The sequence below is a fragment of the Alosa pseudoharengus genome, unplaced genomic scaffold, assembly GCF_046254945.1.
Source record: "Alosa pseudoharengus isolate Yale_2024_CS ecotype anadromous, Long Island Sound unplaced genomic scaffold, YU_APseudo_1.1 YU_APseudo_1.1_scf_1, whole genome shotgun sequence".
NCBI classification, from domain to species: domain Eukaryota; kingdom Metazoa; phylum Chordata; class Actinopteri; order Clupeiformes; family Clupeidae; genus Alosa; species Alosa pseudoharengus.
The window spans coordinates 27245323-27317411 of record NW_027468564.1 but is presented as its reverse complement, the minus strand read 5'-3'; the positions used below and the strand labels follow the sequence as shown (position 1 = coordinate 27317411).

The 72089-nt window shown below is 38.8% G+C and overlaps 2 protein-coding genes, 2 long non-coding RNA genes and 1 pseudogene across 4 annotated transcripts; 2 read left to right on the top strand and 3 right to left on the bottom strand.

Moving 5' to 3' along the window:
- The first annotated feature begins 2623 nt into the window (after positions 1-2623).
- Positions 2624-14164, top strand: LOC143117990 (uncharacterized; annotated as a pseudogene).
- A 4895-nt stretch (positions 14165-19059) lies between these two features.
- On the bottom strand, positions 19060-32562 carry LOC143124198 (adhesion G protein-coupled receptor E3-like). The gene is made up of 16 exons (XM_076285563.1): positions 32537-32562; positions 31918-31986; positions 30484-30555; positions 30061-30186; positions 29796-29812; positions 29090-29170; positions 28703-28883; positions 28480-28593; positions 27631-27812; positions 26855-27022; positions 26357-26563; positions 25118-25350; positions 23826-23892; positions 22921-23012; positions 22408-22570; positions 19060-19437 (listed from the first exon to the last, which is right to left on the bottom strand). Exons 2-16 carry the CDS (start codon positions 31973-31975, stop codon positions 19342-19344), a joined length of 1857 nt encoding a protein of 618 aa, XP_076141678.1. The 5' UTR covers positions 31976-31986; positions 32537-32562; the 3' UTR covers positions 19060-19341.
- Positions 32563-32582: 20 nt separating this feature from the next.
- Positions 32583-34612, bottom strand: LOC143124341 (uncharacterized). The gene is made up of 3 exons (XR_012987028.1): positions 34581-34612; positions 33962-34030; positions 32583-32608 (listed from the first exon to the last, which is right to left on the bottom strand). It is a non-coding gene; the product is annotated as an uncharacterized LOC143124341 (long non-coding RNA).
- A 14-nt stretch (positions 34613-34626) lies between these two features.
- On the bottom strand, positions 34627-38754 carry LOC143124327 (uncharacterized). The gene is made up of 5 exons (XR_012987025.1): positions 38679-38754; positions 38059-38127; positions 36625-36696; positions 36006-36074; positions 34627-34652 (listed from the first exon to the last, which is right to left on the bottom strand). It is a non-coding gene; the product is annotated as an uncharacterized LOC143124327 (long non-coding RNA).
- A 5808-nt stretch (positions 38755-44562) lies between these two features.
- LOC143124253 (GTPase IMAP family member 1-like) lies at positions 44563-56149 on the top strand. The gene is made up of 3 exons (XM_076285670.1): positions 44563-44653; positions 54298-54348; positions 54937-56149. The coding sequence occupies exons 2-3, from the start codon at positions 54333-54335 to the stop codon at positions 56034-56036; spliced, it is 1116 nt and encodes a 371-aa protein (XP_076141785.1). The 5' UTR covers positions 44563-44653; positions 54298-54332; the 3' UTR covers positions 56037-56149.
- Positions 56150-72089: the final 15940 nt, after the last annotated feature.

Here is a 72089-nt window from a genome sequence, read left to right as displayed (position 1 = left end):
GGATTTACTGAACCCACACTGCTGCCTATGCCAGTGAATAGGATAAAAGAAGAGTTTGATGATTTCCTTCAGGAATATCTGTTTGCAATTCAGAAAGAAGAAAACCCCGGACTGGATCATGACTGCAAGACTGAAAAACACACATCATCAACAATTAACTGCAAAGAAGTTGCAGCTGGAAATTAAATAGGAGGAGGAATCTGATTTAAGAGAGTATGGTCAGAGAAACTCAACTACAAGTAAGTTACTAATTTCTATTTTGTCTTGTAAACTTAGTAAAAACAAACATTCATTACAATAATATTATGAGTGTTTAAAAAAAGATTTGGGTCATTCCGTGTGAAATCACCCAATTTCAGCGCAATTTGGCAGGTGACCCTCTCCGAAAAAATCTGAAAAAAATCACAGGTGTTTGTAGACCAAATCCATGCATAGATCTTAAATAGTATATCTGTATAACTAATTGTTGCAAAACTACAGCCCTTTGAAACTTCAAGTCATTTTAAGCATCGTGGTGAACAATCCTTTTTGTTCAACTTCCAGCATTATTGGCTCTTTTGGTATTTCACACACATTAGTGAAACTATGTGAATAGAAGTACATGTTCCTGTTGAATTAAAAAATCCAATCGGATCAGCCGTATCTTGTATACTTTCCCCTCTGCAAAGCTCTGAAAATGGCTATAAATTCATAATGTGAAAAGACATCATCACCTTTGAGGGCTTCTCATTTAAAAAGTATGTGACACAAATTCATCAGATTTTTTTCCTACACATGTATTATAAGGCCCTGTCCATGCATTAACTTTGGTTGTTATCATTTTCATATTTTCAGAGCATTTTTTTAAAATTGGGCTTGATTTTCAAAAAGCCTGTTTTCATCTTCTCATTTCACCACGTGGACAGTTAACAGGATTTTTTTTAATTTTACCATATATCATTCTGTATGTGAGGATCATCTGCCCAAAATTTGGGCTTGTTGCTGAGTTTCTTCATTGAGATAAGATTTTTTACAAATATTGTCTATAAATCCACTGAATTTGTACTTTATCTGCAGTACCACTTTGCACCACATGCGGTGCTCTTTTAATACAATGGAAGTCAATGGAAGAGTAAGAGAGTCACTTGTTTGCTGCACATATCCAATCTAAACACACAGTTTATGGTTCATATGGTTCAAGTAAAAAGGGGTTTCTAAAAGTCAGTGCATTGTCAGATGCAGAAAAATCAATACTAAAGATGTATCATCTTTTTACAAATGCCTCTTGGATCCACGAGTCCTCAAACCTTGTTATGAATACTTGTGATGGAAACACACATGGTCATCTTCATCAAGTGAAATAACTGAATTTTAGAAACCCATTGTTTCTTAAATATGTTCCTTTATGACATTCATTTTCCAACTTCTTTCCCAGATTACATGGAGACAAAGCACTGATCTCCATCTTGATGCTCTTTGTCTGTGTATCACAGATGACTGCATCCCATGCATATGATGATGGATATAGACTTTGCCTAACCAGCTGGCTAGTAATTATTAAAGTATTCACATAGGCACTGATAGGTTGAAGCTGGTGTAGAAAACTCATTACAAAGATGGTAATTATGCTAAATCTTCTTGCTGCATGTATGATGACCAGTCAGTCTTATGTGTGTATAATTTACTTGATCAGTTTATTTTCTCTAAATAAGATTTATGTATGAGTAGTATGTTGTTCATGTTGCAATAATTATTTGGACCAATTCAACTATGAACCATAAACTGTGTGTTTAGATTGGATATGTGCAGCAAACAAGTGACTCTCTTACTCTTCCATTGACTTCCATTGTATTAAAAGAGCACCGCATGTGGTGCAAAGTGGTACTGCAGATAAAGTACAAATTCAGTGGATTTATAGACAATATTTGTAAAAAAATCTTATCTCAATGAAGAAACTCAGCAACAAGCCCAAATTTTGGGCAGATGATCCTCACATACAGAATGATATATGGTAAAATTAAAAAAAATCCTGTTAACTGTCCACGTGGTGAATTGAGAAGATGAAAACAGGCTTTTTGAAAATCAAGCCCAATTTAATAAAAATGCTCTGACAATATGATAATGTTAACAACCCAAGTTAATGCATGGACATGACCTTATAATCCATACATGAGTGGGAAAAAAATCTGATGAATTTGTGTCACATACTTTTTCAATGACAAGCCCTCAAAGGTGGTGATGTTTTTTCACATAATGAATTTATAGCCATTTTCAGAGCTTTGCAGAGGGGGAATTACACAAGATACACCTGATTTGATTGGATTGTTTAATTCAACAGGAAAATGTACTTCTATTCACATAGTTTCACTAATATGAAATACCAAAAGAGCCAATAATGTTGGAAGTTGAACAAAAAGGATTGTTCACCACAATGCTTAAAATGACTTGAAACTTCAAAGGGCTGTAGTTTTGGAACCATTAGTGATACAGATATACTATTTCAGATTTATGCATATGTTTGGTCTACAAACACCTGTGATTTTTTTCAGATTTTTTGGGAGAGGGTGACCTGCCAGCCACTGGGTGATTTGACACGGAATGACCCATTTGTCTTACAAATCATCAAGAAACCAACACAGATGAGATGAGACATGTGGGGAATGCACATCATTGCACTCACTGTGGAAAGGCCTTTAGTCACAAATCTTGTCTCAAGAAACACCAGAGGATCCACAGTCGGGGAAAGCAATATCTGTGCAGTGTATGTGAGAAGAGTTTCAGTAAGAAATCAGCTCTCAGCTCCATCGGCTCACACATACAGGAGAAAAGCCATATAAGTGTACTACATGTGGGAAGAGTTTCAGGACTAAGCAAAATCTCACCATCCATCAGCGCACACATAATAGAGAAAAGCCCTATACATCAGAAAGTGCACACTTAAGTATTACAGATGCTAAATTCACAATAGGGGTTTACTTATGAATCAGAGCTCAAGGCTTACCAGAGTGCACACTCACATACACACAAAATTGCATTGAGAGAAGATTTTGATTTAACATTATCTATCTATACATAACTTAAGCTGCAATACAATCGAAAAAGGTATTCAATGTAAATTGCATTCACCACTAGATCTCAATTGCTGGAAAAGGAAAATGAAGAGATACTATTCTGACATTTGCAAATAATTAATTGCAAAAATTATGTTTTACTATGTATTCTTATTTGTTGATAAGCAGTTGAATGATCTGAAACCATCTTAGAAGGTAAATAGAAGAGACATCCATCATGGAATCAAACAACACAGCTACACAACAAAAAATATAAATTGCATAAACTCTCACCATTGAACATGAGAACTATTTTGAAAACAACTCAGTTTTGAAAAATTATTCTGCTGTGATATTGTGACTAAATTTATATAACAGTGTTGTAGTACTCGAGTCCGAGACTCGAACTCGAGTCCGAGTCATTAGCTAAATTTAGAGACTTGTGACTTGACTTGGACTTGAGCACTGATGACTCGAACTTGGACTCGGACTCGTGCATTCGCACTCGCGATGACTCTTCGAGGACTCGACTTTTTTTTTTGTAATATATCATAAGGCTATAATTGTAGTATGTCATTAGGCTATAATTTGCTATATGATTTTAATATCTAAATTATTCGTAATACTAATTTTAGTTCAAGGGAAGGCTACTGCTTCGTGTCGTAGGCTACATCGCAAGTCACATCATGTTCACATGCAAAGCAAACTAACGTTAACTTTAACACCAAAATGCCTGGAGATATGGCCGCCGCTATTTCAAATTAGTAGGCTATTGCCAGGCAATATTAGTTCTCATACATGACATAACATTAGGCTACCTAAGATTACACTCAGCCTAGGCTAAACAACACACACTGCTGCTGGATAGCTGATCATCGTGACTTGGTGAACAGTGTTTTCCCTGACTGACGCGAGAAGCGAGGTTCCATTCATTCATTTTCATTCGGGGTGTGCCCTGCCGTGCTTCTGTCTGTTAATTTGCAGCAGGCTATTATCGGATGAAAGAAAAATAAACTAAGCGTTTTCCCGATCAAGATATAGCATACTTCTAATTTTGGTGTCATAAAATATAGAAGCATAACACTAAATTGCCTAGAAGAGTGTCCATGTAGTGTCAATGTAGGCCTACGTGTCTGCGCATGTGAAACTGACAAACTGAACCTCTCGTGGGTAGGCCAGAAACAACTATATTTAAAACCACGAATGAACTGGATTACTGTTACTGTTCAAACAAGCGATTTGATAGCCTAATCTCGCGCACGAAAAAAAGGAAATAGTAACGTGTTCTATTTCTATCAGGTGAATATCGTAGCAAATATGGCGATGGCAGCTTAAAAAAACATTTATTTCACTCATCTCGCTGAAATGAACGTGGCTGTGAGATATGTGATACTCATCCATGCCACTAGGTGGAGTCATGTATTGGTTGATAAGGATATGCTACCTAGCCTAGAAGTAGAGTGATAAGGATAAACTGTGCAATGCTCAAGTTGGCTGTATGCTGTTAACGCTAGTTTTGAATAAAGCAAGTAAGTCGTGTTATTCTGCTACACAACATATTGGCGACGAGGATGACGACCTTGCACTTAAGCCAGCCTGCGCCGTTTCTACAAAACGTTGGTGAACCGCCGATACCTTTCAAGGCATGGATTCGCACGTTTGAAAACTTTCTTCTGGCTATGTCTGATGAGGACTTGCCTGCAGCCAGAAAGCGCGCGTTGTTGATTCACTGTTTGGGCACGGAGGGCCAAAGAGTCTTTTACACACTTCCAGTTGCAAACGAGTCATACGAAGAGGCTTTGAAGGCTATTCAGGATTTATTTTCACCAAAAGTAAACGTCGTGGCTGAACGTTACCGCTTCAGACAACGAGGTCAGCGCATGGGCGAAACTACAGACCAGTTCGTGGCTGCTTTGAGGGAGCTAGTTGCAACATGTCAGTTTGGAGCAATGGAAGAGGAAATGTTACGGGACCAGATTGTCGAAAAGACAAATTCAACGCGCATCAGGGAGCGTTTGCTCCTAGAGGTACCACTGACTCTATCTAAAGCTTTAACAATAGCACGCCAGATTGAGACGGCTGTAACAGAGGCTAAAGCTATGTGCACAGAAAGAACCGATGGCCCGGTACATGCAGTTCAAGTCGAAGGCTCACAGCAGCATGGCAAGTTCAGGAGGGGGAAAAGTCAACCGCCTCTGTCTTTTCAAAAAGTACAAGGAAAAACATGCTACAGATGTGGTTCTGCTCAACACACAGCTAATTTCCAGGGGTGTCCTGCTAAAGAAGCACTTTGCAATGCCTGCAAAGAGAAAGGACATTTTGCAAAAGTATGCAGGGGTAGCAAACAGGTTCAGGAGATCGATGTGCCTGAGGTAACCCTTTTGAATGTGAGTGTTGGAAATGCTTGCAATATCATGTGCACCGTTAAAGTGAGTACACAAGGGATGGAGAGCCAGGACATTGATTTAATGCTAGATACAGGTTCAGCAGTGTCCATCTTACCAGAGACTGTGTACACAAAGCTCTTCACTACAGCTGTACTTGAAAAGCCTGCCTACAGACTTAAAGACTATGGGGGTAATGATATCTCTGTGCTGGGTTGCCTGAAAGCGACTGTGACTTTTGGTGGCAGTAGTACTGTCTCAGACCTCTACATTGCAAAACGCGGGTCTGCAGTGCTAGGCAGGGATTTGTTTTCTGCATTACAAATGCAAGTGATAGATGGCCAAGTTACAACGAAGCTGTCTACAGCCACTGTCCAGAACGTTAAACGGAACACACTGGGATGTGCTAAGGGCTTTACACACTTGGTTAAAGTACGGCCAGGGATCACACCAGTTCAACAGAAACTGCGTAGGTTGCCTTTTGCTGTTAGAGAAGCAGTGTATGAGGAGTTGAAAAAACTGGTGGAGCAGGATGTCATAGAGCCTGTAGATTCTTCAGAGTGGATCTCACCCATAGTTGTCACCACAAAGAAAGGGGGCAGAGGACTGAGGCTCTGTGTTGATTTGCGAGAGCCTAACAAGGCTATAGTGGTGGATGGCTTTCCACTGCCGCACATGGAAGAAATGTTTACAGAGCTGAGAGGATCAACACTGTTTTCTACATTAGATCTTCAGAGTGCTTATCACCAGGTGCCTCTTCACAAAGACAGCCGCAGTTTGACAACATTCATCACCCATGATGGCCTGTTTCGATTCAAGCGGGTGCCATACGGACTGGCATCCGGGCCCAGCTGCTTCCAGCGGATGATGTCATCGATCCTGAAAGACATACAAGGGGTCCAGTGCTACTTAGATGACATCATAATAGCAGGACCAACAGCTGAGGTACATGACAAAAGGCTGACTGTGGTGCTCCAGCGCATCAAGGAGGCTGGACTAATGCTGAATCTGTCAAAATGCAATATAAGACAAAAAGAACTCTCTTTCCTGGGCCATACAGTGTCAGAAAATGGCCTTCAGCCAGATGTGACAGCTGTCACTCAAGCACCACCACCTACAGACCTTCCCAAACTGCGCTCATTCCTGGGGCTCACATCCTGGTACTCAAAGTTCATACCAGGCTACGCTGCTGTTGTTGAGCCTCTCTGAGTCATTCACATGGACACCTGAGGCTCAGAAGAGTTTTGACACTGTGAAAGAACTCATAGTGAATAGCCCTGCACTTTCACTGTTTAACCCAGAACTACCTACAGTTGTCACTACAGACGCCTCTGATTATGGCCTGGGCGCGGTACTTACCCAGATGCACCCAGATGGATCAGAAAAAAAACTGTGGCCTTTGCATCACGCACACTCACCCAGGCAGAAAGGAAATACTCCACGGTAGAAAAAGAAGCTTTGGGGTGTGTGTGGGCAACTGAAAAGTGGAGAACGTACTTATGGGGGAGACATTTCACATTGCGTACCGACCACAGTCCTTTGACTACACTGCTACACTGGTCAAGGTAGAGCAGGCATGCGGATCGCCAGGTGGTCGTCTAGACTGCTTTCATTCACATACGACCTCCAGTACAAGCCAGGACGGGAGAACGTAACAGCAGACTGTCTATCCAGGCTTCCACTCCCTCACTCAGAGCCTAGTTTAGAGGAAGACATAGAAGTTGCACTTACCTCTACACTGACAGCTGTTACCGATGCTGAGTTTAAGGCTGCATGCACCTCATGTCCTGTTCAAACACAGTTGCATGGACTTCTTACCTCAACATGGCCTGCTTCAGCAAAACACCTCACTCCAGCCCTGCAGCCATTCTTCAAACTTCGATACGAACTCTCCCTACAGGGTGATTGTGTGGTACGTGGCCCACACAGAGTCGTGGTGCCAGACAGTCTTCAGTCGAAATTCATCTCCCTGGCCCACGACACACACCAAGGCATAGTGAGGACAAAGCAAAGACTCAGAGAAGCATACTGGTGGCCTGGCATGGATGCTCAGGTAGAGACTGCTATCAAATCATGCATCACGTGCCAGTCCCATGACAAGTCAGCGGTCACTCACACTTCTCCACTACAGCCTGTGCCATATCCTGATGGTGCCTGGGAGAAGGTGGCAATAGACATAGTGGGGCCTTTTGAAAGGGCACCCATAGATTGTCGCTTTGCAGTTACACTGATCGATTACCACAGCAAGTGGCCTGAAGTGGCTTTTCTTTCCCATGCCACCTCTCAGACGGTCATCCAGTTCTTGTCATCTGTTTTCAGCAGGGAAGGCGACCCCAAAGAGCTGATTTCGGATAATGGATCTCAATTTGTGTCACTGGAGTTCGAGACGTTCCTCCAGGACAGGGGGATTGTACACAGGAAGTCATCGGTCTACTATCCTAGAGCAAACGGTGAGATTGAACTCTTCAATCGAAGCCTGAAAGACACCCTGCAGACTGCGCTGCTCGAAGGACAACCATGGAAAGAGTTCACACGTGAGTTCCTCCATGTTTATAGAGCTACGCCGCACTCCACCACCCAGTGCTCACCTGCGGAACTGTTGCATGGTCGACCCATGCGCACCAGACTTCATGTGGCGGGACCATTCACCACCTCTACAGCAAGTTGCATCCAAGGTGGGAGAAAACCAGAGGAAAAGCAAAGCTTACACTGATCACAAACGGGGGGCCAAAGGCGTGTCCTTCCAGTGTGGGTCATATGTCCGGGTGAGAAAACCTGGCATTCTTCCTAAGACACACTGCAAGTTCTCAAAGCCACTTAGAGTGATGGAACAGAGGGGACAGTACACTTACCTACTCTCTGATGGAGGTTGTTGGAATGCTTCGTACCTTGCACCGGTTTCCCTTCAAATGGAAGAAGGTGAGGGCGAGCTGTTACCTCTGAACTTTGAACACACTCCAGCTACACCACAACCTGTTGTAGCTACACCGCCTGCCAGACCGGTCAGGTGCAGAAGAGCTCCAGAGTGGACTAAGGATTTTGTGCTGAGTCCATAAAAATGAATTACTAGTAGAGTAAGGGATAAATCATACAAAGGTTCAAGTCATTCTTCATTTTGACTGTAAGGGTTTTACATGATCAGTTCACATTTAAAAAAAAAATGCTCCTCATATCTTTAATTACAAGTGTATATTATATACTTAATGGGTTGATATACTGTATGGTTCCAAGGTGAATAGACCTACACCAGGGGTGGGCAAACTTTTTGGCTCAAGGGCCACACTGGGTTTTGAAAATTGGCCGGCGGGCCGCACAACAACAACCCCCCCCCCCTCACACATAAAAAAAATACATTTTTTATAGCCTATAATTTAGTATGAAAAGTATTTGTTTTACAATATTAATTGCTTAAAAATACTGCTAATTTTATGCTGTTTAACAAATGTATAAATTGTGCACTGTCGCTTTAAGACAGTCACTTTAATTCACGTTTATTTCTCAATGATCTTCTGCCTGCTACGGTATGGCCCTCTCACACTTTTTAAATGGTCAGTAGTGGGAACTACTGCTGCCTTCATGATTTCCTTTTAAAAGTTTCTTATAAGAAGGAGAGATCAATTATCAACAATGACAAGCCAGCTGGAACCTGCGGCTCTCTCTCCCTCTCGTGAGTGTAGACGCGTTCCCAATTAAATGGATCGCATGTTCACGTTAGATCTGCTGCAAAGGAGATAACTAAGAGTTAACTTAGTTTAACATGATGTTATCTCTATTTAATATGTTTTGACATTGACATTGTAAACGTTCTCTAAGGAGTGAAAAGCAGTTTGCAGTAAAGCTAACCAACGTCGTCTCTATCGCAGGAAAAAAATAGCGAGCAGCCTGATAACCAAATTAAATGCTCAGCGGGCCGGATGAAAGTGCGTGGCGGGCCGGATCCGGCCCGCGGGCCGCAGTTTGCCCACCCCTTACCTACACTGTTAAATACATTGATGTACTATGTGTTCTCTTATTAAGGGGGATATGTGAGATATGTGATACTCATCCATGCCACTAGGTGGAGTCATGTATTGGTTGATAAGGATATGCTACCTAGCCTAGAAGTAGAGTGATAAGGATAAACTGTGCTATGCTCAAGTTGGCTGTATGCTGTTAACGCTAGTTTTGAATAAAGCAAGTAAAGCAAGTAAGTCGTGTTATTCTGCTACACAACAGTGGCCTGTTGCACAAAGAAATTAATTAGGCAGATGATCTACATCTCCGTTAACCTAAAGCTAGTTTTCATCTCTATTGTTGACGTGAAATATGTCTCCATAGTGTCAGTGAAGTGATAACATAATTATGCAGTTGCCGGTAGCCCGTGTTCACGTCACGGGAGTCAGAAAGAAGCTACCAAGACGGGCCCTGCTCTGTTTCTGTCCCTCCCAAACTGCGCTAAAAAATTGTGTAGGCTATTTAACAGCCAGAATTTTAAAAAATGCCCTTTTATGATCCACACTACCTCTTACAAAATAGGCCTACTCCAACGTTCATCTAGCTCTTGTGAAGTATGAACTTCTACTGCCTATACAATTGTCAGCAGTCAGTAACAGCATAATGTGACTTAATGGCCTGTGTGATTGGGATGTGGATTGCTCATTTATTATGAGTAGGCCTATAGGCTATGGTATAGCTATGGTATTCTCTCCGATATAATAAATACAACACATTGGGTTTGGCAAGAAATTTGGCAATACTACTTTCACACAAGTGATGGCACCCCTGCTTGGAGACAGAAGATTGTCCGTTTTGCTTTTAAGGATTTAATTTGCAATGGAAAAAAATGGAACGACATGTAGGCTATGGTTACTTTAGTGCTGGACTTGGACTCGACTTGATCAATAGGGACTCGACTCGGACTCGACGTGGATCAATAGTGACTCGACTCGGACTTGACTCGGATGAGTAGTGGACTCGACTCGGACTTGACTTGGAATTTTTTTTTAATGACTTGGACTTGACTCGGACTTGAACACTGAGGACTCGAACCTGGACTCGGACTCGAGGCATAGTGACTTGACTACAACACTGGAATATAATATGTACACAATACTGTGTAAATTGTTGTTTCAATAAAAGTGTGATGATGAGCTGAAGGAATCTTAGGACAAATCATAAGATAAATGCAAAACTAAACACAATTATGAAAATAAACATGTCTGATGAAAACACTCTTTTAATGCTGAACATTGGAGTTTCTTTGCTAATAATTGAGTCTGGAAATGTTATTATGTTATCATTTCCACACTCAACCTTTACATGCAAAGTCCTGTTCATACAAATGTTTAAAGATTTTAAAAACAAACAAAAAATAAGTACAAGTAAAGAAATAAATTCAGGATTAACTGGAGTGAATGATATGATAATGCCCTCAATTTGCACAAAATAAAAAAGTTTGTTATTTAATTTTTGCTTCAGGCCTCACTTGTTAGAAGACATATTATCATACCTTTATTCTATGAGCTTGATTTCAGAAACATACTTACATACAGAAAAAAAGTGCACATGTTCTTAAAATTATATACTTTAAGTGAAAGAAATAGTACAAACACCGAGCAGAAAAAGCTGAAATATAAAAATGGAAACCTAAAATCTTCTAATGGATCAACCCTATCCCCACTTAATCTCCTTTGGGGAAAATTGAGTAATGGCCATGATCACCTGGGGACCCTCAAATGGGTCAACAAAGCGCATACACATGTGATTCCATAATCTCATAGTTTGCATTCCAAAACCTCCTGAAATCAATTGGTTACATTTCAATCAAGGAATTTAATGGGTAGGAGAGAATAAGCATTATATGCCCACTGAGCTCAATGCAAATCAAACCAGCTAATAAGCTAACTGAAATAAAACCATGCCAATCTCTAGGTATGGTGAAGGGTATGTGATGATGTGGGGCTATTTTAATTCCAAAGGCCCAGAGAACTTTTTCAGGATGCATAGTATCCTGGATCCATGAAATAACTGGCCTTTAAAAATCTGCCTGCCTCTATTGGAATTTAACATAGGGGTGCCACTACTTATGACCCCTGTATTTTAAAGGTGCCATGTGTAAGAATTGAGGTAAAAATATCCAAAAAATGAGCTACACGCATCAAAAGAATGAGAAGAAATAAGGGCGATGATGTCATTAAAAAAATGACAAGGTATAGTGCTGCAGAGATATCAACCTGAATTAGCATGCTAAATTACTAGCCACAGCCCGACAGGTGTCATAATACCAGTTTCGGCCATGGGAGGCGGTATGCGGGCAACATAACCGCCAGCCAAACTGCAATACACGTTTCTCGGTTGTTACTCTAGGGTAGACCAACTCACTTTCTGGAGGTATACTGCCCCCATCTTTTATGGAATGTGGAATATGAATTAGTTTTTTGGCGGACATTACACATGGCACCTTTAAGGAAGAACATGTATTTATTTATGATACATTATTCATTCACAAAGAAAGTTGGTGTCCTTAAAGGTTGGATATTTCCTCGTTTTTTACTTAAGGCATTAAGATCAATTTCCAAAAGATGATTTTATAGTACTCTTTTTAGTCAACTTTAGCAGAGGTGCCAATAATTCTGGAGTGTACTGTATATGTTTTCTGAACGCATATGTTTACAGGTGGGAACTGGGATGCTCTTACTGTAAATCTTACGAAAGTAATTATGGAAGCTTTCTTTGTTTGTTACCCCACTTTCATTTCCATGTTTCATTTCACACATCCACACACCCCCACCTACCCTCTGTTGTAGAGTACTCCCCCATTTACCCTCCGTGGAGTGATCATTACCCCACCTACCCTCCTTTGTGGAGTACCCCCACCTACCCTCCATTGTGGAGTGTTAATTACCCCATTTACCCTCTATTGTGGCGTGACTGCAAGTGCATTGATGGCTACGCCCATTTCACACCCTATCATTCTATTTTGCATCATAAAACCTCCTGCCACTGATTGGTTAGATGAACCTAGTGAGTCAGAGAGAAGAGGCCTTATATAAACATGACGTAGTGGAGTCAGTTGTCTGAACTAACTTGTTCAAAGGTAAGCACTGGGATACTCTGAGTATATCCACTATATATTTATTCAATTAACAGTACAGCAATATTGTGTTTTTTGTCTGCACACTGTTTAATCTTTCAATTGCAATTGTAAATAAGAAATGGAAATGTAATGTTTGACTGAATTTGTTTCACAGCACAGAACTGGCGTCTGAAATGTCAGGATTTACTGAACCTACACTGCTGCCTATGCCAGTGAAGGAGATAAAAGAAGAGTTTGATGGTTTCCTTCAGGAATATCTGTTTGCAGTTCAGAAAGAAGAAGAAAACTCTGGACTGGATCATGACTGCAAGACTGAAAAACACACATCCCCAACGATTAACTGCAAAGAGGAAAAGTCTCAACAGATGGGGATTAAACAGGAGGAGGAATCTGATTTAAGAGAGCATGGTCAGAAAGACTCATCTCCTACAAGTAAGTTACTAATTTCTATTTTGTCTTGTGGTAAACTTTAAAAACAAACAAAGTAAAAACAAGCATTCATTACAATAATATTATGAGTGTTTAAAAAAATCTCTCGTCTTTGTCTTACAAATCATCAAGAAACCAACACAGATGAGATGAGACATGTGGGAAATGCACATCATTGCACTCACTGTGGAAAGGCCTTTAGTCACAAATCTAGTCTCAAGAAACACCAGAGGATCCACAGTCGGGGAAAGCAATATCTGTGCAGTGTATGTGAGAAGAGTTTCAATGAGAAATCAGCTCTCACGGTCCATCGGCTCACACATACAGGAGAAAAGCCCTTTCCATGTCCTCAGTGTGGAAAGACCTTTGCTAGGATGGAGAATCTCAACAATCACCAGAGGATCCATACTAGGAAGAAACCATATCAGTGTACTGACTGTGGAAAAGCCTTTAGTGACAAATCTAGTCTCAAGAAACACCAGAGGATTCACAGTCGGGGAAAGCAATATCTGTGCAGTGTGTGTGGGAAGAGTTTCAATGAGAAATCAGCTCTCACAGTCCATCGGCTCACACATACAGGAGAAAAGCCATATCAGTGTACTACATGTGGGAAGAGTTTCAGGACTAAGCATAAGGTCACCAGACATCAGCGTACACATACAGGAGAAAAAACGTATCATTGCACTCACTGCGGAACGGCCTTTAGTCAAATATCTAGCCTCAAGACACACCAGAGTATCCACACAGGACAAAAGCCATATCAGTGTACTACATGTGAAGAAAGTTTCAGGACTAAGCCAAATCTCACCAGTCATCAGCGCACACATACAGGAGAAAAGCCATATCATTGCATTGACTGTGGAACGACCTTTAGTCATATAAATAGCCTCAAGGAACACCAGAGCATCCACACAGGAGAAAAGCCTTATCAGTGTACCACATGTGGGAAGAATTTCAGGACTAAAAAATTGTTCAATATCCATCAGCGCACACATACAGGAGAAAAGCCACATCACTGTACTACATGTGGGAAGAGTTTCAAGAGTAAATCTGAGGTTACCAGCCATCAGCGCATACACACAGGAGAAAAACCATATCATTGCACTGACTGTGGAAAGGCCTTTAGACACCTATCTACCCTCAAGACACACCAGAGTATCCACACACGAGAAAAGCCTTATACTAAATGTGGGGAAAGTTTCTGTTTTAGCACACATCTTAAGCTCCATCAGAAAGTGCACACTTGAGTCAAATATTACAAATGCTAATTTGACAATAGAGGTTTACTTATGAATCAGAGTTCAGGGTTTACCAGAGTGCATGCTTACACACACAAAATTGCATTTTGGCGTTTTTATTGATAGATTTTGATTTAACTTTTTCAAATATACGCATAACTTAAGCTGCAATAGATTCGAAAAGGGATTCACTATAATTTGTATTCCCCACTAGATCTCAATTGCAGGAAAAGGAAAAATAAGAGATGCTAATTTCAAATGTGCAAATAATTAATGGCCAAAATGATATATATTTTAGTATGTATTCTTATTCGTTGATAATCAGTTGAATGATCTGAAACCATCTTAGAAGGTAGATAAAAGACATTCATCATGGAATCAAACATCACACATACACAACAAAAAATTTTAAAAGCATAAAATCTCTCTTCATTCACATAGTTACAGAGGGGAAATGGGAAGCGGGTATACTTCCAATGAAGCTATTTGCATGACATTTTCACATTTAGACATTAGTATTAACTCAGAAACATTACATCCAAACATTAAAGTCCATCAGTAGTTATGTGGAATAAAGTGAAATGACACAGGAAAAACTTATTGAACACGCCTACTGAAATTTCTTAAATCCTTTGTGGAAAAGCCTTTATTTGTAATGACAGCTTCAAGGCATTTCCTGTATGACGAAACTAATCAGTGGCAGTATTCAGGTGTGATTTTGGCCCTTAAAATGTCTTTTAATATTTAAGATTGTGAATCCTGATCTTTAGTTAACTTCCAAAACTGTTCAATTACATTTAAGTCAGGGCCTTGATTTCCTTTGAAACCAATTGAGTTTCCTTTGCTGAATGCTTTGGATCATTGTCCTGCTGGAAGGTCTAGCCATGTCTCATCCTCATCATCCTGGTGGATGGCAAGATTCTCCTGGAACAAAATAACTCCATTCATCATTCCTTCAACTGTATGAAGTCTGCCAGTACCATGAGATGAAAAACAGCCCCACACCATGATGCCTCCACCTCCAAACCTCACTTGGTATGGTATTTTTAGAGTGATGCACAGTGCCACGTCTCCTCCAAATATGGTGTGTAGTATGACATACATTACCTATTTTTCTCTGTAGCAATTGTACAGGCTGCCTCCAAGTCTTTTCTGAGCTATCTCTGAGTGGTCCTAAGCTCTTGGGCTACTCTTATGACTATACTTCTGACTTCCTGGTCAGAAATCTTGTGAGGAGATCCTGTGCATGGCTGGTTGATGATGCAGTGATATTCCTTCCACTTGCAGATAATGGCTCAGCTTACTGGATAGCAGCCTACTGGATAACCAGTTCCATGGTAACCAGTTCCATTGATATGTTTTGCAACAATAAGCTTGCAAAGGTCTTGGGAGAGCTCTTTACTTTTACCACTCATGAATTGTTTCTTGTGTGGAACATTGGTAATGAAAACCCTTTTTATAGCCCATCAATATGTACTAACCCAGATTATATTTATTTGCACAGACAGGAGGGATAATTACTCTTTAAAGGGAAACTTGGCAGGATTTCCCCCTCTGCTGGAGAAATTGCGCATTATGCTATTTCAAACTGTGGGAAAAGGTAACGATAAAGCACATGGATTTGTTTACAAGCTAGCGAACGGTTAGCATAAATTTGGCAGAACTATGTGGATGTAACAAGGTAAGAAACACGATTTAAAACGAGTTTCTTGTTTCTCACTTCTCTTTTCGGGGCGGTAGTCTCAATTTTGCAAGGTTGGTTTTCCGCCTGGGGACGCTAGGCGCAGCGGGGAAAGTCACCATTTTCACCGGTCATTTAACCATCCAAATGATTTCTAAACGGGTTTATTACGTTGAAATAGTTGCCAAGTTCCCCTTTAACTACTTATAGATTCCAGCTTGTTCATTGCCATTCCTTGCCTTTGTGTACTTCTCTTATTTAGCGTGTTCAATACTTTCCCTGTGAAAAATAAATAAAGCAAGCACTCAACTTTAATTTTGAGGCAATTAAAAAGTAAAAGAAACTGTTGAGTGCTTGCTTTATTTATTTTTTAAGTCTTTGATTTATTATCAAGAAAGTTTAAGCACCCAGTTGAGGTAGTATAGGGTGTTGAATGCACTTCCTCATTTCTACAATACTTTTCCTGTGCCATTCCACTTTTTTTACACATGACTTTACCTATGGACATTAATGTTTGGATTTTTTTTAATATGTGTGGATTATGTAAGTTAATACTAATATCTGGTGAAAATTTTATGCAAATAGCCTCATTGGAAGTATACTTACTGAAAAAAAATATTGACATGTTCAATACTTATTTTCCCTGCTGTATTTTGAGAATAACTCAGTTTTTAAATATTATTCTGCTGTGATAGTGTAAATAAATGTACACAATACTGTGTAAATGGCTGTTTCAATAAAAATGTGATAATGAGCTGAAGGAATCTTAGGCCGGTAGATAAATGGAAAGCTAACACCTAAACATAATTGAGAAAATAAACATATCTGATGAAAACACTCTTTTAACGCTGAACATTTAGAGTTGCTTTGATAATAACTGAGTATAGAAATGTCATCATGTTATCATCACTTTTACATGAAATGGCCTGTTCATTCAAATGTTTAAAATAAATACTGGAATATCTGGAGTGAATAATGATAGGGCCCTCTGTGTACTTGCACAAACATAAAGTTCATGAACTCATGAAAATAAAGTTCAGGAGTTCATTTTTGTTTGAGGCCTCATACATGTAAAGCCGGCCTTACATTGCACGATTTTGGTGTGATTTCACAGTCTGCGACTACATTTCCAAAGTCGAACATGTTTGATATTATCGCAAATCTTTTAAAAAAAACATATCTGTGACTTAAAACTGTATGACTTGTCTTTAGATGTGAGAGGGTCTGAGACTAGTGTTTCAAAAATCCTTTCCAAATCTTTGCGAAATCGTACAAGGCTGGATTTAGAAGACATGTCATCATACTTTTATTATACGAGCTTGATTTCAGAAACACATACGTAGATACAGACAAAAAATGAATGTGTCCATGAAATTACATGACTTTCAGTGAAATAAATAGTACAAACTCCAAGCAGGAAAAGCTGAAAGATAAAAATGGAAACCTGACACCTTAATGCAGTGTTTCTCAAAGTGTGGTTCGGGGACCACTGGCAAGCTATCCCAAGTGGTCCGCGAGCAGATGTTGTAAAAAATAATATAGATGAGTTGTTTGCAATATTGAACCAACTTGTATGTAAATCCAAAGTTCTGCAATACTGCCTATGTAAGCTATGCCAATTTAAATCATATGAATCCTCTGACACAATAAGCAAGGTGCAAAGACAATAAGCAAGATGGTTCAGTGAGTAGGCCTATTGTGTCTATTAGCTAGGTGGTCCGTGAGGTTTTTTCTAATGGTTAAGTGGTCCTTGGTCTGTAAAAGTTTGAGAAACACTGCCTTAATGGATCACTTTTCATTTCACACCTCCACCCTCCCCCCACATATCATCCACCCTCCACCCACTTAACCTCCTCCACTCTACCCCCACTTAACCTCCTCCATTCTACCCCCACTTAACCTCCTCCACCCTACCCCCACTTAACCTCCTCCACCCTACCCCCCCCATAGCCTCCTCCACCCACTTTCATTTGCTGCCAGGGCTAGTCTAGCAACTCTCCGTTGGCTTGTGAGCTCGAAAAATTAAACTTCAGGCCAATCAAATCGTGTATATAATCGAGTCGTTAGGCGGACTTAACATAATGATTGATGGCAGAGTTGCAACAGTTTGGCTTGAATTCCCTGCTACTTGAAAACAAATAAGATAATGTTGCTGTTGGCGAACAGTGTGACACGAGTAAAGCTTTTATTAAGTTGGAAAAAGTTAGAACTAGCCAACTAGCTCCGCTGGTGGGAAACGCATGGGACTCATAGCGCCGCCGCTGTCCTATTGCGTGCAGAGAGAATTTGAAAGACAACCGATTATCCCGCCCCTCGGACTGAGCACTGCGAACGGTGAGTGCCCAGACCCTACATTTTAATGTGGGTCTGGCTCGTCAGGCTACTCCTCCACTCTACCCCCACTTAACCTCCTCCAACCTACCCCCACTTAACCTCCTCCACTCTACCCCCACTTAACCTCTTCCACCCTACTCCAGACTCTTCAGACTGTTTGCGAGTGTTTTGTTGCGTTTGTGAATTTGAACGGACCTCTGTACTCAACTGTGTTGAAATGCAGTGTTCTCAGTGGCGGATCTTGATATGGGCAACAAGAGCTTGAAAGTGATTGAAAGTGCTGACAATGCTAGTAACAAAACAATTCCAACATTGCACATTATTTAAAGGAACCGTATGTAAGATTGTGGCCAAAACTGGTACTGCAATCACTTTCTCTTACTGTAGAGCGGTGTATCCCCTCCCCCTCCCCCCTGACTGGCAGAGCTGGCAACCCGGATGCCGAAACACTACTGACTTTGTGATAAGTAGATAGGTGGAGGGTGGCGCATCAGGCCAAAACACAACATAACAACATCAACATCAGTTGAGGGCTGCAACTTCACTTTTTAAATGACAATATCCTGGCCGGACTACTGTTGTCAGCGATAAAGGTATTTGAAAAGAAAATTATTTCTTAATGTCTAGTGACATATCAGGGCAAGTCAAGTTTATTTGTTTAGCACATCTCATACAAAAAAGTCATTCAATATGCTTTGCATAAACAAAAGCTAATAGTAATAGCAAATAAAATATAGAAGGGCTTTAGTCAAAGAACAGTTTAAAAAGTAAAGATCATAAGAAAAAAGAAAACACAGAAGGTAATAGAAAAATGGCAATAGTTTTAAACATGTTCAAAAAAAGTAATAATAAAAAACATGATTAAAAGACACATGAGTTGCTATACAAGATAGAACCGCCACTGATTGTGCTTCCCCACCTGCTTCCTCTGCGTCTGTCTAATTCCATGTCCATCTGACTGACCCCCTCTCATCGATTTAATTCCCATCTTTGCTTTGTCTTACATTTAGAGCTGAGACTTGTACGCGTCTGCGTTTAAATGTTTTATTTTCTGTACCTGTATAATAATCCCACGTCCACCTGTGCTGCTGCTGAAAATGTTTTTGATTTTTAATAAATTACAAATTATGATTTATCATTCACAACACAAAATCATCATTTATCATTCAACTTAATTCAAATGATTAAGTTCCATTGTAGGGGGCGCCGCTGTGCCACTCTCATTCTTTCTTTTTCTCCTGCAGCAACTCCAGAACTGCTGTCGCACCTGGATAGACAGGATGAAAAAGGTATAGTGAGTGTGTGTGTGTGTATGTACACAGGACACATCAGGCACTATGTGTTTGTGTATGTGTGTGTGTGTATGTACAAAGGACACATCGGGCACTATGTGTTTGTGTATGTGTATGTGTAGGATGATTAGATCTGGATATCGCCAACCTCATGATACAGTATGTTACATAATTTACACTGTACGTCACGTAGCAATATAAACCAAACTTTCAAGACTGTACTGCCGAGAGTAATTTGAATAATTATTTACAGGGGAAAGTAATCGATTTCCTCAAATCTACAAACAATAACTGGTATTAATATTGTAAACAAATTAAAGGCCCCCAAAACATTTTTTTTCTGTTTTACCCTAAAAAAAAAGTTCCCAAAACTGCCACATAAACTCCTAATAGGGCGAAAGACACTTCTGCCGCACTGAGTCTTATCGCTTGTAACAGGAAGTTGCTGTTTGGGTAAACACTGGAATCAATAATTTAGAGACCTCCTTCTACATGCTGCTGTCGGTGCATTCCCTCTATATTGTGTATCAGAGGTACGTTGCAAAAAATTTTGCAAAAAATGCATATTAACTCATTGAGTACCAAATGCGTTGAGTGCCAAAAACATAATATTAAGTTTTTAGCTTTTTTTTAAATTATGAAACTAGACACTCTAACACAGTGTTTCCCAAACTTTTTTTCTGGGGACCCACTTTTTAAAAATGACAGACCATCGCGACCCATTCACTTTAGAGCTAACAATCATCCACCAATATTGTTAAACTTTTCTATGCCCCCCCCCCCCCAAACAATTCTACAGTGCCATATCTGGATACGTAATAGCGCCTACTAGGTCTGGCCTACCACTACTATTACAGGGATTGGTGATGCACTGACTGTTCAGTTTCCCACAATTCTGCAATCTCAATTACACATGAAACAACGTTAAATACTTTCAAAGCTGTAAAAAGTTTTGTACAAACACACAACCTCAGCTTTTTCTCATCCTGCTTTGAGCACAGTTGTGTTGCATTTTGAGCATCATTAGCGTGGAAAGTTGGAAATGACTACCGAAAAGATACGCCTGTCACGGTATGTTGTGACAGGCTATGTTGTAAGAATGGAACAAGAGGCTTTTGCGCAATCGCCAAAAGATAATGTGCCTTTATTGTAGGCTAGGCTAGCCTAGTAGAGTTCACAAGGTGGAAAACGAGAGGAAATAATAGCGTTTAAAATGTCCATTTAAATTGTAGCCTAATATAATGTGCTGTAGTGTGTTTTAAATCCGAAATATTTAGGAATGTGAGGAGGTCGCCATTAACTTTAAAGAGTGCATCTACAATTGAAATTACCTACAGCCTATGACGCAAATTGTATATGTCCGGTATACGGATGTCTGCTTTAGTTGAGTAGATTGTAATCGGTCAAGCTGAAGAGATGGTGTCCGTTAATGTTTGTGTAAAAAGGCTGATTCATGTCCCTTGCATTTTGCAACTGCGAGGTCCATGGCAGCCGCCCCACAGAAATGTTCAATTTTGTGAGTGAGATGTCCACGCTGTCCCCTCTGTGACGCGTCCGCCCCCCAGTTTCAGAGCTATTCTAAATGCAAAATTGCACATAGGGCCGTGACTGTAGTTAAAAAACTAGATCATAACATAAAACTGTTAGCTTTCCTGGTTAAATGGTATAAGTTAGGCTTATTACACAACATAAATTGTGCTGGCGACCCAAATAAAATCTCCTGTGACCCACCGGTGGGTTGCGACCCAGTCTTTGGGAACAAATGCTCTAACATACCTTATATGTGATTTTGGGAACTCTGTGATGAATGGAAATGAAATATATGACGATCGAAAACTCATGAAAACGCACAATCTGGACATTTTATCTGGACATTTTATCATAACTCGGTTGCCGCTTTGGGTCGAATCAGTGACGCATACAAGTCAGCTCAAAACCAGGCCATTTTCGTGGGTCTATCATTAGCTGGCAGTCTCGCTAGGTCACTTCCCGGAAACTTTACAGGCAACACTTCCTATTTCATGAAAGACGTTATATCTCCATTTCTAGAAAAAAAAACTGTGATTTTGATGAACACTAGCCACTGTTTAGCTTGGGATTGCTCAGGAACAGAGGCGTGTAGAAATACACGGTTTGCACCCACTGAGAGCTTAAAGTCTCACCTTTCAAACGAGCCATTGTATGTGTTCATAGCTATAACACAGAATATGCTGTGGCTGTACAAAAATCATCAACAATGGTCTAGATTGCTGGTACTCTAGGACAAAGCTTCCGAAAACAGCTTGGCATTCAATGAGTTAAGTGTGTTTATTATTGCACTTATTAACTGTAGGGGGACCCCGAGAACAAATATTTGTTAGTGGTGCTTTAATTTAAACAGTGGGCATGGTGCATTGTCTATCAACAAGCACAGTTCCCACTCATAAACTATAGCTATCATGTGACAAATTGGTATTGAGCTGATTCATCAATGATTCTTTCAGGTTGTGATCCCCTGGTGGCATATTTCAAACATGTCATCAACATGCATTTAAGGTCTTCTTCATGGAGTTAAATTAGCTAATTGAGTTTGCCAGGTTATCAAGTTAGCTTTAGTTAGACATGAAGGAGAAATCCGGCGATTTTTCACAGATATGCATTTCTCAAGGTCATACTGTTGGTACAAAACAAAAGAAGAAAACAATAGGTTTTACCTAGCTCAAGTTGCTGCAGCCAAGTCAGAGCTCCCAGGCAGCTATGGTGCTACACTTTGGGGGCATGTTCATGAGCCTCCAGAGTGTTGCGCTGTAGCTGCCTGGCTACTTTAGCTGTTGGCTGCAGCAACTAGAGCTAGGTAAAAACTGATTGTTTTCGGGGTGTTTTGTGCCGACAGTACCCGTGACCTTGAGAAATGGACATCTATGAAAAATCAACAACATTATTCAAATTAGGGCCCAAAGTGTTACCTCCTCATTAAAAACACAGTGTAGCAGGAAGATGAAGGTTCCCTGTTGGCTGTTGAGCGCAAGGAAGAGCACATCCAGTGCCTGGCTGCTTCCAGTGAAGAATCCCAGTATCCAAGGCAAGCCAATGATAACAGACTGGACCAGGGTTTTAAACACCAACATCCTACAAAGAAGGGAAGGCACTTGTTTGATGCTGATGTTCTCTCACAGAGTGTGAGATATGATTTTGCAACATTATTTCTCCAATGATAACGTTAAAATTAAACAATTTCCGTTTCACAAAGTGATATCTGATGTTGCGCCCGTTCACACATCTGCTTTCCATGATGCACTAACAAAATCCTCTCTGGACTCCCAGTGTGTGAAGCACCTGGTGAGCTGCCTTACCTGGTTAGTTTATGGTGTGAAGCACCTGGTGAGCTGCCTTACCTGGTTAGTTTATGGTGTGAAGCACCTGGTGAGCTGCCTTACCTGGTTAGTTTATGGTGTGAAGCACCTGGTGAGCTGCCTTACCTGGTTAGTTTATGGTGTGCTGGGCCATGCCGCATCCGTGACACGGTAGTGTGAAGGAGGATGATGATGATGAAGAAGAGGACAGTGTTTGTCTAGTTTGGGTAACAAGTGAAGCATGCATAAATGCACAATTAAATAACATAAATGCTCCATTTTATTTGAATCTCACTCACACATTCAAGGAACCCGCCAACGTTTAGGGAAATGTTTGCCATCTACCACTGAGACATACTATACCCTTCTTTTCTCTGTGTGAGCAACCCAGTAGCCTAAACCAGTCCAGGGTTCGAATGACCATTAGGCTCGGTAGTGCAAGGCCCCCTTAGTTCTGGCCAAGGCATTGCTAGTTCCATCGAAATCACAGTCTGAGGACGGGGGGGGGCACTAAATTCATTCATTGTGTTAATCAGCCTGCCTACAACGAGGCTATGATATGTTTCCTTCTTATTGGGTGCAATTGTCCGATATGTGTTAGCCTTACTGTTATGTGATGCACTTAAATGAAATGTTTAATAACGCTGTGTTTGAGTTTTTCCTTCTCTTCTAATGTCAGTTAATAAATAAATAAATTGTGCTTGAAGTTATGACATTCATTTTTCACATAAGTAACATGAAAAACTGCACTCCCAAGCTTTTTCTCATGCTTTTATAGGACCATGTCTGCTAACACTCAATACTGTGACAGGATAATTTGAATTCAACAACAGGATAATTCGAACACTGAACCAGTCTGACACGGTTAGCCTATAGCTTTGCATAATTCACTGGTAGTTGGTTACACCAGCTAGCCTATCGCTCCCTTTAAGCTGAAGGTTAGCTACAGTATAGGCCTACTTGTTCACCACCATCTTCTATTTATCTCCTTAGTGCTTCAATGTTTGTTTGTTTTTAACTTCCGAACTCACTCCAAGGATGCAGCACACAGGACCAAGAAAACTCCAGATGAATCCTCTGTCATAATTCAGCCAGCACCTATAAAGGTAGAATTACAACTCATGATCAAGGTCGTAGGTTTGGTCTCAGCTTTGGTGGGGACACATCCCCAGCTCCTCACGATGCCAACATTATTGTTTCAATACCAATACCATGTGAAGAATCTCGATTTTCGATACGTTTGCGATTTTTTTAAAATTTAAAATTTTATTTGGTTTGGGGGCCCCCACCACCATGACGCCATCAGGAATTCATATAAACTTTATATTGTTAACTATTTATAGTATGTTATGATCTACATAATTACTAATAGCAGAACATATTTAGTAATTTGAATACACAATATTGGTATTTAAATTATTAGGCTACACTTGTCTTTAATATCATCACATTTGTGGTGTTTAAGTCTAATTGAGTGCCTGTCACTTTAAGAAGAATTAGCTTTCAGACTCACGATTTTAGACTAGTGGAAAATAGTTCCGCATAGTGCAAGGATATATGGATTCAATTCATCATATTTGCTAAGTCATTAGATAAAATAAACTAACAAGTCAAAGAAAATCTTTTCTGGGATGAGATCATAAGTGTCTCGCAATGTTCATTTCTATGAGTATTGAAATGCACCATAGTTTATATTTTATTTATTTGCATTGTGCAGGCTACATTAGCCTGAATAAACAGAATATAGGAACAGTAAAATGTTTCGGATCCATAGTTTATTGCGACTGCAAGATTGGTAGCCCAATTAACAGTCAGTGACATGGTGACTTCTATTCTGTGCTATATGCGACTGTCCGTGCGGCACACCCCTATTCAACATGAGTCCTAAGACACAGCAGTCTATTTTGGATCACTCCTCAACTGTTTGATTAGTTAGCCTAAGTTCTGGCCTGTCAATCAAAAATAAAAGAAACCCTAAACCCTGATTTGGGTCCGTTAATATGACTGACGTTCTCGTTAATATGAATGATGTTCACACATAAACTATGACGATAACGACATGAAGAACGATATTGTTGGGGATCACTTTCAGAGGGATTTTCAGAATGATAAAAAGCTAATAGCCAATCAGAACCCATTGAAAATGAACACAAAGAGAGATTTTGTGTATCGTTGTTCAGTGTGAACGCTTTTATCGTTATGGTTATAGTTATCATTATTGTTCTTGGTTTGAATAGGCCTTTATACTTCGAAACCTTGATGAAATTATCCTTAGAAGTTGCAGCTTCTTGAATGTGACAGAAAGTGTTATATTTGCACTCACCTGTCGCTTCCATACCCATCAGGCATTTTACCAGCTGAAATAGCAACAACAACCAAGGGACCTCCATAACCAATCAGGCACTGGTATCCCCAGTGAGGTCCCAGCCCCCGTGGGGATCTGATGTCTTTGAGCCTGAGGACAGCATGGAAAAGCCAGATGGTCTCCAGGAGCATCCACGCAAAACTGCTCAGGAAGAGGTAGTGAAGGACTCCTGAGAGCACCGTGCACACAACCTGCACACAGCAACGATGGGAAGTAAATATTCAGTTGCGGGCAGCAGAAAGTTCACTTCAACTTTGCCATTGTGCAGACTAAAAGAACAGAGACAACAAAATGCAGTTTGCGTCTAACCAGAAGTGCAAAAAGCAGAAAAGTGCAATGTGAAAAGTATAGACAGATAATGCAGTGTAAACAGTATATGACATATTGGGTTCCGTTTCCCAAAAAAAAGCACAGTTGCTAATATGATGGCAACTACTTTGGTAGTGTCACTGCCAAATGTGAGTCCGTAGATTTGAGATACGCAAGCACAAACACTATCAACACCATATTTCAGTATTGTTAACATATCTGTAATGTATGACTCAAATACTGTCAACTCAGATTTGTCAGTGACGATATCACGGAAGATGCATCGTAGCTAGAAAATATGCTTTTGGGAAACGTCCCCCTGTATAATGCAGTGTGGCCAGTAGTATACAGTTAAGTAAGTGCCATCCCAGATAGCAAAATCAGATTGTCAGAGAGCGGACCGCTGGTGGTATGCCGCCGGTGGCGTGCAACTTGTTGTCCGCCGTTCGACCACCATCTCTTTAAATTTAACTTGTCATGAATATTAAGAAAAGTTAATAAAATGATATATTATGGAGTATAACTGAACAAATGAAAAAAAGATTTTAGACCAATAGTGGCAAAATATTGGGCAATTTGTCTGCCAGCAGACCGCCAGAGAACCCAAGAGGAAAATGCCAGCGGACCATTTTGCACAAACCATAATTGCAAAATGGTTCTCCAAATGTTTTCTCAGTTAGCCTTTTAAAATTATATCAGATCAGTAAACATTCAGTAATGTGCCTTTGGAACATTGGATGAATGGTTGCTGATAATGAGCAATGTAGATATGGCATTAAAGATCAGCCATTTTCTTTCTACAAGAACCATTTTGCAATTATGTAAGCACATAATGTAATCTGAAAACTGCTGCCCTGATTAAAAAAAAATCCATGCAGTTTTCTCCACCTTGTGAGGGTGGATGAGGTGGATGAACTCCTGGACAAGCAGGAAGAGGAGGTGAGCGAGAAACAGACTGATGCAGAGGTTCAGATGAGCTGTGATGTTCACTTGGGGTTTCCATCGACAGAGGGCAAAGGTCATCACAGCCAACGTCAGGAACCCCAATCCAATAGAAACGCCGACCCTATTCAGCAACTCTATCATCTGTTTTGTCTAAAAGATAAGGTGATGTATTGTACAACATTATGCGATAACATTGTGTAATCTCCACTTTGACATTTTCTGTCTACTGTAGAAGAATAAAAATTTTATTTTTTGTATAAAACTACATGAGACCTTTGGAGATATTATAAACTGTGCCATAGACTACAAATAATTGCAAAAGGCGCTGTTGGTTACATTGAAATCACAAGCCTGTGGAAAGCCAAAACACCCTGCTCTGCCAAATGAGAGACAGGAACACATTGAGGAGGTTATCAGTACACAACCTTTGCACTTGTCTACCTCTGGAGGTCGCTCCGCCTGCACCTGCATGATCAGGGCGAAGGTGGAGAAATGCACACAGCTGCAGACGGTGTGGGTGGCGTTGGTCTGGGTGACATCACAGCCGTCTACCACCCAGGCGCTGGCATTCCAGTACACACAGGAGAGCACACCCTGAGGGTCCAGACTCTACCCACCCCCAAAACAAACAAACAAACAAACAAATTGGGGGTATTCCAAGTAGGTGGTTTAGTGGCAAAAGTGGCAAGACTGAACTCTGTGTGTTTGAGAAATACCTCATTAATATCAATATTAATGTTCAAAGTTAGCATCATATTAACACAGAAATGTTCCACACCAATAAACAAACGATTTACAGTTTCATGCAATTGCTTAAACACTAACAAAACACTATCAAATTCAAAATTACTCCACAGTTAGCGAAACCTTACACTCAAGGAGCAAAACATCTGCCCACATTTGCACAAATATAAGCACATTGCCAGCCTCATGCTTTTTGCAAAAAAAAATACTGCACACGTTGATTTACAAAACACTTTTTTTCTTTTCTCTTCTTTACACACAAACATCTCAGATAATGTCTGCTCTTTACGATTCCATGGAACTACCTTTCAAAATAAACACAAAGGCATATCGCCTTTTCATCGTATTCCTTCACGAAAAACCGATTAACACAACGCAGAGTGTACGGGTCTGAAACGGCAGAAACATTGTTGCCTGGCTTTGCCCATCACTTCTGACTGATGTACATGAAGCTGATGCTGATTGAGACTGACCTGGATGTGTTTCATTGTGATGTTGGCTGGACTTGGCAGGACTTTGTTTGGGGTTTTTGGTAGGGAGGCACTCAGAACTGCCGACATCATGGTCTTCTTTGTATCACTGACAGTGTAGAAGAGGTCTGCTGTCAGAACTGAACCCAATTTCTTGAAGTTTGTGAAGGCCACAGTGGCTGATCCTAACAGAGAAACACAAAATTACACTAAACTCCATTCTCTGAACCAATTTCTTAGTTGCCTGAACACATTTCTTAAATCAATCACCCTTTTGGCAAAACCTTTTTAACATATAAAACACAATTTGCAAACTCTTTTTGCAAAAAATAAAACGCATTTTGCATTGTGATGCATAATGGTAACCATAAGTGGCAAAAGGTACACACAAAGAAAGCACAAATGTCACACATTAAACACAACTACATAAACTACTTTTTTGTTTTTTCCAAATAATGTGACACAACCAATATAAGCCAATATCAAGGTACCAAGATGTATTTCAAGAGAGACTCTCCATCTAGTTCTGGTTACCACCAGAAGAAAACACCGCCAAACTCGCACCCTCCATCTAGGTCTGCTTACCGTTCTAAGCTTTTAATGTGACAGGACAGTGGAGAATGACAGGAAGTGAATGGGAGAGAGAGTTAGGGTGGGATCCAGAAAGGACCCAGCAGGTGCCCCACCCAGTCGTGCCATGGCCGGGGCCGAGCATACGTGTTATTGACATCATGTCAAAATGGTTATTTCTTCACTTTTTTTGCTATTTTTTAGCTATTTTTTTGAATGTTCTAAACTAAATTACACAAATCCACATTGATAATAGATTGAGGTGAAAAAACATTAGCATACCATTGTTGTTCCTTGCAATACCAGTGAGGTCTACGTCCAATGAGTTATTTTTATTTTTGATATTGGCGCTCACATTGCTCTTATAGTCCTTTCCGATGGTGAAAGTTTGCACTTCTGAAAGAAAACAAGAGCATGTCTATTTACAACAAGTTTGTTATTAACATCAATTTGAAGTGTGACTGAAGTTTGGACTTAATGATTAAATGTAGAGAGAGAGAATAACCTATGGTTTTGGTCATCAGTGTTTTGCTGGCATTTGTGGTCGTGGGCTCCACCAGGGCCCCCACCAGCTTTTCGGTGGACCTCAGCATGGCATCACCCAAGACCACCAGCTTCTTTCCACTGGTATCCTGTGGCACCTCAGTAAGGGCATCTTCTAAACTCCCCAGTAAGGACGACACAACCTGCAGGTAAGTGACAGCAAGCACCACCCAGTCCCAGACAGACTTTTAGATATAGAGGTTGACATATATTTTTTAACCTAAGTACATATTAAGCATGACTACCAACAAATAATCCTACCCAAGAAATATTTTGCAGAATGACAGCAGGGCTTCATAATGGCACACTTTAAAAGCCTCAAATATGTGATGCAACAACAAATACTCACGTAAGACTCTAAAACAACATCATTCGTCAAATTCATGATATTACTGTTCAGATTGTTAAACTGAGCCTCAGGTGACATTCCCTTTGAAGAAAACAAAACAATTGTTGGTGGGGTTTTTATTTTGTCATTTTGTGATTTTTTTTTAAACATTTACATTTACTTACTGTAAATGGATTTTGCTTGATATTTAATAACAATAACTTTCAATCAATTATTTCGTCAATTCTTTCGTCAATTCAATATCGCGTCAGGGTTAGATATATCCATCCATTATTTATTTATTTATTTATTGTTTTATTTCTTCATGTACAAAATACATTAATCACAGAAAGAGATGCTTTGTACCAGATTTAGCTAAAAAGCTAATTTCCATCTGCAGTCCCTGGGCAGCCTTTTCATTCTGTTGCTATTTCAGGGACTTTCAAATTACACTAAGAACCTTTAATGATTACGTCATTCTAATGATCTCCTGTTAGCTACACTATTTCAACAAATCTTCTAGTTTTAAATATATTTTTGTCCCATTCTACACTATACAAAAACAGTGTCTGTACATATACACATATGTACACATTTACAATATAGTTCAAGTCATACACAATCTTGGTTCAGAATCTTGAGAACAGTAACTTTTTGTGATGTCATGACTGAAGCCAGTGACATTTTTCTTGTGTGTCAGCCATGTTATGAGAGAAAAGACACAAACCTCATTGGTGTGAAGATCTGAAAATAAGATGGAAACATTCAGATGGTCATGAGGAGGAGTTGAGATCCAAAAGTGAAAATTAAAGTCAAGACTACCAGTTCTTATACAGATGTTTTAGATGTCTTATACAGAGTTTTTGCTTTTAAAATGAATTGTCTACTCTTACGTCCACAATGGGATTGTGTGCTCATCTTTCACTTCCCCAAGTGCATATAACAACAAAGTCACCAATGTGATCTAATCAAACACTTAATTGCAATGTTACCTTTGCAAACCAATGTGCCTGCAGTGATAGTGGGTATGGTACCCTTTTGACATTCACAGTAAAATCTCTCTTCAGTGTGGACACATTTGGATGAGTCAGGACAAACCTGAGCCGAAGAGGCACAGCCTGTCAAAGACACACACACACACACATGCACAAGCACACACACACACACACACACACACACAGGCACACATGCACAAGCACACACACACACACACACAATTTGAGCGGAGGAGCTGCCGAGTGAACAGCCACTTGAGCGAGGAGAGGGATATTCGCACCGCTCAGCTCCACTCACTAGCTCTGTGTCACACCAACCACAACAATGACTCAATTATTTGTTTTATGGTTGAAGATAACAAGAGAGCTTCCTATAGAAAGAGAGGTAGACATAAAGAATGAATAAAATAACAACGTAACCTGTTGCTGGTGTGCTTGGGGTGGTCAGAAGCTGCGTTGACGTGGAAGGAGTCACCGTATTGTTGGACACTGCTGTGAACAAAAAGGGAAAAAATGTTGACAAAACCTTTATGTCTGTGCTGCGCTAGTAGTGGCACAATGTCATGGAAACGAAATGCTGTCAGTCAGTGGCAGACACCTGTCAGTTTCCAAACATCTGGCGCTATAGTGAGACTTTAAAACGTTTCATTTTCACCCAGTTTTGGGACACAATTTTGAAGCACAGATCCCAAAAAAACACCCGTATGTTTCTGCCTTATGTCTTTGACCCCTGAATCTAATGCCAAATCATGCTACTATGTTCCAAACATCCAGCAAATCCTGGGATCCTCGCCTTTTGAACCGAAACATATATTAAACAATTAGACTTCTATTAGGAGACCAACCTCCTTGCCACCACACCTTACAGAAAATCTTTTCCTTCAACATTAAGGAGACTTATAGGTTGAATCTGGTCAATGGTTGCTGCGTTCTTCTACTTTGGAATAAAAATACCGCCTCCATTGATTTGTTCCTTTCTTCCATGTAATCTCTGTGAGGGACCAAAGCGGCATCCCAAGTACTGGGATGTGTAGACTCACTGGCTTTAGATGGTGGAGGTGGAAAACACGGAAACCAGAGCTCAACCGATTCATCAAAAATATATTAATGTTTATTTATATTTAAAGCAACACCAAATATTTTTTTTATATTTAAAATAATGTTTCCAAAATTGTTTCAGTGGTTCATCAAATTGTAACAGGGTGAACGGCACTTCTGCAGTCGCTTTGTGGCCCTCTATCGGCTATAACCGCGCTATGCAAGTTTGCCAGGTCGGGTAGCGGATCTGAAGTAATGAGACGTAAGAAACTACGACAGTGTCAATGGACAATTCCACTTCCAACCTGTAGGGGGAGTGAAGAGGGAAAGTGCTTTGGTGTTGCTTTAACTCAAAAGTCAAGGAAACAAAATAATCAAAAATAAATCAAAAAAGCACAATGTTTGTAGATTTAAACAATAGTACAGCAATCAAAACTCTTTGTACATAGCCTTACAGCAAGCTAGTAGGGTACTCACCCTCACTCTCTCCCCCATACAGAATGAGGCCCTCTTAAATAGGCCAAAACATTAGGCCAAATTGGCCCATTCAGGACTAATTGGACCATACCAACAGTCAGAGACTTAGTTTTAGTCTAAATGAATAATGCAGGTTACTGTAGGTTCATTCTCTGAATCACATGTACAATCAATTCAGAAATGATCTAAGATCAAGGCTGGCTTCTACGAAACAGTTTTATAAATGAGGCCCCTGTACTGAAATTTCTTTTAGTCTGGGACTAGGCTTACTGAATGTCTCAGATACCAGCCGACTATCTGTAATGTCTCAGTTCACATATGGTTTAGGAGCAAGATAACCTGTTGACGTAGCTGGTCTGCTTGGGGTGGTCAGAGAATCAGGAAGCTGCGTTGACATGGAAGGAGCCTCTGTATTTTGGGACATTACTGTGAAAAAAGGACAAAAACACTTTGACAAAACCTATATGGCAGTGCTGTGCTAGCAGTGGTCATAAAGTGTTACATTGTTTTTTTTTTTGTTTTTTTCTACCCAACCATATTCTAATTATAAGAAGTATAAGGACACAAACTACTTATGAATATTAAAATCACAGCCCAAGACATTAATTCTGATTTCAACTCAACAGTCGAGCCTCTGGTTTGATTGGTTGGCGAAAAAAATGAAAGTGACTTTCCTCAATAAAAAGAAAAGAAAAGAAAAAAGTAGTGGCACAACTCCATGGAAACAAAATGTTGTCAAAGAGTCAGGATCTGACTGTCCCTTTAGCGATGGTGAATAACTCAAATTAAATATTTAAAAAACAATTAGGGAGAGGTTATACACATTTTTCTTACTATGTTGTGAGGTCACACCAACCAGAACAATGACTCAATTATTTGTTTTATGGTTGAAGATAACAAGAGAGCTTCCTATAGAAAGAGAGGTAGACATAAAGCATGAACAAAGTAACAATGTAACCTGTTGCTGGTGTGCTTGGGGTGGTCAGAAGCTGTGTTGACGTGGAAGGAGTTACTGTATTGTTGGACACTGCTGTGAACAAACAGGGAAAAAATGTTGACAAAACCTTTATGTCCGTGCTGCGCTAACAGTGGCACAATTTCATGAAAACAAAATGTCATCAGTCAGTGGCAGACATCTGTCAGTTTCCAAACATCTGGTGCTATAGTGAGACTTTAAAACATTTCATTTTCACCCAGTTGTGGGACACAGTTTTGAAGCACAGATCCCAAAAAAACACCCGTATGTCTCTGCTTTATGTCTTCGCTGCCTGAATCTGATGCCAAATCATGCTACTATGTTCCAAACATCCAGCAAATCCTGGGATCCCTGCATTTGGAACCGAAACATATATTAAACTATTAGACTTCCATTAGGAGACCAACCCCCTTGCCACCACACCTTACAGAAAATCTTTTCCTTCAAGACTTATAGGTTGAATCTGGTCAATGGTTGCTGCGTTCTTCTACTTTGGAATAAAAATACCGCCTCCATTGATTTGTTCCTTTCTTCCATGTAATCTCTGTGAGGGACCAAAGCGGCATCCCAAGTACTGGGATGTGTAGACTCACTGGCTTTAGATGGTGGAGGTGGAAAACACGGAAACCAGAGCTCAACCGATTCATCAAAAATATATTAATGTTTATTTATATTTAAAGCAACACCAAATATTTTTTTTATATTTAAAATAATGTTTCCAAAATTGTTTCAGTGGTTCATCAAATTGTAACAGGGTGAACGGCACTTCTGCAGTCGCTTTGTGGCCCTCTATCGGCTATAACCGCGATATGCAAGTTTGCCAGGTCGGGTAGCGGATCTGAAGTAATGAGACATAAGAAACTACGACAGTGTCAATGGACAATTCCACTTCCAACCTGTAGGTGGAGCAAAGAGGGAAAGTGCTTTGGTGTTGCTTTAACTCAAAAGTCAAGGAAACAAAATAATCAAAAATAAATCAAAAAAGCACAATGTTTGTAGATTTAAACAATAGTACAGCAATCAAAACTCTTTGTACATAGCCTTACAGCAAGCTAGTAGGGTACTCACCCTCACTCTCTCCCCCATACAGAATGAGGCCCTCTTAAATAGGCCAAAACATTAGGCCAAATTGGCCCATTCAGGACTAATTGGACCATACCAACAGTCAGAGACTTAGTTTTAGTCTAAATGAATAATGCAGGTTACTGTAGGTTCATTCTCTGAATCACATGTACAATCAATTCAGAAATGATCTAAGATCAAGGCTGGCTTCTACGAAACAGTTTTATAAATGAGGCCCCTGTACTGAAATTTCTTTTAGTCTGGGACTAGGCTTACTGAATGTCTCAGATACCAGCCGACTATCTGTAATGTCTCAGTTCACATATGGTTTAGGAGCAAGATAACCTGTTGACGTAGCTGGTCTGCTTGGGGTGGTCAGAGAATCAGGAAGCTGCGTTGACATGGAAGGAGCCTCTGTATTTTGGGACATTACTGTGAAAAAAGGACAAAAACACTTTGACAAAACCTATATGGCAGTGCTGTGCTAGCAGTGGTCATAAAGTGTTACATTGTTTTTTTTTTTGTTTTTTTCTACCCAACCATATTCTAATTATAAGAAGTATAAGGACACAAACTACTTATGAATATTAAAATCACAGCCCAAGACATTAATTCTGATTTCAACTCAACAGTCGAGCCTCTGGTTTGATTGGTTGGCGAAAAAAATGAAAGTGACTTTCCTCAATAAAAAGAAAAGAAAAGAAAAAAGTAGTGGCACAACTCCATGGAAACAAAATGTTGTCAAAGAGTCAGGATCTGACTGTCCCTTTAGCGATGGTGAATAACTCAAATTAAATATTTAAAAAACAATTAGGGAGAGGTTATACACATTTTTCTTACTATGTTGTGAGGTCACACCAACCAGAACAATGACTCAATTATTTGTTTTATGGTTGAAGATAACAAGAGAGCTTCCTATAGAAAGAGAGGTAGACATAAAGCATGAACAAAGTAACAATGTAACCTGTTGCTGGTGTGCTTGGGGTGGTCAGAAGCTGTGTTGACGTGGAAGGAGTTACTGTATTGTTGGACACTGCTGTGAACAAACAGGGAAAAAATGTTGACAAAACCTTTATGTCCGTGCTGCGCTAACAGTGGCACAATTTCATGAAAACAAAATGTCATCAGTCAGTGGCAGACATCTGTCAGTTTCCAAACATCTGGTGCTATAGTGAGACTTTAAAACATTTCATTTTCACCCAGTTGTGGGACACAGTTTTGAAGCACAGATCCCAAAAAAACACCCGTATGTCTCTGCTTTATGTCTTCGCTGCCTGAATCTGATGCCAAATCATGCTACTATGTTCCAAACATCCAGCAAATCCTGGGATCCCTGCATTTGGAACCGAAACATATATTAAACTATTAGACTTCCATTAGGAGACCAACCCCCTTGCCACCACACCTTACAGAAAATCTTTTCCTTCAAGACTTATAGGTTGAATCTGGTCAATGGTTGCTGCGTTCTTCTACTTTGGAATAAAAATACCGCCTCCATTGATTTGTTCCTTTCTTCCATGTAATCTCTGTGAGGGACCAAAGCGGCATCCCAAGTACTGGGATGTGTAGACTCACTGGCTTTAGATGGTGGAGGTGGAAAACACGGAAACCAGAGCTCAACCGATTCATCAAAAATATATTAATGTTTATTTATATTTAAAGCAACACCAAATATTTTTTTTATATTTAAAATAATGTTTCCAAAATTGTTTCAGTGGTTCATCAAATTGTAACAGGGTGAACGGCACTTCTGCAGTCGCTTTGTGGCCCTCTATCGGCTATAACCGCGATATGCAAGTTTGCCAGGTCGGGTAGCGGATCTGAAGTAATGAGACATAAGAAACTACGACAGTGTCAATGGACAATTCCACTTCCAACCTGTAGGTGGAGCAAAGAGGGAAAGTGCTTTGGTGTTGCTTTAACTCAAAAGTCAAGGAAACAAAATAATCAAAAATAAATCAAAAAAGCACAATGTTTGTAGATTTAAACAATAGTACAGCAATCAAAACTCTTTGTACATAGCCTTACAGCAAGCTAGTAGGGTACTCACCCTCACTCTCTCCCCCATACAGAATGAGGCCCTCTTAAATAGGCCAAAACATTAGGCCAAATTGGCCCATTCAGGACTAATTGGACCATACCAACAGTCAGAGACTTAGTTTTAGTCTAAATGAATAATGCAGGTTACTGTAGGTTCATTCTCTGAATCACATGTACAATCAATTCAGAAATGATCTAAGATCAAGGCTGGCTTCTACGAAACAGTTTTATAAATGAGGCCCCTGTACTGAAATTTCTTTTAGTCTGGGACTAGGCTTACTGAATGTCTCAGATACCAGCCGACTATCTGTAATGTCTCAGTTCACATATGGTTTAGGAGCAAGATAACCTGTTGACGTAGCTGGTCTGCTTGGGGTGGTCAGAGAATCAGGAAGCTGCGTTGACATGGAAGGAGCCTCTGTATTTTGGGACATTACTGTGAAAAAAGGACAAAAACACTTTGACAAAACCTATATGGCAGTGCTGTGCTAGCAGTGGTCATAAAGTGTTACATTGTTTTTTTTTTTGTTTTTTTCTACCCAACCATATTCTAATTATAAGAAGTATAAGGACACAAACTACTTATGAATATTAAAATCACAGCCCAAGACATTAATTCTGATTTCAACTCAACAGTCGAGCCTCTGGTTTGATTGGTTGGCGAAAAAAATGAAAGTGACTTTCCTCAATAAAAAGAAAAGAAAAGAAAAAAGTAGTGGCACAACTCCATGGAAACAAAATGTTGTCAAAGAGTCAGGATCTGACTGTCCCTTTAGCGATGGTGAATAACTCAAATTAAATATTTAAAAAACAATTAGGGAGAGGTTATACACATTTTTCTTACTATGTTGTGATGTCACACCAACCAGAACAATGACTCAATTATTTGTTTTATGGTTGAAGATAACAAGAGAGCTTCCTATAGAAAGAGAGGTAGACATAAAGCATGAACAAAGTAACAATGTAACCTGTTGCTGGTGTGCTTGGGGTGGTCAGAAGCTGCGTTGACGTGGAAGGAGTTACTGTATTGTTGGACACTGCTGTGAACAAACAGGGAAAAAATGTTGACAAAACCTTTATGTCCGTGCTGCGCTAACAGTGGCACAATTTCATGAAAACAAAATGTCATCAGTCAGTGGCAGACACCTGTCAGTTTCCAACCATCTGGTGCTATAGTGAGACTTTAAAACATTTCATTTTCACCCAGTTGTGGGACACAGTTTTGAAGCACAGATCCCAAAAAAACACCCGTATGTCTCTGCTTTATGTCTTCGCTGCCTGAATCTCATGCCAAATCATGCTACTATGTTCCAAACATCCAGCAAATCCTGAAATCCCTGCTTTTTGAACCGAAACATCTATTAAACTATTAGACTTCCATTAGGAGACCAACCTCCTTGCCACCACACCTCACAGAAAATATTTTCCTTCAACATTAAGGAGACTTATAGGTTGAATCTGGTCAATGGTTGCTGTGTTCTTCTACTTTGGAATAAAAATACCGCCTCCATTGATTTGTTCCTTTCTTCCATGTAATCTCTGTGAGGGACCAAAGCGTCATCCCAAGTACTGGGATGTGTAGACTCACTGGCTTTAGATGGTGGAGGTGGAAAACACGGAAACCAGAGCTCAACCGATTCATCAAAAATATATTAATGTTTATTTATATTTAAAGCAACACCAAATATTTTTTTATATTTAAAATAATGTTTCCAAAATTGTTTCAGTGGTTCATCAAATCTTAACAGGGTGAACGGCACTTCTGCAGTCGCTTTGTGGCCCTCTATCGGCTATAACCGCGCTATGCAAGTTTGCCAGGTCGGGTAGCGGATCTGAAGTAATGAGACGTAAGAAACTACGACAGTGTCAATGGACAATTCCACTTCCAACCTGTAGGTGGAGCGAAGAGGGAAAGTGCTTTGGTGTTGCTTTAACTCAAAAGTCAAGGAAACAAAATAATCAAAAATAAATAAAAAAAAGCACAATGTTTGTAGATTTAAACAATAGTACAGCAATCAAAACTCTTTGTACATAGCCTTACAGCAAGCTAGTAGAGTACTCACCCTCACTCTCTCCCCCATACAGAAAGAGGCCCTCTTAAATAGGCCAAAACATTAGGCCAAATTGGCCCATTCAGGACTAATTGGACCATACCAACAGTCAGAGACTTAGTTTTAGTCTAAATGAATAATGCAGGTGACTGTAGGTTCATTCTCTGAATCACACGTACAATCAATTCAGAAATGATCTAAGATCAAGGCTGGCTTCTACGAAACAGTTTTATAAATGAGGCCCCTGTACTGAAATTTCTTTTAGTCTGGGACTAGGCTTACTGAATGTCTCAGATACCAGCCGACTATCTGTAATGTCTCAGTTCACATATGGTTTAGGAGCAAGATAACCTGTTGACGTAGCTGGTCTGCTTGGGGTGGTCAGAGAATCAGGAAGCTGCGTTGACATGGAAGGAGCCTCTGTATTTTGGGACATTAATGTGAAAAAAGGACAAAAACACTTTGACAAAACCTATATGGCAGTGCTGTGCTAGCAGTGGTCATAAAGTGTTACATTGTTTTTTTTTTTGTTTTTTTCTACCCAACCATATTCTAATTAGAAGAAATATAAGGACACAAACTACTTATGAATATTAAAATCACAGCCCAAGACATTAATTCTGATTTCAACTCAACAGTCGAGCCTCTGGTTTGATTGGTTGGCGAAAAAAATGAAAGTGACTTTCCTCAATAAAAAGAAAAGAAAAGAAAAAAGTAGTGGCACAACTCCATGGAAACAAAATGTTGTCAAAGAGTCAGGATCTGACTGTCCCTTTAGCGATGGTGAATAACTCAAATTAAATATTTAAAAAAACAATTAGGGAGAGGTTATACACATTTTTCTTACTATGTTGTGAGGTCACACCAACCAGAACAATGACTCAATTATTTGTTTTATGGTTGAAGATAACAAGAGAGCTTCCTATAGAAAGAGAGGTAGACATAAAGCATGAACAAAGTAACAATGTAACCTGTTGCTGGTGTGCTTGGGGTGGTCAGAAGCTGCGTTGACGTGGAAGGAGTTACTGTATTGTTGGACACTGCTGTGAACAAACAGGAAAAAAAATTTGACAAAACGTGCTGCGCTAGTAGTGGCACAATGTCATGAAAACAAAATGTCATCAGTCAGTGGCAGACATCTGTCAGTTTCCAAACATCTGGCGCTATTGTGAGACTTTAAAACATTTCATTTTCACCCAGTTTTGGGACACAGTTTTGAAGCACAGATCCAAAAAGACCACCCGTATGTCTCTGCTTTATGTCTTCGCTGCCTGAATCTGATGCCAAATCATGCTACTATGTTCCAAACATCCAGCAAATCCTGAGATCCTCGCCTTTTGAACCGAAACATCTATTAAACTATTAGACTTCAATTAGGAGACCAACCTCCTTGCCACCACACCTCACAGAAAATCTTTTCCTTCAACATTAAGGAGACTTAATTCATAGGTTGAATCTGGTCAATGGTTGCTGCGTTCTTCTACTTTGGAATAAAAATACAGCCTCCATGGATTTGTTCCTTTCTTCCATGTAATCTCTGTGAGGGACCAGAGCGTCATCCCAAGTACTGGGATGTGCAGACTCACTGGCTTTAGATGGTGGAGGTGGAAAACACGGAAACCAGAGCTCAACCGATTCATCAAAAATATAATAATGTTTATTTATATTTAAAGCAACACCAAATATATTTTTTTATATTTAAAATAATGTTTCCAAAATTGTTTCAGTGGTTCATCAAATCGTAACAGGGTGAACGGCACTTCTGCAGTCGCTTTGTGGCCCTCTATCGGCTATAACCGTGCTATGCAAGTTTGCCAGGTCGGGTAGCGGATCTGAAGTAATGAGACGTAAGAAACTACAACGATGGTGGCAATGGACAATTCCGCTTCCAACCTGTAGGGGGAGCGAAGAGGGAAAGTGCGTTGGTGTTGCTTTAACTAAAAAAAGTCAAGGAAACAAATTAATCAAAAATAGGAAGAGAAAAAAATGTCCAAACTTCAGACTTTTAAAATTGCGGTGTATTAATACATAAGTAATAGTTATGCAAGGGGTTGCTGCACAAACGACAAAACATATAGGCCGGATTAATGGTCATGAATTAAGACTAGTCCAGGACTGAAGAAAGAATTTCAATGCAGATTTGATACTGAAACATCTTTTAGTCTGGGACTATAGGCTTAATGAATGTCCCGAATGCTAGTCCATAATCTGTAATGTCTCAGTTCACTTCACATATATAGTTTGGGAGCAAGGTGACCTGTTGGAGTAGCTGATTGCCTCAGTCTATCCAACAGGTCTAGCTGGTAAATTGAGTTCACCTGAAGAGTTAAGTGGACTGATTGGTGTGGTCAGGGATTCCAGCTGTGGAACTTCATCCAGGAGTCGAAAGAGGATGAGAACTGTCAAAAAATAAGCACATACTTCATTGTCACACACGAGTAAAAAGAAAATGGTGAAACACCAAGCAAACAAAATGGTGAAACACCAAACAAACAAAAAACAGGCAAAGACAAAACATAATGAAATGTTGATTTATTTAAATTAAATAGAGTACCGAAGCCATGACAAGACAGCAATTTCATTGGATCTAAACAAATCAATCTAACCATAGTAGTGACCATAGTGGTGGCTTTCTTGATCTATTTAAATCATTTAATAATGTTGCCAAGATGTTAGCATATTTTTTTACACTGTAGGAATCATATACTACAACATATATTTATACCAACACAATCAAACTTGTGACTACAGTGTTTTATTTTAGCATGGGCTTCCTTGTAAAAGTGACAGGCATGTAACTTCACAGCATGCAGTTAAATTCACAGGCGTGTCTTGGGTTTATTTTTGAGGCAAAAAGGTCACTCTTAACAGCTGTCAGAATTTGATAAGACGTGAAATATCCACTGGGAATTTGTTTCTTACTGTTACCCCTGACAGGGAAACCTATGTGGCTAAGTGGCTGCCTAGCAAACATGTTTAAACGGCTATAGCCTACATTTAAAAACAATTTACGAGGTAGAAACAATGCCACATGTCTAAATGCAATGCTGTCGATGCCACTTTGAAAGTTTGTTTAGATCCAGTGACACTGCAGTCATGAAAACGGAACGTCACACTTTGGTACTCTATTTAGAAACTTAATATAAAGACATTATAAATATACAGAAATAAATAATAACAAACTAAACAAATAAATGCATCAATACATTTTTTATGCATCAAAAGTAATTACAAACATTTTTCATTTTCTTTACTAAAAAAAATATGTCTATTGTCACTATCATTTCCCCAAACAAGTGTATTCTTATTTTTATCTTTACAATGATGAGAGAAATGTATGTTTGATCTACACTATTCCATGTATTTCTTGAAAAACATTAATTCATATACGTTCAATACTTGCTACATTTATGTTATCATTGCTACTTACATGTAAATCGAAGGACATTCCTTTTCTTATTGACCAGATGACCAACCATCTTCAAGATACGTAATCCCATAAACATTTATTTTGGGGAGCAAGTTTGGACAGCCATGTCAGCTACAGCCGACTCACAGTTGTGAAATGGTGTCAGTCAAACTAAAGGCCATTCAGTATGTAGTGCGTAGACAGCAGCACAGTGAGAAGAAGGTACCGTGTGTCAGAGGTGACGTATCCAGATGAAAGGCCCCATTGTGCAGGTGGCCTCAAATGCACCACTGTGTGAAGGTGGCCTCAGTATTCATGCACATTGAGGAAACGCTGGTGGAGAGGTAACCCTCAAAACAAGCCCCAGGTCAGATCAGACTGATATAATCTGTGCAGATGCAAATCTTAAACACCTTACAAGGGTTAAATGCAAATCCATCTGAAATGTTTTATTTGTCATATTTATTTATTTATTTATTTATTCATTCATTCATTCATTCATTCATTCATTCATTCATTCATTCATTCATTCATTCATTCATTCATTCATTCATTCATTCATTCATTCATTCATTCATTCATTCATTCATTCATTCATTCATTCATTCTATCTATCTATCTATCTATCTATCTATCTATCTATCTATCTATCTATCTATCTATCTATCTATCTATCTATCTATCTATCTATCTATCTATCTATCTATCTATCTATCTATCTATCTATCTATCTATCTATCTATCTATCTATCTATCTATCTATCTATCTATCAAAGTGTGATGATATGTTTGCATGTGTCTATGTGTGTGTAGGCTGGATAACATGCAAAAGTGCCTTCGGTCCCATGTGGTTTTCCTTGTCTCTATTTCCTTGTGTATATTTCTGTCAGTTATTTTTTTGGCTGAGAGAAGGTCATTTTCAGCTGAAAAATACCCCCCCCCCCCCTTTTTAGCCCCACTTAAAAGTTTCAATTGATTGAAGTTTAACATAAGATATCAATCTATTCTTATCTTGCCTTATTTCTCCTAAAAGAAACAGATGAGAGCTCACTGGGAGCTGATGTATTTCTCCTATGCTTCATTTATTCTCATATTATGTATATATAGCTTGAGCAAGTATATATATATATATATATATGTATATATATATATATATATATATATATATATATATATATATATACTTATATATATATATATATATGTGTGTGTGTGTGTGTGTGTGTGTGTGTGTGTTTGCATGTCTCTGTCTCTCATGCCTCTGCCTGTGTGTGTCTGTGTGTGTGGAGAACATGCAAAATATGTTTGCATGTCTCTGTGTGTGGTGCGTGTGTGGAGAACATGTCCGTGTGTGCAAACATGCAATGTAAAGCCTCAGGCACATTATGGGTTTCCTTGTTTCTGTCAGTATGTTGCACTGTTAGAATGCAAAAATTCTCCTTTTCTTAGAGGAAGTTTGGCTACATGTGAGACAGGTAATAGGAGCACTGTTGCTCTCCCTGACTCCACAGGGGCTCTTGAAAGGGTAAATGGTCATTGAGGGGGAAAAAAAATGTTTTAAAGAAATTATTATGTCTTGGTACAACAAAATTGCAGGCAATCAAGTAGACTGAAATGGTAAAACATATTTTTTTTAAATAAATAAATAAATAAATGATGTTGAGCTAGACAGCTAGACAATAAGGCTGTGTCCTTTTTAGCAGATATCGATTTAATTTCCATTTCCATCTTGGCTTTGTCTGTTATGTTGTTCTGTGTGTATTATAGACCAGACTTGAGTGCAACTGTGTTTAAATGTGTTGTTTTATTTTATGCACCTGTCTAATTCATCTAATTCAATTCATGGGTTCCTCCATGTGTCCAACTCCATGTCCTTCCCACTTGTGCTGTTCCTCACCTGACAGACCACCTCTCCATCTCACAGACCACCTCTCCATCTCACAGTTCCCTCTCCATCTCAACCTAGCAACCTGATCCGCATCCTTTGCCAGAACAAGCCTGACCACTAGAAGCCCTTTGGAATGAGGACCTCACTCAAGAGGACCTACTAGCAAAGTTACAAAATTGTTACATTTCAAGCACTTTCACCTGTTCTGATAAAGTTCTAATAAATAAGTACCAATAATAATCAAAAATCTTGTTTCTATTTTTACCTTTTTTATAACTGAATTTCCTCATTTTGTCACAATCATGATCAATCATGATCCTAAATGTGATCTCACAGGGGTAAATGGCAAATATAGGCTAAACCATAAATTATGTCTACTGTATATCATTGGTACTTGAGCTAAAGTAAACATCTGTTAAGTATTTTTACATAAATTATTATGGCTGTAGATTTAAAGGCCTAATATTGTGGTGGGTCCACCAGACTCAGGAACATTGGCTGTGTAACACCTTATAGTGTCAACGTGTCTGTAATTTTCCCTTTGGGTAAGGCATCAGATTTATCCTTTTTTTGGCCATTCAAATAGATTTTTATTCACATACATACTAGGCTGATAAGAAATAAGAAAATAAATAGTAGTTCAAGAAAACACATTACAATAGTTCAAGAAAACACCTTACAAGGGTTAAATGCAAATTCAACTCAAACGTTTTATTTAGGCCTATTTATTTATTTATATATTTATTCATTCAATCAATCAATGTATCTACCCATCTATCTATCTCAGCTTCTTAAAACGATATTAAGATATGCATTAATCATATAACAGAATATTTTGCTGCAGGCCATGACTGTTTTACTATCAGCCAACCGTGACCCTACTTTTTGTCTCAAGGCTTGCATTCTGCTTAAATGTTAAACTGTGATATATCACGTATATTTCTTACCCATGGTAAGTTGTGTTAACTGAAGTTATAATTACAATATCATGGCAAAGTAGGTAGACCTAGTATGCCTATTGCATAGTGCAATGGATTAGCTGTAATAAAAACGCATGCAATTATAACACGTGGTTGGAATATCACATGAAGCTTCAGTGCTTTAGATAACTGTTTTATTTTGTCTGGTCACATTGCATGTTTTATATTGTGTGTGGACGATGTAGGATATCAGACATTAACTGGTGCACGTTTTTCCGAGATCCTCATACGTGTTGTCTCACTTTGCAAAGACTTCGTGGAAATGACAACCTCTCCAAGGGCGGAGGAAAATCAAAGCATGCGTTAAGAAACAGACAGGGCCGTGTTGAATAATATGCCAATGACCCGAGCCATGATCACCAGACAAACTGGCACACCGGAACCTCAGCCAAACATAAACGTTTATTATTTTTCATTTGATTGAGTGAACAGTTTCTAAATATGCGATATCGTCTTGTGTTGTCAACTGGAGTAAATGAAAAATAAATATATTTAGCCTAGCCTAGCCTACAGATTCTAACAAACAACACACGCACTTCTCAAATATCGCGTTAATAGCCTACAGTGCTAGTTTCGGTTTCGTTGGGAACGCAGTAGGCACTAGGCAAAAGAGAAAAGGAAAAGGGAGGAAAAACGGTCTGTTTGCCGAATTCAGAGGACATAAATCAGGTGAGATACTTGTTGTAGACTTTGGTAACCATCGATTGCGTTGACAAATTTAGCGAAGCCTAGAGTTTTACAATGCGCAGCATGACCACTGGTCCGGTCGGGTCGGGGGTGTAGGCTATTGCATGAAATCATAACATAAAGCTGCAACCTCGTTATTTTATTAAGTCCTTTAAGTGACTACATTGGCCAAATAGACAAACTACATTGGCCAATAGAATGTATTTTTTCTGCAATGAGCCGAATGTGTATGACCCACAGACGTTATTCTATGTACATGGTGGCCATCATGGAGGTATTATATATAACTGGAGAGAGTGACAAAGTCCCGCCCTCCATACAAATGAATGGTGGAGGCTAGGCTAGTAAATCCGGCCAATTCATAGTCAACGCCATATTGAACACTGGGGCTCAGATCCAGCGCCAGTCGGCTCTGACCATGCGCCAAGTTCTAAAGCTGGAAATGACGCATGAACCACGTCGATTTTTATTGGATATTCTGTAAAAAGAGAGTTGTCCTCCAGTAAGAGGGTGGCGATAATGCACATACTTTGCTTGCCACGTAACAAGAAGAAGAAAAAGTTGCTCGGGAACGCGCATGGAGTCCGAGTGGAGTCGCCCTGAAGCGCAACTTAATTTCATTGGATAACACAGCGGCTCTAACTAAGAGCGGTCTGCTTGCTGTCCTGCTGCAAATATGCATTCGAACTTGATGTGAAATATCCGTAGTCGAACTATAAATAAACTATTCGGTTTTTAGTGCCAAGTGTAGCGCATTTTTACAGTTTGTAAAAAGTTTGTTTTTTATTTTATTGTTTGCCATCTCATAGCGGGTGCTCTAAACGTATTCTAGCGTTGGCCCATGACCAAATCAAGCCAATAATAGCTAGTAGCCACAATAATGACTGAAGCCAGAGCCCTCAATAGCCACCCTGTTTTGAAAATTATATTGAAGATATTCAATATTATTGAAGATAGTATTGAAGATAACGCACAGAACGGTCAGCCTGAGCGGACAATTACGTCCCCAACTCATCTAAAATGTGGTGTCTTTACTTTGAGTTGTACACCGCAGATGGTAAAGTAACGGTTAAAGAGAATGTTGTCTGCGGACTCAGCAAAGAACAGTTTACTTACGCATCCACGACGTCCAATCTTCGCGCTCACCTGTGGAGTTACCATCCAAATGAGGCAGCGGTGTCAGAGGCACAGTAGACGGCCAGAGCATCGCCAGGCGTCCAACATCGTATGATTGCATTTCCGTAAATCCTAAATTATGTCCAGGGTCTGCTATTTACTTAGGCTGCAAAGCACAGGTATTTATTTGAGGTATGCTTATTCGAGGCAGACCTTTATTTCTTACATTGTACGTTATTGTGAGACATGCGTTTTGTTTGGAGCGGCATACCAGCTATCAAACGCAGACGATTTTCGGTTTTGGTATGGGATTTAATTTACTTTTTGACTTGTATTATATAGTTAAATGTTGAGGCTGATGGGCATTTAAATCTAGAGGGTATTTGATGATCACTGTAAAGTTTCGTGTAGTTGAAAAAGTGTGAGACAAGGCCTTTTTCATTCATTGAACGTGCACTGTGCTCTAATGGAATCCTTATTGCATAGCGAAGTAGCCTAATTGAGTTTTTTTTAATTATGCATGGTTTACTTTTTATTAAATTCGTAGGCTGGAATGCCTCGCGGCAATATTGTGTTTAAATGTAGTAGCCTAGTGCTTCAGCCTCTGGCAAGCTCCAAAGGGGGCGGCTATAGGTTGAGAGCAACGTGTTGGAGACCCATGGTGTAACGAGACAAGGTCTTTATGCCGCTGTTGTGTAATTTATTGTCTTTAATCATGTTTAGGCTACGTTTGTTCGGGACAAACAACAACGAAACAAGATCAATACAATTTTCTTTATTTGTTTATTTGTCATATGATGGATAAACAACCATAATATGCACGTCTTCTCATAGGATCCTCAAGAAATACGCACTGAATAACGTTTGGCTGTAGCCGCCGGATAGGTACCCGCCCACCAACATGTACGCGCATGAGAGCTCGTGCCCAACATGGATTTTCGTGCATGGAGCTGGTTCCAAATGCTCCATGCAGCGCCATATTTGAAAATGGCGTATGCTAACATGCCGAAGCTAATCTGCACGCTCTTGACCCCCTGGTGGCCATACACGGATCCATACGTTGTGTGTTCGTCGTACTTTAGGCCCACCCTAATTGGATATCACCTTCGTCGCAAATAACCCAAGCTACCATTTCGACACGTCTGTCACTACAACTCACAACTCTTCCGGGTGCTGACGTGAGCCATTTCCATACCTAATGCTGAATGAAATAGCTTGCTTAGCCTACATAGTTGCGGTCAAAATAAAAGCAGAGATCCAGCGTCTCGTCGTGTTTGATTCGTGCGAGAGTTCAGAGAAAGTTCAAGGCGGGTTATGTTTTCACTGTCAACAGCTGATGATTGCATAATGCTAAAATCCATTCCTGGTATGGAGTAGGCCGCAGTGGTGGGACCACACTTTAGCCCGAGAGTTTCAGGTCCAAGACCAGCCCACTTTTTCTGTTTTTCACTTAACCCTTAAACAAGCAGAATAATCATTTTATTTAATGAAGACACTGTTATATATTGAATGAATTATTTAATGAAGACACTGTTATATATATATATATATATATATATATATATATATATATATATATATATATATATATATATTTTTTAGGGCTGTCAATCAATTAACACGTTTAATCTAACTTTATCGCACTGTTCCTACTCTAGAGGCCACTGTTCTCACCCAGTTTGGCCTAGCCTACCATCAAAACTGTGTGATGTACTGACAATTGGGCTCTTGGACAATTCAGCCCTCTAGGTCACTTGAGTGGACTTAGAAACATAACTGAGCCCTAGCACCAGGTCTTGTGAAGCTTTGTGCAAAAGTAAATCAATATAGAATGAAAAATTAGTACTTTAGACCATTATTTACCAAGGTATGCTCATACGTTTTGTAAAATGCATACTTGTAAAATGCATACTAAAAAAAAAAAAAAAAATGCATACTGACAATAAAAGCCTTACTATGTAACAACCTCCAGAAGCATAATCTTGGTCTCAAATTAAAGATAACACTCTAAGGTTTCTTGTAGACTATTTTGTATGTCAGGTGTTCTGATATGGAATGACTACACAAAATATGGAATGATTACACAAAAGTCTCTATTTTTGCATTTACGTTCTTGGTTCAGTGGTTGTGTATGACAGACTATACTGTACATCTGCACAACTAATATTGGATAAAACAACATGAAGATTAAATTTCTATGGATTCTTGTGAATATTTCAGTACCCAAAATATGTTACATCCAGAGGTCAGGGTAGCACCAAAAGCGGAGGAGCATTTTTGATTAAATGAATAAGACATAGTATAATTAATCTGACAATGTAAAACACTATACAGATTGTACATAAAAAAAAAAAATTTGGATTCTGAAGAGTCCAAGCTTTCAATTAGTGTATAATATTACTATGCTACATAGCAATAAGGTGCATACAATTGATTTTGAATGTAGGGGGGAGGTGGGGGGGGGGGGTACCAATGTAGGTACACTGTTTGTTAACAGGCTAATGAATTACATACTCTGTGATTAATTAATCTAAATTAATCACATGCATCCATTTGCTATGAACATATCTTAAAAACAAGTTTGGCATATGAGTGAATCAATGAACAGCCAAACCAACATTATAGACTTTAAAGTTCAACGTGTCTCTCTTTTAGTGTAATTTTCTCTTTGGGTAAGGCATCAGCATAGTGCCTGGTGTCAGATTTTTAGCATAATAAATGCAAATGACTGAAGTTAACACTCACTGTCATTGACATGTGCAGAGGCTACCCTAACACCAAGGTAATGTGTGTAATACCACCTATGATTTATCCTTTTTTTGGCCATTCAAACATGTAGATTCAGTGTTTCCCACAGAATTGAATTCTATTTGTGGTGGTAGGTTTGTAGAATTAACTTGAATGCAACAGTTTTTAACAAAGTAGCGCAGCTTGGTTATGATGCAAACTTAAGCACAATCAACTTTTATGCCAACAACTGCAGGATTGTTAATGTTTTCTTTAAACGTGCATGTAGGCTGTTGAGATAGAAGTAGAGGATGTGCAAAGGTGCACATGGCTCTACTGTAAACTAATTCCATCCCATTGAAATAGTACAACATGGAAAATCATTGTGTGGTGGTCAGTGTTGATACTGTGGTGGGCCGCCACAAATAAGTCAATTTATGGGAAACGGGAAAAAATTTTATTCACATAATTACTAGGCTGTTGCCTTTTCTATCCAGTAGGTGACAGTCCAGGATAAGAAATAGTATTTCAAGAAAATAAACTAAATAGTAGGAACAAAGAAATTAAACGGAAATGCAAACGGAAATTTAATGTGTGAAGTTATTGGAATGGAAATAAATGTAACCACCTTCTACATACTTTTGAAGACATTTTGTTTCAAGTCTGCAACAAATGTAGTCAATTTATTAGTAAGTCTGTCATATAGGCTCAGCAAAAGGCTGGCGGCTAGCATTATTATCATCAAGAGGTGCTACTTCAGACTTGACGAACTCCTATGGGCAACGGAAATTCCTTACTGCAGAAATAGTAGATTGATGCTCCTGTCAACAGTATTGGTCTGGGCGATCTTTTTAAAAAGTAGGCCTAGGCTAAATGTTTCATTCAAAGCAGTGCTTTCTCGTCTGCCTCCTTCAGTCACGATAGCCAGACTGCACTGGATCAAAGGTCACTATGAAATGTGATTACCGGTAATCAGCGTTACGCTTTTTAACACGTTATTTTCACTGCCCTAATATATATATATATATATATATATATATATATATATGAAATATACTTCACAATATATTTTGAAATGTAGGCCCATGTAAATTGTAAATTGGCTGCAAAAATATATTTTGACACATTTTCGTTCTATTTTTGAAATAGATTGTATACTTTGGATTTTATGAGTTGTATCTCCCGTGATATGTTGCTCTATTAAGGTATGAAAATAGTCAAAATGGTAAACATTGTAATGTTTTATTTGATAAACAAAACGGATACAATCTTTATTTGTTTGGTCATTTGTTTTCACTTATTTTAAAAATGGATTTCATAATAATTTCATTAAGTTCAAGTAAAAAGACTGAACAAATGAACAAGTAAGAAATGCAATTCCTCTCATTTCCTGTGAAAGTTAAGGAAGCAGTTGCGCGTGGTTTTCCCGGTGACAATGCAGAGACGACCACCACATTTATGACAGGAGATGGTGGTCTGTCCATCTGTGCAAAATCTGCACCTTCCCTTCTCAGTAAAAACTGGAAAGTGGTCCAGTTGATCTTAACGGACGTCATCCATGGGTCTTGGGGTTGTTGGTCTTTGGATGCATCTGGAGGAAGGCATATCTTCCTCCCTTTTCTTGGGGGGACTTCCTTTCTTCTTTTCACTATACAGGAGTGCATCTGCAACCTCTAGCCTGAATAACTTGAGCCTCTTGTACTTTTGCACACTAGGGCTGGGATAAACGATTATTTTTTAAACGATTAATCTAGCGATTATTTTTTCGATGCATCGATTAATCTAACGATTCATTTTTTCAGTCCGATTCGATTTCGATTCGATTCGATTATCGATTATCTCCCCATTAATTCACTAATAGCAACTTATACATGTTTATTTACATATCTGAATGAAAAAACATGAATTCTTTAACATTGCAATATATGTTTATTGCTCTTAAGATTCCAAAATAAAAGACTGAAGTGAAAGTACAAGTGCAAAGTAATGCATTCTTAGTCAGAGGTAGCATTCAATAAAGTTCAGTAGGCTATGTGTATGTCTAATTGAGTGCCTGTCATTTTAAGACGTTCGTGTGGGAATCCTTGCAATTAACATTAACACAGTTAAAAGGCTGCTGATGTGTGGATGCAATTCATAACGTAGTTTGTTCAAATAACAGTTCGTACTTCTCCTTTGGACAAGCACTTTTGAGTCTTGGAAAACACTTCTCCATTTGCATCGGGATTTTGCAAACAGAGTCAATAAAATGAGCCCTGCATGAGTAATACAAGCAGCTGCAAGTAAGCATGCTAAACTTGACATCCAAACAGTATTCTAATGTTAGCTTTGAGATATATGGTATAAAATTCTCGCCAAAAGTTTTCTGTACCTGTACCAACGTTTTGTGCTTGTAAGAATATTTTGTGCTCGTAAAAATGATTTGTGTACATGTAAAAATAATTTGTATCTGTAAAAATATTTTGTGCATGTAAAAATGGTTTGAACATCTTCAAATCCGTTTTCTCACTGTGTAGAATTTTTTTTTTGTGAATTTGCGAACGATATTTGCACGCACGGATTTTCCATTTGCAAGTGCGCATCTGTTTTCTACAGACATGAAACAGATCTACAGGTACGAAACGAATGTACAAGTACAAAACTTTTTTACAAATTTTCCCAAAACAGCCAATCACAGCACTGCTTACTGAACGGCCAGTCAGCCGATCAGCTCGCTTCTTTAATTTCTGAAACGCTGGACATAGAAAATACTGCTCTGGGTACATGTAAACACCACAGTTCAGAAGAGGTGAAACACTTAAAAAAGAAGAGCTATCTTAGCTAACAAGCAAACAGCTCAACTTAACTCTATTCCTTCCCTACTCTAATATCATTAACTAGAACTAATAAAATTCGGATCAATAGTATTATTATTAATGATATAATTGTTCTGTATAGTTATTGTGTTATAGTGTTTTCCGACTAGTCATTCCTCCCTTTGTATTTCCCACGTTATATGTGCGGTGCTTTCACGTAACGTTAGCAGAGACGGTTGATAAAAGCAGTATCTTTGACGTTAGCTTAGCCCAGCCAATACTAGCCCAGTTAGCTGCCATTACCTATTGTTACCTACTAATTACCTATCCAGTGCTCGCGTTTTAAACTATGCTGTTTATTAGTTCTAGTTAATGATATTAGATTCATAGTAGGGAAGAAATAGAGTTAAGTTGAGGTGTTTGCTTGTTAGCTAAGTTAGCTTGTTACCTAAGCTAGCTAGAACATAACAGTTACTGCTACATGACCAAAAAAGTTCCGGGTGGCTTAAGGCTGACTATGACTAAAGACCCATTCATTCTGGACTTAAAAGACAGATTTCACACGCCCTAACCATTGTACTTTTACACGAAATTGGGTAGTTTACCATGTCTCATTAAGAGTTATTGTTCCCACAGGGTTAGTATTATTATTAATGATAATTGTTCTGTATAGTTATTGTGTTAGAGTTTTCCGACTAGTCATTCCTCCCTTTGTATTTCCCATGTGCGGTGCTTTCACGTAACGTTAGCAGAGACAGTTGATAGGCTGATTGTCCGTTCAGTAAGCAGTGCTGTGATTGGCTGTTTTGGGAAAATTTGTAAAAAAGTTTTGTACTTGTAAATTCGTTTCGTACCCGTAGATCTGTTTCATGTCTGTAGAAAACAGATGCGCACTTGCAAATGGAAAATCCGTGCGTGCAAAAATCGTTCGCAAATTCACAAAAAAAATTTCTACACAGTGACAAAACGGATTTGAAGATGTACAAACCATTTTTGCATGCACAAAATATTTTTACAGACACAAATTATTTTTACATGTACACAAATATTTTTTACGAGCACAAAATATTCTTACAAGCACAAAACTTTGGTACAGGTACAGAAAACTTTTGGCGAGAATTTTATACCATAGAGATAGGGCAACTGCTTGATTGCACACTGTAACTTAACCTCGTTTAGTCTCCTCAATTTAGGCTACTATGTTGTGATAAGACCTAGCAGAGTTTACTTTAACTTTAATGCAGTGGTTTTGAACAAATTTGTGCAGCATGGTCACGATGCTAAGCGGATTTAATAGCAATTTAGCCCACTGTGTTCTATGCAGTGCTTCTATGTGGCAACAACAATCCTGAATATTTTGTTAAATGCACATGCAGAGGAGGAGCAGCGGGCTCGTTACGAGAGAGAGCGGGCGGGGCGAGGAAAGGCTGTGTGAGTAAAAAGTGCAGCTCAATTAAATGATTTTATCTTATCTTTAATTTAAATAGCAGGCCTACAACATAGAACATCAATGTGTGGTGGCTGGTTTTGATTTCGTGGTGCCCAGCCACAGATTAGTCAACGTATGGAAAACACTGAAGATGTAAAATTAAAAATATTTTGCAGCACATGTTATGCTTGACGAATCGACGCTCATATTTTGCGTCGACGTATTTTTTGCGTCGACGTCATCGATTACGTCGACGCGTTGTCCCAGCCCTATTGCACACCAAAGCTTTTGGCATCCCAGCAATATAGCAGCCATGCATTGCTAATGTATATGTCAGTCATTTTGCCAAAAGAGGCCATTGTACCAGCAGTGTTATTTTGGTACAGTGCAAGGCCACTATCATGTCCACAAGATCTACTCCACCCATGTGGACATTATATGGACATTCAGATGCACAATGAGTGGTATGGATGTGAAGAAGTTGTCAATGTAGATAACACATTCTGATGGGTTCTTGATTGTCTTGCAGAGTTTAACCACAACACTGGCTCCAACTCCTTTGATAGGAGTGAAATGTGCTTTTCCCAGTGTGTGGCAGGAAAACATACATTATCCCAGATAAACCTGCCAGATAAGCCCCAATGGTGAGGTTTGCTCGGAAGATATTGTCGGAGAGACCCAGCCTTTGTTTCCTTGCAGGGGACCATCATTTAATCTATTGAGAATTGGGTCTCACTCTCAATTTCAAGACACTTCTTCCTTACATGCTCCAGAACTGTGACTTTGCAGAGCCGATCCTGGGCAGGGTCAGACATGTCGTTATCTTGAAAGTGGATGAATCTTGAAAAGCATTTAAACCCTTTTAACTGGCATCACATCAGCGACCTTGGGAAAACTTGTGGCCTCTGCCCAATAATCATCCATAGATGGCATTCTAACCACCCCCATGATTAAAGCAATGGTCCGGAGTAGCCTAGGGTCCTTTGCACCATGACCTTGAGCAAAACACCCACCACTTTTTTTGGGGGGAAAGCCTGTACAAGTCCTGGCAGAAAGCAATGCATAAGGATGTAGTGTAACAATGCCCAGTTCCAGGAATGCACTAATATTTTGTTTGTAGTACCAGTTTGCAACAATTATTAGTGAACACTAAGTTGTAAAAAGTTCGGAAAAATATTAAAAACTAGGGATATACCAAAACTCTTTTACAGGCTTTTCCCAAAACATGGAAGTAATGTCAACGCTGCAGTAGTCATTGTAGACAATTATTTGTCATTCATAGGTTGTTTTTTCACACATAGGCCTATCAAGACCAAGAAGCTATAGCCTGCAGTATGAGGCATTTCAAAACCAAAATCATATGCTGCATTTTGACTAACATACGTATTACGTCGGCCTATACCTAGTCTATGACTCCTCTGGTTATGGTTCCCATCACATTAGTGTTGTTAAAAAAACTCACCAAAGAGTTTTTTGCACCTTAAAATAATTAGTGTTGCTAATATTCTCTCAATGTTGATTTGTCATTATCTGGATACATTTTGTTATTCTTTTGACAGGTTCCTGTAAACATAGGCTGAGGCCCTAAGGAGAGATGGCTTCTTCAAGTGGTGAGTTCTAGCCTGATTTTACAATACAAAAGGCTTTATATTGATAAGATAACTGTTAACATGTTTGGTGACATTGATATTTGAGTTAAACAACTTATCAGACTACACCCCTACATCCTAGCAATCCAAAGCAATCCAAAATAGTTTATCTATCATTGCCAACTGTAGCTGAAAAAATTGTCTGTGAATGGTGAAACTAAAGCAAAATCTTTATGGCTGCCTGTCACTCCAAAAATATTGATTGTGACAGCACTTACTCCCCCAATGCAATCCATGAAATACAAATATGGAAAACACCCGTATAAAGCAAATTAAATGAAATATATATAAAAAAAGTTTTTCTACAGTCTACAGATTTGCTTCACAGTGCATGCAATATCTAATCTGTACAATGGATAGTTATGTCACAAATAGTATGTAAAGAAAACCTGTAGAAAAAATAACAACATGTAAACAAACCTCTGTAAAGTTGTATTGTGTTAATTAACTGACAGAGTTCCTAAGGATATGTAATATAAATGGGATCTTAACTGAGTGTTCGGTGAGTGAGTGTTAAGCACTAACACAGCTCTTTCTGCTCTGCGTCAGGTTCAGCTGCCCTCAGACTGGTACTGCTGGGTCTGCCTGGAGCAGGGAAGACGACCGCCGCAAACGCCATCTTGGGCCGAGACGTCTTCCCGGAGTGCGCCACCACGAATAGCTCCATGCAGACACAGATCATCGGAGGGAGGAGCATCTCGCTGATTGACACTCCGAGCTTTCTAATGGGTTCATCTCCGAGCGACGGCGGTCAACCGAGCGGAGAAGACCTGGAGAAGTGTATGTGCGCGGCCGCTCCGGGACCCCACGCCTTCCTGCTGGTCGTCCCTCTCGGGAGGCCTCTCTCGGCGGAATTGACCGGAGCCGTGCAGTGGATCGGACAGAGACTGGGCGAGGACGCCCTGAGGATGACCGTGGTTTTGTTCACCAGGAGGGAGAGGGTCACGAGGCGGGAGTGGGACAGCTTCCTGTCGCGACAGGAAGTGCGGGACCTGATCGGACGCTGCGGGGGAGGGTGCCACGCTGTGAACAGCAAGGCGGAGATCGAAGCGTGCCAGGTGACGGAGCTGCTGGAGAAGGTGAAGGCCATGGCGGAGAAGAGGGGAGGGGGGCACTACGCGACTGACAAGTTCCTGGCGGCACAGAAGAAAGCTGAAGCAGAAAGGGAGGATGCGAGTGCTGTGGTGGGGAAAGAAGAGCGAAAATGGGGGGATATGAGAAAAGAGATGGAGATGAAGCGGCAGATGAGACAGAATGCGAAGAGGAGAGAGGAGGAGGACAAGAAGAGACGGGAGGAGGAGAGGAAAAAAAAAGGAGCAGCTGGAGCTTCAAGAGCGGGAGAGGAGGAGGAAGCAGCGAGAGGAGAGCGAGAGAGTGCAGAGAGAGAGGAGGAGATTAGAGGAGGTGAAGAACAGACAGCAGCAGGAGAAGAGGAGGCTGGAGGAGGAGGAGAGACGACAGGAGGAGATCAGGGAGCGACTGGAGGAGGAGAGGAGGCAGCAGGAGGAGGTGGCCAGGAGACTAGAGGAGGAGAGGGAGAGACAGGAGGAGGTGGCCAGGAGACTAGAGGAGGAGAGGGAGAGACAGGAGCAGGAGACGCAGAGGCTGGTGCTGGAGAGGAGACGCAGGGAGATGGAGCGGCCGAGTGAGGAGGAGAGCCAGCAGGTGGCCAGAGGAGGACGGCAGCAGCAGCAGGACGCATGGTGGATGGCGGAGAGGTGCGCTGCAGTAGCAGGGTCCTTCATGGCGCCTTTTTTCAGACGCTAAAATAGATAGATAGATAGATAGATAGATAGATACTTTATTGATCCCCAAGGGGAACTATACCTCATATACAGACAATCAAATAGAGGTATAGGCACAGACAGACAGACAGACAAACAGTTAGATAGACAGATACGTTTATAGATAAATACATGCATGATTGGGGTTGGAAGACTGGATGGTAAATGGACAGAAAGTTCCACAGATATTTAACCTTGATATAAACACTAGCCCCGTTTACATGGACATGTTTAATCTGATCACAAACAGAGTAATGGCTTAATCAGAATGAAAATGCCTCATGTAAACACCTCAAGCGATCAGATTCAGCCCGATATGACAACATTTCCAATCAGATCAAGAGAGGAGAATTGAAAAATCCACCCATGTAAAGAGATACTTCCATTGTTGAATAGATAAGTCACACCATATATTTGCAGCTCAAATTAAATGACAATAGCCTTATATTATGTAGGCCAGCGGTTCCCAAACTTTTTTTCCCGCGGACGACCTTCTACGTCCTGACTCGGCCCGCGTACCCCCACCATCCGACACATAAAAAAGTAACACATTCTATTGACGCATTCCAGGCATCATGTTTAATTAGCCGCCCTACATGATAACAAATAACAAAATCAAACTGGTCTATGAGGTTTCACGCTAAAAAGTGGAGGACAAGATTAGACTGCTTAGTAAGCACCTCACTGCAAACCAAGCACTGTGGCAGTTTCCCAATCCACGTGAAGCCTAGGGCTATATGCCTCATCATAGGCCTACTTTCGTTTTCATCGCGCAGTCATTTCTGTCTCGTCCTTTCTTTTATCCCCCTGCGCTCCACCTCCACCCTTATCATTCTGCCCCCCATCACATTGTTACCTGTCTCCTGCTCTGTTTCTCTCGCTTCTCCTCCGATCGCTTTAATTCGGCCTTTTGGACAGTGTCTATGTTTTTAGCCAGTTTTCCATGTTTGCGTAGCCTTCTACCTATATACTTCCACAAAACTAACGCGCTAGATATTCTGACTGCCTGTAGGAAATCACGTGCATTGTGGGTAGCTTATTTTTTATTGAAAACATAGCCTACTATGCTATAGAGTTTACAAATGATTTCCTTTAATTTCACGCTTCCATATCATTATAACCCGATTTGAAATGATTTATTATTTATTATCAGTTAAAAAATAAAAAACTGTTAAAATGATTAGCTAGGTTAGCTAAGTAACATGGTTAGCATAGTTAGCATTTTAGCATGTTAGTTAGCATAGTTAGCATAACTGCTAAAAATGATTAGCTAAGTTAGCTAAGTAACATGGTTAACATAGTTAGCATGCTAACATTGTTAGCATAGTTAGCATGTTTAGCAAAACTGCTAGAAAATGTTAGTTAAGTTAGCTAAGTAGCATGGTTAGCATGCTAGCATTGCTAGCACTGCTATAAAACATTAGCTAAGTAACATGGTTAACAGAATTAAAAATCTTAGCATAACTGCTAGCAAACATTAGAGCCATTCCAACTTTCAGTTATCGTCAAATATCTACCTATACACAGCCATTAAACTATTTGAATATCAACATTCATTCAACTTCCAGTCTGTCAACAACTTTTAAACGGTCTACTTTTAAACTATCATTAAACTATCTATTAAACTAGCTGTCTATCAACAACTTTTAAACTATCTACTGTCTATCAACAACTTTTAAACTATCTACATTCAACTTTTAAACAGTCTACTTTTAAACTATCAACTTTTATTAAGCTATGCAACCACCATGTCTATCCTAGCATCACCGTAGTAAACATCTCTGTATTATCCGTTTTAACTATACATGATATTTTACATCACAACTTTAGCATTTTCATGCACTGGTAATTCCTTGGAATGCATTTCTAGTTATTATTATTATTCTTCCAGGCCCTAATTTGGCTTGAACCGCTTATCGTAGAAACTTGGTTCAAATTTCGTCACGTAGCTCTTGCTCTAAATTTTTGTTCTATGACTTTGCATATTTCTACGACTTTTACTTTTTGAGATATTAAATAAAAACTAAACTTAAAATCTCCATAGACTTAACATTGCCTTTATGACATCATAATAGGCTATTAAGGAAATAGAATGCAATCAACTGCACCTGTGCTCTCTCACTGACTGCCTGCAGCAACTTGAATGGAACCTCTTCTCTGTGTCCCTCTCCATTCAACTGAATGGCTCACTTCTCATCCCAACTTTCTTTCACTTCCTTTTCTTCACTTTCCCTCATTTTCTCTATCCCTCTCTCTATTTCTCCCAATTTCAATAACTTTTAACTATTCTTACTTTTTTTTTACTATTTACACATTATAAAGCATGGTAACCACTATAATGACGCTAGCAACAGCCTAGCAACCACTTTTATAGCATAGCAACAACTATCATTATCCTAGCAACAGCCTAGCAACCACCTTAAGTATCCTAGCAACAACCTAGCAACCACTTTTATAGCATAGCAACCACTTCAATGACCCTAGCAACAACCTAGCAACCACTTGTATAGCATAGCAACCACTATCATTATCCTAGCAACAGCCTAGCAACCACCTTAAATACCCTAGCAACAACCTAGCAACCACTTTTATAGCATAGCAACCACCTTAAATACCCTAGCAACAACCTAGCAACCACTTTTACAGCATAGCAACCACTATCATTATCCTAGCAACAACCTAGCAACCACTTTTATAGCATAGCAACCACTATAATTACCCTTGCAACAGCATAGCAACCACTATCATTATCCTAGCAACAGCCTAGCAACCACCTTAAATACCCTAGCAACAACCTAGCAACCACCTTTATAGCATAGCAACCACTAAAATTACCCTAGCAACAGCCTAGCAACCACCTTAGGTACCCTACAAAACAACCTAGCAACCACTTTTATAGTATAGCAACCACTATAATTACCCTAGCAACAGCATAGCAACCACTTAAGTACCCTAGCAACAACCTAGCAACCACCTTAAGTACCCTAGCAACAACCTAGCAGCCACTTTTATAGCATAGCAACCACTATAATTACCTTAGCAACAGCCTAGAAACCACCTTAAGTACCCTAGCAACAACCTAGCAACCACTTTTACAGCATAGCAACCACTATAATTACCCTAGCAACCAACCCAGCAACAACTTTGCATGCACTGTATTTCCTTCAGGAAATGCTTTTCTAGTTATTATAGTGCATGAAAATGCACTATATTGTTCTTCCAAGTCTTCTTATTACAGTGCATGAAAATGCACTGTACTGTTCTTCCTAGACTTCTTCTTCTTATTATTATTATTATTATTAGAGTGCATGAAAATGCACTCTACTGTTCTTCCTAGGCTTCTTCTTCTTCTTATTAGAGTGCATGAAAATGCACTCTACTGTTATCCGATTTATTATAGTGCATGAAAATGCACTATACTGTTCTTCCAAGTCTTCTTATTAGAGTGCATGAAAATGCACTCTACTGTTCTTCCTAGGCTTCTTCTTCTTTTTCTTCTTCTTCTTATTATAGTGCATGAAAATGCACTATATTGTTCTTCCAAGTCTTCTTATTAGAGTGCATGAAAATGCACTCTACTGTTATCCGAATTATTCTTAATATTATTATTAATTACAGTGCATGAAAATGCACTGTACTGTTCTTCCTAGGCTTCTTATTCTTATGATTCTTCTTATTATAGTGCATGAAAATGCACTATACTGTTCTTCCTAGGCTTCTTATTAGAGTGCATGAAAATGCACTCTACTGTTCTTCCCAGGCTTCTTCTTCTTCTTCTTCTTCTTATTAGAGTGCATGAAAATGCACTCTATTGTTATCCGAATTATTCTTATTACAGTGCATGAAAATGCACTGTACTGTTCTTCCTAGGCTTCTTCTTCTTCTTCTTCTTCTTATTAGAGTGCATGAAAATGCACTCTACTGTTCTTCCTAGGCTTCTTCTTCTTCTTATTATTATTACAGTGCATGAAAATGCACTGTACTGTTATTCCAAGGCATTTTATTACAGTGCATGAAAATGCACTGTACTGTTCTTCCTAGGCTTCTTCTTATTACAGTGCATGAAAATGCACTGTACTGTTCTTCCTAGGCTTCTTCTTATTACAGTGCATGAAAATGCACTGTACTGTTATTCCAAGGCATTTTATTACAGTGCATGAAAATGCACTGTACTGTTATTCCAAGGCATTTTATTATTACAGTGCATGAAAATGCACTGTACTGTTCTTCCTAGGCTTCTTATTACAGTGCATGAAAATGCACTGTACTGTTCTTCCTAGGCTTCTTCTTCTTCTTATTACAGTGCATGAAAATGCACTGTACTGTTATTCCAAGGCATTTTATTACAGTGCATGAAAATGCACTGTACTGTTATTCCAAGGCATTTTATTACAGTGCATGAAAATGCACTGTACTGTTCTTCCTAGGCTTCTTCTTATTACAGTGCATGAAAATGCACTGTACTGTTCTTCCTAGGCTTCTTATTATTACAGTGCATGAAAATGCACTGTACTGTTATTCCAAGGCATTTTATTACAGTGCATGAAAATGCACTGTACTGTTATTCCAAGGCATTTTATTATTACAGTGCATGAAAATGCACTGTACTGTTCTTCCTAGGCTTCTTCTTATTACAGTGCATGAAAATGCACTGTACTGTTCTTCCTAGGCTTCTTATTACAGTGCATGAAAATGCACTGTACTGTTATTCCAAGGCATTTTATTATTACAGTGCATGAAAATGCACTGTACTGTTATTCCAAGGCATTTTATTACAGTGCATGAAAATGCACTGTACTGTTATTCCAAGGCATTTTATTATTACAGTGCATGAAAATGCACTGTACTGTTATTCCAAGGCATTTTATTATTACAGTGCATGAAAATGCACTGTACTGTTATTCCAAGGCTTTTTCTTCTTATTCTTCTGATTATTCTTCTTCTTCTAACGCAGTTAATGCAGCTTCAACCGTTTAACGTAGAAACTTCATTCAAACATTGCCGCGTAGGTCTTAATTAGGACATGTGGGCTTTGTATTTTTCATCTTTGTAACTTTTATACTTTTTAAACTATTAATTAAAAACTATCAAAATTTCCCCATTGACTTAACATTAGATTATGACATCACAATACGGCCGTTAAGCAATTAGAATCCTATGGCAGGTGTTCGGGCCACCTGCATCAACTGCCATTCTCAGGCTTTAAGCATACAAACTGGCCCTATTAAGACTACACATCCTGTTCAACTGCTTCCTCTGCCGAAAACTTTCAAAATAAAAGTCCTCACTACAATATTTCACTGTTAAACAATTTAACCCTTTAAACTACTGAACTTTTTAACTGTTCAGCCATTGTAACTGTTACTTGTCATCAACTATGACTCTTACCCACTGTAGCTAGTTAGCATGGTTAGCATAGTTAGCATGTTAGCATGTTAGCATGTTAGCATGTTAGCATGCTAGTTAGCATTTTTAGCAAAACTGCTAAAAATGATTAGCTAAGTTAGCTAAGTCACATGGTTAGCATAGTTAGCATGCTAACATGTTAGCATGCTAGTTAGCATTTTTTATAAAACTGCTAAAAATGATTAGCTAAGTTAGCTAAGTCACATGGTTAGCATAGTTAGCATGCTAGCATGTTAGCATGCTAGTTAGCATTTTTTACAAAACTGCTAAAAATGATTAGCTAAGTTAGCTAAGTCACATGGTTAGCATAGTTAGCATGCTAACATGTTAGCATGCTAGTTAGCATTTTTTGCAAAACTGTTAAAAATGATTAGCTAAGTCACATGGTTAACATAATTAGCATGTTAGCATGTTAATTAGCATAGTTATCATAACTAATACAAATTATTAGCTAGGTTAGCTAAGTCATATGGTTAGCATAGTTAACATTTTAATATTGTTAGCATGCTAGTTAGCGTAGTTACTTGGTTAGCATTATTATCTTTAACATAGTTAGCATAACTACTAGCAAACATTGGAGCCATTCCAACTGTTAGTTATCATCAACTATCTGCCTAAATAATTTAACCATTTAAATTATCAACCTATTTAACTGTTCAGTCATTCCAACTATAGTAAACCTTATCTACCAAGCAAATAATTTAACCATATGAACTCATCATATTTTTGCATTTTCATGCACTGTATTTCCTTCAGGAAATGCTTTTCTAGTTATTATTACAGTGCATGAAAATGCACTGTACTGTTATTCCAAGGCTTTTTCTTCTTATTCTTCTGATTATTCTTCTTCTTCTAACGCAGTTAATGCAGCTTCAACCGTTTAACGTAGAAACTTCATTCAAACATTGCCGCGTAGGTCTTAATTAGGACATGTGGGCTTTGTATTTTTCATCTTTGTAACTTTTATACTTTTTAAACTATTAATTAAAAACTATCAAAATTTCCCCATTGACTTAACATTAGATTATGACATCACAATACGGCCGTTAAGCAATTAGAATCCTATGGCAGGTGTTCGGGCCACCTGCATCAACTGCCATTCTCAGGCTTTAAGCATACAAACTGGCCCTATTAAGACTACACATCCTGTTCAACTGCTTCCTCTGCCGAAAACTTTCAAAATAAAAGTCCTCACTACAATATTTCACTGTTAAACAATTTAACCCTTTAAACTACTGAACTTTTTAACTGTTCAGCCATTGTAACTGTTACTTGTCATCAACTATGACTCTTACCCACTGTAGCTAGTTAGCATGGTTAGCATAGTTAGCATGTTAGCATGTTAGCATGTTAGCATGCTAGCATGTTAGCATGCTAGTTAGCATTTTTAGCAAAACTGCTAAAAATGATTAGCTAAGTTAGCTAAGTCACATGGTTAGCATAGTTAGCATGCTAACATGTTAGCATGCTAGTTAGCATTTTTTATAAAACTGCTAAAAATGATTAGCTAAGTTAGCTAAGTCAAATGGTTAGCATAGTTAGCATGCTAGCATGTTAGCATGCTAGTTAGCATTTTTTACAAAACTGCTAAAAATGATTAGCTAAGTTAGCTAAGTCACATGGTTAGCATAGTTAGCATGCTAACATGTTAGCATGCTAGTTAGCATTTTTTGCAAAACTGTTAAAAATGATTAGCTAAGTCACATGGTTAACATAATTAGCATGTTAGCATGTTAATTAGCATAGTTATCATAACTAATACAAATTATTAGCTAGGTTAGCTAAGTCATATGGTTAGCATAGTTAACATTTTAATATTGTTAGCATGCTAGTTAGCGTAGTTACTTGGTTAGCATTATTATCTTTAACATAGTTAGCATAACTACTAGCAAACATTGGAGCCATTCCAACTGTTAGTTATCATCAACTATCTGCCTAAATAATTTAACCATTTAAATTATCAACCTATTTAACTGTTCAGTCATTCCAACTATAGTAAACCTTATCTACCAAGCAAATAATTTAACCATATGAACTCATCATATTTTTGCATTTTCATGCACTGTATTTCCTTCAGGAAATGCTTTTCTAGTTATTATTATTCTTCTTCTAACGCACTTAATGCAGCTTCAACCGTTTAACGTAGAAACTTCATTCAAACTATGTTACGTAGGTCTTACTTAGGACATGTGAGCTTTGTATTTTTCAACTTTGTAACTTTTATACTTTTTAAACTATTAATTAAAAACTAATCAAAATTTCCCCATTGACTTAACATTATGATTATGACATCACAATACGGCCGTTAAGCAATTAGAATCCTATGGCAGGTGTTCGGGCCAGCTGCATCAACTGCCAGTCTCAGGCTTTAAGCATACAAACTGGCCCTATTAAGACTACACATCCTGTCCAACTGCTTCCTCTGCCAAAAACTGTTTCAAAATAAAAGTCCTCACTACAATATTTCACTGTTAAACAATTTAACCCTTTAAACTACTGAACTTTTTAACTGTTCAGCCATTGTAACTGTTACTTGTCATCAACTATGACTCCTACCCACTGTAGCTAGTTAGCTAAGTTAGCTAAGTAACTTGGTTAGCATAGTTAGCATGTTAGCATGCTAGTTAGCATGCTAGTTAGCATTTTTAGCAAAACTACTAAAAATGATGAGCTAAGTTAGCTAAGTCACATGGTTAGCATAGTTAGCATGCTAGAGTGTTAGCATGCTAGTTAGCATTTTTAACAAAAAAATTAAAAATGATTAGCTAAGTTAGCTAAGTAACATGGTTAGCATAGTTAGTATGTTAGCATGCTAACATGCTAGTTAGCATTTTTAGCAAAACTGTTAAAAATGATTAGCTAAGTTAGCTAAGTAACTTGGTTAGCATAGTTAGCATGCTAGCATGTTAGCATGCTAGTTACCATTTTTAGCAAAACTGCTAAAAACGATTAGCTAAGTTAGCTAAGTAAAATGGTTAGCATAGTTAATATGCTAGCATGTTAGCATGCTAGTTAGCATAGTTAGCAAAACTGCTAAAAATGATTAGCTAGGTTAGCTAAGTCACATGGTTAACATAGTTCACATTGCTAACATGTTAGTTAGCATAACTACTAAAAATGAAAAAATTAGCTAAGTTAACTAAGTTAAGCATTATCCACCTATTTAACCGTTCAATCATTCCAACTATATTAAACCTCATCTACCTAGCAACCAATATAGTTTGTTTTTACTCTGTATGATATTTTACATCATATTTTTTGCATTTTCATGCACTATATTTCCTTCAGGAAATGCTTTTCTAGTTATTACAGTGCATGAAAATGCACTGTACTGTTATTCCAAGGCTTTTTCTTCTTATTCTTCTGATTATTCTTCTTCTTCTAACGCAGTTAATGCAGCTTCAACCGTTTAACGTAGAAACTTCATTCAAACATTGACGCGTAGGTCTTAATTAGGACATGTGGGCTTTGTATTTTTCAACTTTGTAACTTTTATACTTTTTAAACTATTAATTAAAAACTATCAAAATTTTCCCATTGACTTAACATTGCCCTTTATGACATCACAGCAATTAGAATCGTATGGCAGGTGTTCAGGCCAGCTGGCCCAACTGCCATTCTCAGGCTTTAAGCATACAAACTGGCCCTATTAAGACTACACATCCTGTTCAACTGCTTCCTCTGCCAAAAACTGTTTCAAAATAAAAGTCCTCACTACAATATTTCACTGTTAAACAATTTAACCCTTTAAACTACTGAACTTTTTAACTGTTCAGCCATTGTAACTGTTACTTGTCATCAACTATGACTCTTACCCACTGTAGCTAGTTAGCTAAGTTAGCTAAGTAACTTGTTTAGCATAGTTAGCATGCTAGCATGTTAGCATGCTAGTTAGCATGCTAGTTAGCATTTTTAGCAAAACTGCTAAAAACGATTAGCTAAGTTAGCTAAGTCACATGGTTAGCATAGTTAGCATGCTAACATGTTAGTTAGCATTTTTAGTAAAACTGCTAAAAATGATTAGCTAAGTTAGCTAAGTCACATGGTTAGCATAGTTAGCATGCTAGCATGTTAACATGCTAGTTAGCATTTTTAACAAAACTGTTAAAAATGATTAGCTAAGTTAGCTAAGTAACATGGTTGGCATAGTTAGCATGCTAACATGCTAGTTAGCATTTTTAACAAAACTGCTAAAAATGATTAGCTAAGTCACATGGTTAGCATAGTTAACATGTTAGTTAGCATAGTTAGCATAACTACTAAACATTTTAACATTAGCTAAGTTAAGTAACTTGGTTAACATTATTATCTTTGATAACATAGTTGGTATAACTGCTAGCAAACATTAGAGCCATTCCAACTGTCAGTTATCGTCAATTATCTACCTAAATAATTTAACCATTTAAATTATCCACCTATTTAACCGTTCAATCATTCCAACAATATTAAACCTTATCTACCAAGCAAATCATTTAACTATATAAACTATCCACCTATTTAACTGTTCAGTCATTCCAACTATATTAAACCTCATCTACCTAGTTCAGTCATTCCAACTACATTAAACCTCATCTACCTAGCAAATAATTTAACCATATGAACTCATCATATTTTTGCATTTTCATGCACTGTATTTCCTTCAGGAAATGCTTTTCTAGTTATTCTTCTTCTTCTAACGCAGTTAATGCAGCTTCAACCGTTTAACGTAGAAACTTCATTCAAACTGCGTTGCGTAGGTCTTACTTATGACATGTGGGCTTTGTATTTTTCATCTTTGTAACTTTTATACTTTTTAAACTATTAATTAAAAACTGCTCAAAATTTCCCCATAGACTTAACATGGGCTGATGACATCACAATGGACTAATTAACTTGATTTGCACCTGGTATTATCTTCCAGCTGCTCATCTAGGCCCCATCAAAGAATCAGTTCAACTGATTGCACCTGTATCAACTGCTTTCTACTGAACTAGACCAACTCTCTCTGTCTCTCCATTCTACAAGGATATAAGACACATTTCCTCCAACTTTCTATCCATTCATCCTCTTCAAACCATTCACTCATCCACCCATTAAACTATCCATCAACATCCATTAAACAATCTGCCTATCAACATCCATTCAACTTTCTGTCTATCAACATCCATTACACTATCTACATTTAACTTTTAAACTATATACTCTGTCTCATGCTTTAAGCATACAATATGGCTCTATTAAGACTGCCGTTAAGCAATTAGAATCCTATGGCAGGTGTTCGGGCCAGCTGCATCAACTGCCAGTCTCAGGCTTTAAGCATACAAACTGGCCCTATTAAGACTACACATCCTGTTCAACTGCTTCCTCTGCCAAAACCTGTTTTAAAATAAAAGTCCTCACTACAATATTTCACTGTTAAACAATTTAACCCTTTAAACTACTGAACTTTTCAACTGTTCAGCCATTGTAACTGTTACTTGTCATCAACTATGACTCCTACCCACTGTAGTTAGTTAGCTAAGTTAGCTAAGTAACATTGTTAGCATAGTTAGCATGTTAGCATGCTAGTTAGCATTTTTAGCAAAACTGTTAAAAACGATTAGCTAAGTTAGCTAAGTCACATGGTTAGCATAGTTAGCATGTTAGCATGCTAGTTAGCATTTTTAGCAAAACTGCTAAAAATGATTAGCTAAGTTAGCTAAGTCATATGGTTAGCATAGTTAGCATGCTAGCATGTTAGCATGCTAGTTAGCATTTTTAGCAAAACTGCTAAAAATGATTAGCTAAGTTAGCTAAGTCACATGGTTAGCATAATTAGCATGCTAGCATGTTAGCATGCTAGTTAGCATTTTAGCAAAACTGCTAAAAATGATTAGCTAAGTTAGCTAAGTCACATGGTTAACATAGTTAGCATGCTAGCATGTTACCATGCTAGTTAGCATAGTTAGCAAAACTGCTAAAAATGATTAGCTAGGTTAGCTAAGTCACATGGTTAACATACTAAAAATGAAAACATTAGCTAAGTTAACTAGGTTAAGTATTATCCACCTATTTAACCGTTCAATCATTCCAACTATATTAAACCTTATCTACCAAGCAAATCATTTAACCATATAAACTATCCACCTATTTAACTGTTCAGTCACTCCAACTATATTAAACCTCATCTACCTAGCAACCAATAGTTTGTTTTTACTCTGTATGATATTTTACATCATATTTTTTGCATTTTCATGCACTGTATTTCCTTCAGGAAATGCTTTTCTAGTTATTATTATTATTCTTCCAGGCCCTAATTTGGCTTGAACCGCTTATCGTAGAAACTTGGTTCAAATTTCGTCACGTAGCTCTTGCTCTAAATTTTCGTTCTATGACTTTTCATATTTCTACGACTTTTACTTTTTGAGATATTAAATAAAAACTAAACTTAAAATCTCCATAGACTTAACATTAGCTTCATGACATCATAATAGGCTATTAAGGAAATAGAATGCAATCAACTGCACCTGTGCTCTCTCACTGACTGCCTGCAGCAACTTGAATGGAACCTCTTCCTGTGTGTCCCTCTCCATTCAACTGAATAGCTCACTTCTCATCCCAACTTTCTTTCAATTCTTTTTCTTCACTTTCTCTCACTTTCTCTATCTATCTCTCTATTTCTCCCAATTTCAATAACTTTTAACTATTCTTACTTTTTTTCACTATTTACACATTTTATAGCATGGTAACCACTATAATGACCCTAGCAAAAGCCTAGCAACTACTTTTATAGCATAGCAACCACTATAATTACCCTAGCAACAGCCTAGCAACCACCTTAAGTATCCTAGCAACAACCTAGCAACCACTTTTATAGCATAGCAACCACTTCAATGACCCTAGCAACAACCTTTTGGTGGTTGCTTAACATGCTAGCAACCACCTTAAATACCCTAGCAACAACATAGCAACCACTTTTATAGCATAGCAACCACTATCATTATCTTAGCAACAGCCTAGCAACCACCTTAAATACCCTAGCAACAACCTAGCAACCACTTTTATAGCATAGCAACCACTACAATTACCCTAGCAACAACCTAGCAACCACTTTTATAGCATAGCAACCACTAAAATTACCCTAGCAACAGCCTAGCAACCACCATAAGTACCCTAGCAACAACCTAGCAACCACCTAGAAACCACTTGTACCACTACAATTGCCCTAGCATCAGCTTAGCAACCACTTTATAGCATAGCAACCACTATAATTACCCTAGCAACCAACCCAGCAACAACTTTGCATGCACTGTATTTCCTTCAGGAAATGCTTTTCTAGTTATTATTATTATTCTTCCAGGCCCTAATTTGGCTTGAACCGCTTATCGTAGAAACTTGGTTCAAATTTCGTCACGTAGCTCTTGCTCTAAATTTTCGTTCTATGACTTTTCATATTTCTACGACTTTTACTTTTTGAGATATTAAATAAAAACTAAACTTAAAATCTCCATAGACTTAACATTAGCTTCATGACATCATAATAGGCTATTAAGGAAATAGAATGCAATCAACTGCACCTGTGCTCTCTCACTGACTGCCTGCAGCAACTTGAATGGAACCTCTTCCTGTGTGTCCCTCTCCATTCAACTGAATAGCTCACTTCTCATCCCAACTTTCTTTCACTTCCTTTTCTTCACTTTCCCTCATTTTCTCTATCCCTCTCTCTATTTCTCCCAATTTCAATAACTTTTAACTATTCTTACTTTTTTTCACTATTTACACATTTTATAGCATGGTAACCACTATAATGACCCTAGCAAAAGCCTAGCAACCACTTTTATAGCATAGCAACCACTATCGTTATCCTAGCAACAGCCTAGCAACCACTATTATAGCATAGCAACCACTAAAATTACCTAGCAACAGCCTAGCAACCACCTTAAGTACCCTAGCAACAACCTAGCAACCACTTTTATTGCATAGCAACCACTATAATTATCCTAGCAACAGCCTAGCAACCACCTTAAATACCCTAGCAACAACATAGCAACCACTTTTATAGCATAGCAACCACTATAATTACCCTAGCAACAGCATAGCAACCACTTAAGTACCCTAGCAACAACCTAGCAACCACCTAGCAACCACTTTTATAGCATTAACCACTATAATTACCCTAGCAACAGCCTAGCAACCACTTTATAGCATAGCAACCACTATAATTACCCTAGCAACCAACCCAGCAACAACTTTGCATGCACTGTATTTCCTTCAGGAAATGCTTTTCTAGTTATTATTATTCTTCCAGGCCCTAATTTGGCTTGAACCGCTTATCGTAGAAACTTGATTCAAATTTCATCACGTAGCTCTTGCTCTAAATTTTCGTTCTATGACTTTTCATATTTCTACGACTTTTACTTTTTGAGATATTAAATAAAAACTAAACTTAAAATCTCCATAGACTTAACACTGGCTTTATGACATCATAATAGGCTATTAAGGAAATAGAATGCAATCAACTGCACCTGTGCTCTCTCACTGACTGCCTGCAGCAACTTGAATGGAACCTCTTCCTGTGTGTCCCTCTCCATTCAACTGAATAGCTCACTTCTCATCCCAACTTTCTTTGGAATGAATTTGAATTTGTTCCGGCCAGGGAAAAAGTTCCGGATGACGCAACAATACCGTTCTAATCAGCTGTCTGATATGGTGTGCGCTCGTGAATATAAAGCAGGGGGAGCAGTTCCGGAATACGTAACAATAGCCTACTTGTAAGACGTAACAATAACCTACCTTATTTTTTACAGTCTATGATTAAGACATTTGATAGAAAACATACTGAAGTAGACATTGAATTACAGTCGGATGGACACCAAATGCAGTGATGGCCTATGTGTTTTCTATAGTAGGCTACATTAACGCAAACATAGGCCTATAGTAGCCTAGGCTATTATACAATGTGACCGTCAAGTCCTCCGTTTAAACTAAATAAACAAAAAAATAAATAAACGTGTTTGTTTCTCGGACTAACGTTTAAATAGCCTACCTTTACCTTGTACCTGTGAAGGTCAGTAGCTCTGGATATGTCCAGCTCTGAAGCTGTATGCAACAGTCTGGGATAGGCTAAGTAGCCAAACCAACATTAAAGACGTGTTCCTTTTCGGTGTTATTTTGGTTATGTTGATTGCAACAGCCTAGCATTATACCTGGCAAAAGAAAAACATGCTTTTTTCTTTTTGAGGATAACGAAATAAAAAAAGAACAATTGAGTCCTAAGAAAAGTGAGAAGCCTCATAGCAAATTCTAACAGCCAAATCCGCCTACGTAATCTTGTTAATTTGGAAATTCGCTAACATACATATTTATTCTTTTTAAAAAGTAGGCGATGTGAACTGCTAGTGCTTTAAAAAATACTATTTGGTGTGGCTATAACAGAGCTACAAGATACAAGAGTTAATATAGCCCACATCCAATAATTCATGCAACATATTGGTAAACTAAAACAATATTAGATGTTAGGTTTCAGAGAAGTGAAACGTCCAACAGTATTCTTTTCATTTTACATTTATTAATCTAACAGACACTTTTATCCAAGGTGATTAACAGCAACAGAATAACATTTAAGCTAGTGTCTAAATCAGGGCTCTTCAATTGGCGGCCATTTGGTCATTTGTACTGGCCCTTTAAAAATGTTTTTATCTCTATCAAGCGCATGAGCTGTTGTCCACTCTTGCATGTCTCACTCGCTTTAGTCCTGCAGCCACTGCACCTCAGCCCATTGAACAAGTTAGGCTACATTACAATTCATTACATTTGTACATTTATAAGCTGAACGTAAGTGCCATAGTTTAGTTTCAACCTAAATTGGCACGTTGGAGTTTATCTACTAATATTTAACAGGTTGCACCTCGGTGGAAAGGTGGAGCAGATCCGACTCAAAGGGAATTTCAAAGTATTTCTATATAGTAGCCTGGCTATTGCCGATGTCCTTCATTTCTTCACGTTTTACAACATAAACAAATGCAATTATAGACTAGCGGAGTCTGAAATGAGCCTGTCTAAAAGCCTCTTGGAAATGTGGCATGTTCCATTAAATGCGCACTCAATTGCGATTCGAAGCAAAAAGTATGATAGCCTAACGAAGGTAAATTGCATATTTGTAAATGGCGACGGCAAAACGTTAAAGTGAATCGTAGACTTTATAATAAAGAAAGTAAAGGAGATGATTTGCACCTCCGTTCACCAAATAAAGGCCGTGGTTGTGTTACAATATGTTGGCACAAAACGTAATTTCTGTCAGAAACCAAGTAGGCTAAACGTTTTCATTGTCATCGTGAACTATGACGATGCCCATGTTCAGTAGGCTATGTGTTTCATTTATTCAAGCAGTGACATTTGGTTTAATGCATGGGGTAACGTGAGGTGCGTCAGAAAAAAGATGGGCCTGTCCCTCTCAAAACATGTTAAAATAGCGTGATTAGCAACCAGAAAATAAAAAAAATCCCCGGGGGACACACATCCGGACCCCCGTGTTATTATTATTAGGCTATTATG

Excerpts from the sequence above, each read along its gene's own strand:
- LOC143124198 (XM_076285563.1), bottom strand. The coding sequence starts at position 31,975 with ATGTCAACGCAGCTTCCTGATTCTCTGACCACCCCAAGCAGACCAGCT. Across the intron at positions 25,351-26,356 it reads ACCTCATCCACCCTCACAAG|GTTGTGTGCACGGTGCTCTC; the intron begins GTGGAGAAAACT and ends TGCTGTGTGCAG. Across the intron at positions 23,893-25,117 it reads GATGGGTATGGAAGCGACAG|GTGCTGGCTGAATTATGACA; the intron begins GTGAGTGCAAAT and ends CTACCTTTATAG.